The sequence below is a fragment of the Macrotis lagotis genome, chromosome X, assembly GCF_037893015.1.
Source record: "Macrotis lagotis isolate mMagLag1 chromosome X, bilby.v1.9.chrom.fasta, whole genome shotgun sequence".
In the NCBI taxonomy this organism is placed as follows: Eukaryota; Metazoa; Chordata; class Mammalia; order Peramelemorphia; family Peramelidae; genus Macrotis; species Macrotis lagotis.
In genome coordinates, this window is record NC_133666.1 from 380,350,896 (window position 1) to 380,422,984 (window position 72,089).

At 33.1% G+C, this 72,089-nt stretch overlaps 1 protein-coding gene across 1 annotated transcript; it reads left to right on the plus strand.

Annotated features, from left to right (window-relative positions):
- Nucleotides 1-7,067: 7,067 nt before the first annotated feature.
- LOC141499159 (glutamate decarboxylase 1-like) lies at nt 7,068-54,785 on the plus strand. Its single transcript, XM_074202039.1, has 16 exons — nt 7,068-7,170; nt 8,200-8,223; nt 9,091-9,333; nt 11,449-11,539; nt 28,806-28,918; nt 29,183-29,237; nt 30,483-30,585; nt 32,770-32,849; nt 36,821-36,875; nt 37,342-37,458; nt 38,261-38,325; nt 39,652-39,730; nt 42,403-42,552; nt 46,057-46,164; nt 47,298-47,387; nt 54,612-54,785. The coding sequence occupies exons 1-16, from the start codon at nt 7,068-7,070 to the stop codon at nt 54,783-54,785; spliced, it is 1,650 nt and encodes a 549-aa protein (XP_074058140.1).
- Nucleotides 54,786-72,089: the final 17,304 nt, after the last annotated feature.

A 72,089-nucleotide genomic window follows, 5' to 3' on the forward strand; every position in this document is an offset into this window, starting at 1 on the left:
CTTATTGAAGATCTAATCATTACAGATACCATGAAGAAAATAAAGAATGAGTGAACCTTATATCATTAAAATAATACCATTCTAAAATTGGACCATAGTAAGTTCAATATAAAAATAAAGCAAATTGACAACCAGCTGTCACGATAAATTTCAGTCCTTCATATATGATAAGCAATGAACTTTGATTTCAATAGACCTTTTATATCACTTGACTTTGATAAAATATTTCAATTATGGGCTATCCAAAATAAGGAATTATAGCAATTGCATATAGTATTATTTATAAATTTTTGATAAACATACAAATAACAAAGACAATATAACTGCATTATATAGCTCAGGTCAATTTAAATCTCTTTATAGATCTGATCAGAAATGCAATCCTTCACAATATGCTTTATTAGCGGACATGAATCCTCTAGTTCTTAGTAAATTGGCAGTTGAAATGAGTTCTTTATACATGTTAGAGTTAAAATAGGAGGATTAAGGTAATTATATTAATAAATTTAATGTAAGTATTATTAATTCACAATTGCATAACACTTAAAACTCTATAATTTTTTCCTCATAGATTCCTAGAGAGATAGACAATGGAAGTCTTATTAGTTCTGTTTTGTATTTGAGAAAATTGAGATTCACAGAGGTTGTGATATTTCTGAAGTTCCAAACTGTGTTTGGATACTGGAAAAAATTTTAAAATAAATTAATTTTTCCCTAAACAATAAATTCTCAGAGACACATAATGACAGCTTTTCAATGTTAAAGGAACTGCCTGAAGCATTTAATATAATACATACCTAAAAAAAGAGTCCCCATCGTAGACTATTCAATAAGTGAGAGAAACTTTCATGGAACAACATGTTTCAAATGTTTTAATTAGATCCCTTTCAACTTTTGCCCTTTACCCCTAGGCAAACTTTCCAAAGGTAAACTCAAATGAAATGAGTGTTTTACAAACCTTATAGCACCATATAAATTGTAGGAGGAAAAGGAAATCTCATAAATGTGTAAAGAGAAACAGTTTTGCTTATTTTGATAGTTTCAGATGTCAAGATACTAGAAATTCCCCAATACTACAAAAATCCCCATAACTAGATTTCTGATGTCTTCCAATCTCCTCATTTATTTATTTTTAATTCTGTGTATAATATATTCTAATGATATTACTTTACTTTCACCTTCATTGGATATCCATCAAATGTTTTCCATCATGACTTTCTCACAAAACTAATTTTTCTTTATATGTAATTCTATTCCTTGTTTCTTTTTAACTCTTTTGTTTCTGAGTATAATATGTCCTGCCTCATTGGAATTTCCTTCCAACAATGAAATCACAGATGTTGGGTGGCTAGGTGGCGTAGTGGATAAAAAGCACCAGCCTTGGAGTTAGGAGTACCTGGGTTCAAATTCGGTCTCAAACACTTAATAATTACCTAGCTGTGTGGTCTTGGGCAAGCCACTTAACCCCGTTTGCCTTGCAAAAACCTAAAGAAAAAAAAAAAGAAATCACAGGTGTTGATAATAGCAAACAAATGAATAAAACAATACAAAACAGAATTAGAGTATATTCTTCCAGAGCCAGAGTATATTCAACTAGAGTCAATTCAACAAGTTACTTCTTTGCATTAGGCACTTTAATTCATGTTTGTTGTTATTTAATATGATGTATATAAGCCTGTTAAGAGATTTGAAGATTTAGAAATAATAGGACTTTTGAAGGTCATCTAAAGAAACTGAGTCTCAAAGAAATGATTTGTCCATGGTCATGTAGTTAGTAAATAACTGAATCAGGATTTGAACCTAGATCCATCAAAATCACATCCCCCACTATTTCCACTGCACATTCTGCTTCAATATGTTGTCCCTTAACAATTTCCTTGGGTATATGTTCCTCTTCTTCCTACATGTTAGCTATTTGTCTGTGGTTATAATTTGGTGGTTACATATAGACTGCATTCTTCTTTCCTTTACAGGGGATATTTCTCTCTGGTACACTAAGGATAATAATATTGATGCTATAGATATCAGGATTAAAAGATTAAATTAAGTGTTTTATGTTCCCTAGGAAGAGGATTCTCTAAAAATATGAAATCATCCTCTTATCACTTCTCATTGATTCCCTTTCTTTAAGAGAAAGATTCCTTTCTACTCTTTCCATATGATATACCATCTACTAATTTAAGTCATTTTCTGTTGCTGTACTCCATGTTTGAATTGTTCTTGCTTCTCATCTATGCCACCTGGTTTCCTGTGAATCCCAGCTAAAATCACACCTTCAAAGGAAGCCCTTGCCAAGACCTCTTGGTTCTTGTGATTTCACACTGTTGATTTCCTATTTGTTTTGCAAATAGTTGGTTTGTACATAATTGTTTACATGTTGCATACCTCCATTAAATTGTGAGCTCTTTGAAGGAATATCTTTGTCGACTGTATTTAAGGATGTTTACTGAACTATCTGGAATACTGACTTACTGATTCTTCTAAGGGAGAATGGAATACTAGTGACATACTATGGAGTTCTGTCAGCACTCAGTCCTGCATTGATCAATTGTTTTATCTATTTCTTCGATAAATAAACAGAACACTTTTGAAATTTTTGAATGATCTTAAGCTGATTTAGATAGGAATTTCTTAAACTGATCTAGCTACAGGGCATGAAGTACATTGACAGAACTTAAAAATGCTGGCTCAGGGAGTCCTTGAAAGTTTTAGAGCAAAATAGAGATTAATTATGGCTTTTTTATTTTAAAAATTGCCTCATAATATTCTTGATACATAATGGGTATTGCCTCAGTCAAACTAAGACTTTTTAAGGTCTTGGATTAAAAAAGTTGCCTCCCACTGCATCCAGGTTCATCTACAGTTGTTCTGATCTATATCTTGCCACTGGACCTGTATGGTTCCATGGGAGAAAGGGAGGCCCTCACTCACTCAAATCTAATTTACTTGTATGTCATGTCATAATGTCCTAGTCCTCTTCTAGAACTGAAGACAATGACGGCAAACAACCACAAACAATAAGCAACAATAATAATCCTAAGTGCTAAGAACAGTGCTAGGGCATAGAAGATACATAACAAATGTTTATTGATTGATTGATGGAAATTATTCATACCTTGTCTCATTTTTTTCTATAGTTATGATGCACCTAATTTATATCAAATGAAAGTTTGCTTTTCAAATCTTTATTTTTATATAAATGTCAGTTTTTATCATTGGGTCAGTTTGTTATCATCTAAGTAAGTCATCACAGCTCAGAAAGTATAACATATTGAATATTAATTAAATGGTCCCTGACTTAAGAAATATTGAATATTATCTAGATTGAGGAGTCACAAGCCTTAGGTCTTATCTTACTGGATTTAAAATATTGTTATTTAGCGATGATCATGTTGGCACAGATGCCTGCAAAATTATTTTATATTTGAGTTAAGAGAGTAGAATTACTTCACTTGAAGTCTCAATCACTATTGCCATGCAAAGTCCTTAAACTTCATACTTTTGTAAATTAATGTTCTTCATTTTCTGGAAATACAAGGATGGATTTAAAATTAAAATTCTTTTTAATTATGCTTTTTATCTCTCATCCTTATTATTTTCTCAATCTTATGGTTTTTTTCCACTTGTACTTTTAAGTTTATATGCTTTTTTCTCCTTCCTTATACAGAAGATGTTTTTTAAGCACAATGTCAGTTTTTCTTTTTTTCTTTTCATAATTACATACCTAGTGTAGGGCCCTATCCATAAATTTCCACTTACCCTCCACTCTTTGATTAGCATTAAAAGAATGGCAGCTTGGTACAGTAGAGAGTTTACCTTAGAATCAGAAAGACTTGAGTTCAAGTCTGACCTCTGACACAAACTAGCACTTCAGACTTGAGGAAATTGCTCAACTTATTTTTGTCTTTTAGCAGTTTTCAAAAACTGTGAGTTATAGACAGGATGCTGACATCCACTGATGGACAGAATGTTTTCTATCAGATAATTCTTTGTACCATTGAATAAAAAGTCTAGTTTCCAACCCTTTCCTTTTTAAATCTAAAGGTTAAAGATAAAAGATAAAGTCAAAAGGTATAGAACATAAAACTCTGAAAATTTATTATTATTAATAGTCTTGTGATTATCTTTTCCACTTGAATATAATAGAACAGAAAGAAAAACTATATGTTCATAAGTATGTCATATAAGTGTAAATATATTTAAGTATTACACATTATCATGTAACAAACATATATATTCTTACTTTTGATAAGTTTAACTATTACTACTACTAATTAAATTTTAAGATTTGCAAAATACTTTCCATATAATATATTCTCAAGTTCAAGAATTTCCATTCCATTGCTAGCCTGAGAGGTAAATTCTATTATAATTTCCATTTTATAGATGAGGAGCCTGAGACTGAGAGGAAGCAAGTTCCTTTTCCAGGATTACACAGCTAGTAAGCATCTGAGTCAGAATTTGAATTTATGTATTCCTGACTCCAAGTGAAGTACTACATCAAATCATCTACTTGACTAACTTATTTTTGCTATGCACTTTATAACTTAAGCCCTGTGCTCCCTAAAATTTCAAAATATTTTAAATTCAAATTGGTTAAATCCACAGTATTATGACTTATTTGAACTTTTAAATCAAGGGTAAGAATGATATGATAGGAAAAATAGTAGAGGGTTTTTGTTGGTATTTCAAAGAACAGAAATGCAAGATTTGTTAAATTGTGAGATGAATGGATAATTCAAGAGAAAAAATTTTATATACTTAATAATCTATTAATTAGGCTAGCTAATAATCAATAAATTCATAGTTAGTGATTTTTCTTGTAACCAAAGATATATAATGGTGTCTTCAATGTTTTAAATAGTTTTTTGAAAGGGAATGCCTCTGACAGGAGAGATTGGTTAACAATTAATGAGAAGCTGGGTATATTAATGAGGAGATGGGCTAAAACTCTTTAGCTCCTCCTGCTGAGAACTTGACTTGATCATGAGAATTACAACATTTGGCAATCTGAATAAAGAATTCTTCTCTACTCAGACTCTTCTGGTTGATTTTCTCATTCTTGAGATATGTTATCCTAAACTTCAGTGGAGTGTTACAAGGCTTGGGGGTGGAATTAATTTATAATAATAGATTCTATTTATACTCTTAACAGAAGTAAGTTTTCCTTTTTTGTTGGGGTCCTACACAGGAATGAGGAGCAGATTACTGGGGCATGTGGGCAATATCATCTATTAGCTTTGGTGTTCAGAAATTGGTTGACCTAAAGTGATTGATCTCTGAAATAGGAAATAAAAAATTCTGCATCTTAATTAATAATGGATTATTAATATAATAAAAATAATGATTTCTCTCATTTAACTATTAAAATATATTGATTGTTCAAAATATTCAACAAAATTCAACTAATATTAAAAATATAAAACAAAATCTTTGAAATCTGAATGGAAGACAAACGTAGTGAAAGAGAAATACTAGAAACTCATAAACCCTGTTACTCTGATTAAAACTCTCATAGAGTCAGCTCCTAAATGTTAGAATAAAAACCTTGACACCCTCTCATTGGGAACTCAGGCTCAATAATGAAAATAAGCCTAGGGTGAGTGAAGAATCATTAAGTATTTTTCTTGTAATTAAATAGAGAATATGTGTCTAATACAGAATCAAAAGCAAGCTTTATTACATTGAAATGACAGCCCCTCCCTTCCAGGTCTGATTGGTTCATTCTTTTCTGGGTGACAATCTTCCTTTATCCTACCATTTCATGCTACTCCATAACGTTACCCCCCTTATCATGCTACTCATGAACAGTTAATGAGACTTTATTTTTATGTGGGTTGTGTCAGTTACTATATATGAGGTTCATTAAGCATGTGAACTTGATTTTTAAATTAACCTTTATCCTTCATAAGATAGATTAGAACTGAGGAGGAAAACAGGATCTTAACAGGAGGCTGCTTTTATTCTGATTGGTCAAACCCTCCTTTTTTTTCCCTGCCTGAATATCTTTTGCCATTTCTCTTGCTGGTCTGGCAAGAATTACTCATGTGGAAGCATAATAATATTAATTACTTCTTACATGAAGAAATTAAATTGTTTCTAAGGTAGTCTCCCCCCATCCCTTCAAACTTCATAAACTGAAGGCAGGAGGGCTAATTTGTCTCTAACTTTCCAAGTCTTAAAGTCAAAGAAGGTATATAAGGTCTTGTCTTCTAGCACTTTCCATTTCTTGGATTAGTTCATCATTTTTACAGCAGCTGAATTTCAGAAAGGGCCCAATTTTGAGAGATTGCATAGCTCATACACTTCATTTTATAGTTGATTAAATTTTGATCCAGTGAAGACAAGTGACTTATTATTTAAGATATCAAGATTTATCTTTCATTAAAGAAAAATAGAATAGAGAAATGTTATCTGGGGCAGTGATGACAATTTAAACAAAAATAATAGTTTCATTTATAATTTTAAGTATTCTATGTTAATGCATCTCCAAACTCCATTATTAGTAAAGGGAACAACTTAAATCAATTTTTCCAAAGTCAAATCTAGTTAATATTCATTGTACTTAAAAATGAATACATATAGGATACCTTTGCTGACCACTTCCAGAGAATGGCATAGGAAACAGAATGATTTATCTTTTACCCCCTTCTAAAACATTCAGGACATCCCAAACTGAGTCCATATTTTCTTTATGAAGCTGATATCTTCTTTTTTCACAGATAAAGAAATTGTGACTTCTAGAAGTTAAAATACTTGCCCAACAGACTGCTGGTGAGCATCAGAATTCATATCTGAGTTTTCTGACTCCAAATTCTCCTTCCATCATACCATGATACCCTCTGAAATTTTAATTAATCTTTATCATAATGTGCTTGGTCCCTTTTCTGAACACCACAGTTAAGTGAACTTAATTGTTCTCTCAATCGATTTTTCTACATTAGTTTAATCTTCCCAACTGGATTGTTAGGAAGGAATTTACACATTTGTTTCTTTGAGAGAAAGAATAATATTGTATACATCTTCACTGCCATGTATAGTACCCAGTACTGACAGAAAATATAAAGATGAAGAGGAGGGGAGAAGAAGAGGAAGAAGGAGGAGAGAGAGAAACAGACAGAAATAGACAAAGGGACACAAAGAAAGACAGAAAGACAAAGTCAGAGACTGAGAGTGACAGAGACAAAGAGAGTAGAGATAGAAATTCTGACAGAGATGAGGAGATACTGAGACAAAGAGAAATAGAGATAGAGGGTTAGTATGCCTTGGAGCCACAGATATATGGGTTTAAGTGCTTCATTTGATGCTTGTTAGCTAAGGGACCTTGGACAAATCATTTAACCTTAGTGTTCTAGGTAAGTGAATTAGAACTATAAGTTATAGAGAAGGTATAAACCTGAATTGGTAGAAGGGAATTTTCTTACATGGAAGTCCCCAATCAGAATGATAGAATACATTCAAATCTATTTACAAAGAATCTATTAATTAATTTTAACTGACTTTTTGAAGACAATATATGTTCAGACTTAGATGATAATTGATTAGTTGATTTTTTAAAAATCAGGTAGGTTTTTAAAACTAAATAATGATGAATAAATTCATATAAGAACTAATTCTTTCATAGTCATTATTATCATATCACTACATCTGTGTATTATATTATGTTTATAATCCATACAATGAGAATATACTGTGAACAATTTTCTTGTTGTTCATATTTATAACATGACAATTTTGCAGATTGTTCGGGATGCCGGGATGAAAATGACTGGGTGGACAATCTGGATTTTAAGGGACTTCCAATTCAGTTAGATGGACAAAAGGCTGACATATTTAAAGTTAAATTATATTGAAAAACTAAATAATAGGTCAAGAAAAAAACACAGAAGCAGCTTCACAAGATATGAGTAACAAATTGAAAGGTGGATTTTACTGAAAATAATGTAATAAGAGTTTAGAGGGATTATTACAATGATTATTTTCATTTTCACATTCATTCAATTATGATATTTCAAAAAGAACCACCCATAATTGACACATCTTAAATTCATTCACAATCACAGAACAAGTTCTCCTCAAAATGTTTTTGTTCAGATGTGCAGGTACATGAAACAGAATGGAGAAAAAAAGTTATTTGTAGTGTTCAAGGTGGTGAAGATGACAAGGGAAAAGATGATATCACTGAAAGTTTCATCTCAAATTTTTCAAATATTTATGCCTCAGGTAAGAATGAAGGTATCAGATACCTTTCTCCTTTGCAATATTTATTTTTTTACAATTTTGAAGAATCTTGATATTTTGATGGATACTTCTGAGAAAAAAGAATGTATTTCATGTAAAATCACAGAATACTCCATCCATTCTTTGCAGAACAGAGGAAGAACTATGGGTACAGAATTTTACCTTTTACTGTCAGATCCAATTGCTGCGTTAGTTTTGTTTTTTTCTTTGTTCTTTATCATTTTCTTTCTCTTTCTTTCTTTTGTACTTTTCTTTTTTTCTTTTTCATAGGAGATGGCTCTCTAGATTGGAAAGTTGGTATTATGTATTTAGAAATTGAAGTAATCTAAAAACCAAAATAATTCATAATGATTTTTTTAATTTAAACATCCTATTTTGCAAATTACTTTAAAAAGAAAATCAACAAAAGTTTTTTTTGAAAGTAGATGCTGAGATTATGTGTTTATATCTTAATTCTTTCACATATTTATCATCAAGAACCAATAAGGCATTAAACACATCCAATTGATCCATAAATATTTATTAGGTATCAACCATGAATTTGAATGGAATAGTTGTTCCAAAATCATGGTGTATACAGGCAACAATGGATGGACTCTTGAATGTTGGTCACAGACTAGTTCTGTAATTGTTGTGTTACAGTATATTGACAAGCCCAGAGTGCATCAAAGGACGTCAAAGTCGAGATTTTGCCTAAATGTTTGATGTCCCATTGATAGCTGATATTTCACATTATCCTAATTAATGCTTACTGATACAATTGCAAGGAATTCATGAAATATTTTCTTGAGAACTATTGTTTCCCTAATTCTTAAATAAAACCTTTCTATTTCATTACATTCTTTCTAGACTTATTACCATCTAAACATGGAGGAGAAATCACAGAACAGTTTCTGCTAGAGGTGGTCAACATTCTCCTGCATTATGTCAGAAAAACTTTTGATGAGAAAAGTAAAATAGTGGACTTTCATCACCCTCACCAATTTCTTGAAGGCTTGCATGGGTTCAACTTGGAACTGTTAGACCAGCCTGAGTCACTAGAACAGCTGCTTGTTGATTGCAGAGATACATTAAACTATGGAGTTAAAACAGGTGATATATAAAACAGGAAGGTACCTTTTCATATTGTAAAGTACTTTCTGAAAATAGAGTATACCTGAAATGATTTACCACCACTGTTAATTTTAACACCAAATGTAAATGCTCAGTAAATCTAAATATAATAAATGTATATATAAAAATGAATATATATTTATAGCTGCATATATATAAATACATGTATTTATAAAATATCATTTAGCATTGAAAGAATATTATTTGGGTAATTTAATAGATGTGTGTTCATCAATATATTTACTTATTCCACCTTATCTATTTATCTCACTAAAGACCCTTCTAACCATGCCTTTTCCAATTCATTATTTATAATTTTCCATAAATTTTTCATAGAACTTCTATCAAATATTCTGATGTTTAAAGTGTATATTAATAATTTACAAATATAAATGATGTACATGAGCTGTATATTTTATGTGAATATTCAAAATAATCCATGCTTTCATCAGTTTGAGGTACTTCCAGCATTTATTGGAATCTCCCTAGGACTCAGTAGCTAAATCTTGAGTTGAATGAAAACCACAGAGATTAAATGATATGCCTGCTAGTAAATGTTAGAAATCAATTTTTATTCAACTTTGTTAATTAAAATTTTTAAATGGAAAATTAAATTATATAAATACCTTACTCAATGGAGGTGCCATAATGGAATGTCTCATTAACTGAATATATCTATATAATGGCACCCCATGGAAAGAAGAGCTCTTCTAAATAATTTTTAAACCTTTTAAAAATCTATTGATAAAATTTTGAATTTTTTTGTGAGATAGCATTTTTCAAGATAATTTAAACTTTTTTTCAATAATTAAAAATAAATTTCTCTCCTTCCTGCTTCCCGTCTTCCCATCTTACTACTTCTAAATGGAAAAGAAAAAGAAATATAAATCTGTTATAATATATACATAAAATCCTTAGAACATATTCTGCAATTCAGCTACTTTGGCCTAATTACTGTTTATTTATCCCAGGGTTTATTTTTATTTGTTTATTATTTTACTTTGTTTCTGTCATGGACCCTGTGGGAATAGTCTGATGATATCAATGAACCCTTTCTCAGAAAATGTTCTTAAATTCATAAAATAAAATCAATATAATTACAAAGAAAAACCAATAGTTTTGAAGTACAATTAAAATAATTAAAAACTATACAAAGCAAACAAAAATAATAACTATCAGCAAATATTAAGAACTCCTGATCTGAAATGACATTCTAGCTTTTATCTTTATATCTTTGCACTGACTATTCCTCAGTAGCTAGATTGTCTTACCTTTTGTCTCCATATTTTAGTTTCTCAGACTTCATTAATGATTGTAGTCAAACCTTCACATCTCTAGGAGACATTTTCCATGTGTTCTGCTGCTATACCTTTCTTTCCCAGATTTCTTTCTACAAACTCTGCATATTTCTTGTATGTATCTGATTTTATTGTCTTCTTCATTAGAATGCAAAATGCTTAAATCCAAGGAATACTTTATCACATTTTGTTTCTCTAGTATATTGGTTGGTTGGTTGGATATTGTTCTTTGTTCTTGAAGAACAAAATGACATCATACTAGTGTCTTTCTTTGTCCCACTGTACTTGATCAGATTTATAAGATCTCAGAGTGCTATAGCATATATTGTGCACAAATAGTTCACATGAACACTTGGGATATATTCTCTAAATTTGAACCTCTCATATTACCTATGAGCTTCAATTGTGATTTGTTCATAGAGCAGAGCACTCTCTTTGATGACAGCACACTATATGAACAGTCCTGTGTCAGTGTCTTCCTTATTGCACAATCAATTCCAAAATTCTTAAGAGAAACCTTGAGAGTGTCCTTATTTTTCTCTTTCTGACACCCCCTCCATGAGTGTTTACCTAGTGTATGTTCTCCACAAAATGATCTTTTTGGCAAGTGTTCATTTGGTATCCAAACAATGTAGCCAGCCCATTGGAGTGAAGCTCTGTGTAGTAGAGCTTCCCAAGCATTTTTGCCTAGTATATAGAGAACATTTAATAAATCCTTTAGATTGACTGACCAAGTTTTTGAGTCTTGTCACCTGATAACATGAATGATGCCTTATGTTCTATTTTTCCTTTGTAGGACACCCTCGCTTTTTTAACCAACTCTCCAGTGGGCTTGATATGATTGGACTTGCTGGTGAGTGGTTGACTGCTACTGCAAATACTAACATGTAAGTGAATTTTCTTACCTTCAGGTGACTCAGTAATGAAATCATAAAGAAGACTGGTTTCTTTTGAGGCAATATTTTGTTGTGACCAAAGTAGTCTCAATTTCTGAGAGTCCCATCTTCTGGTTTAACTGATAATGTCATAAATTATAGTTAAGATACTTGAAACATTGAAGCCTAGGAAGCAGATCTCATTCTTTTTTGATTGTCACCTCATTAGAACCTCCTGATAGCCTGGAAATTCTCCTAATCTGCTTTCTATACAGTATGAACAATCCATCCTGATACCTGAGATAGTCATGTGAAATTCCTGAACCAGTCAGTAATCAGATTCTCAGAGGTTAGAACTCTGTGAATCTCCATAATGGTTTAACTTGAAATTCGGTATCCTAATAACCCCAATGAAAGGAAATAATTCAACTTATCTCTTATCACCCAACAATAAATATTATGGTGCTTAGAAGGCAAGATAGTCAATGCATGCTTGTCAAATGAATAATAAACTCCTGAATAAGTGAATGAATGAATTGAATAAGTATACAAAACATATTAAAATTATGAATCTCTTGTAATATTTTAATATTTTATATAATCAACAGTGATTATATATATCATTTGATGCAAAAGACATTTTTCACTGTGATTCTCTTAAAATATTCATAAATAGTTGCATGAGCTACCTGTCAAGCATGCTTATCTATATATATGTACTATCCATATAACAAAGATGCTCCACAAGGACAATGAAATGGGTAATAGACTAAACAGAAGAAATAAAGTGAGATATATTGCTTTTGGGAAACTGTAAGTTTTTCTTAATAACTTCTCAGTTTCTCTTGAAATAAAGCCCAAGCTTCTTAACATTAACATTCCTTTGGGGATGGTATATGGCTTCAAGTAATAGAATACAAGTGTTTCCAAAAATTTAATATTGAGGGTTAGCCAAAAGAAAAAATCAAGAATTACATGGTAGATATGAGTATGCTACAACACTAACAAGGAAAAATGCACAGGGAAAGAGCAGTGTGAAGAGCATCAATGAGAGACATATATGACAAGAAAAAAAATAAGTCATTCGTGTGTCAAGAATTAAGAAAAAAACAATTAAAGACAAAAATCTATTTTCAGCCACATATCAAGCAATCTAAAGGAATACTCCTATAATAATTAGTGAACCCCTTCTGGAGTATAAGAGAACATGAACAAAGATCACGTGGGATGAAAGAAAGGGATGGATTGTGACTTTCATTTCTTGCTGGATAGTAGGGCACCTTCTCTCAGATTGGGAGTGCCACCATGATTTATCTTCATAATTAAGATCACAGGTCTATAGATATATCAAGTAAGAGAGATAGTAAACCTAACTCTATGAAAGCTGCATCAGAAGTAATTAACAAAATACAGCAAGTGATGGGTTGAAGTCATTTGCAGTTCTCTTCATTTGAAGGAGAGTCAGTGAGAATAAATCAATCAAAATCTGGGCAGCTAGGTGGAGCAGTGGATAGAGCACCGGCCCTGGAGTCAGGAGTATCAGGGTTCAAATCCAGCCTCAGACACTTAATAATTACCTAGCTGTGTGATCTTGGGCAAGCCACTTAATCCAAAAAACAAAAAAAAAAAACTGTCTTAAAACTATAAAGACCTGGGTTCAAGTTTTATCCGACATACATACGGACTGTGTAACTTCATGAAAATCACGTAACTTCTCATTGCTCTAGATAACTCTCAAAGAGAAAAAGTTGCTAAGAACATAGATACCTGAAATTGTAGAGAGATTCTCATAACCCAAGTTATATAGTCAATAGAGCCCTGAGACTGGATTCAGGAAGCCCCAAGATCTCAAATAATTTCAGATATTTACTCACTTTGTGACCCTGGACAAGTCATGTAATCTCCATTTATCTCAATTTTATTCATCTGTTTAATAGCACCACCCAGTGTTGTTTTGAGGATCAAATGAGATCTTTCTAAAGTGCTTTGCTCAAAGTCTGACACTTAGTATGTCCTTCCAATCTCATCCTTTCTTCCTCCCTCACTCCCTTCTTTTTCTTCTTTTCTTTAATCCTCTGTCCCTTCTTTCCTTCTCTCTGTCCTTCCTCTGTGCAATATATTACATTAATATTGTTATAGTACTTTATTTATACTATGTAACCGAATTCCAAAACTCTCAGGTAAAAAAAATATTGCAAGCAGTCAGAGAGAATAAACAAAAATCAAATATCTTGGAGTCACAGTCAGGAAAACAGAAGATTTAGCAGCACCTACATTAAAGGATCAGAGGAATTATAATATGATAGTTCACAAGACAAAGTAGCTGGGAGTAAAATCAAGAAAAATATATCAAGAATATCATCAATATTCTTTAAAGAAGCTGATAGTTAATCTTATTTCTTTGTTTTTGCACTTTGAAATTTAGGTTTCATCACCATATTTTTGTCATGAAAGGCATTCAGAATGAATCATTTGTTGCCTATTTTTCTGAATAGTAAATATATTATACACACACACATATATATGTATGTATATATATATACATATATATATATATATGTATATATATATATATACACACACACACACATTAGTTGTTCTTTAAATATTTGGTAGAATTCTCTTGTGACTCCACATCTGGCATTGATTATTTTTTTTTTCTTAGAGAGTTTATTTATGACTTGTTCAAGTACATATTCTAAGATAGAGTTATTTAAGTATTCTATTTCTTCTTCTGTTACTCTAAGAAATTTATATATTTGTAAATATTCATTCATTTCTCTTTGAATGTTAGATGTATTGATAAATGTTTGGGCAAAAAGCTCATAATTGTTAAATTATAGAAATATTTTATTTGTTTTACAACTATAAACAATAGTAGTTTCTACCAATCATTTTTTGGTAAAGTTTTGAATTTTACAATTTCCCTTTACTCCCTTCCCTACTCCCCACTTATTTCCAAGAAATACATAGATGAAAATTGAATGTGTTGAGAGAAAAATATATCCATAAGGAAGAAAGAAGATATTAGACATAACAAAACTATGTAATACAAAAGACAACTTTTTAACAATTGTAGATAATAATCTTTGGTCTTTGTTTAAGCTCCACAGTTCCTTCTCTGAATACAGATGGTATTCTCTATCACGTATCCCCTAAAATTGTATTAGTTTAACTATTCCATGAGTAGTTGATATTTTCCCAATTATTTTGATCCAATTTTATTTATGTGAAAAGTGTTTTATAATTTTCATATAGTTTCTGAGTCTACCTTGGCAGGTAGACTTCCAAATATTTTATGTTTTCTGAAGGTATTTTAAATGGGATTTGTCTTTCTAATTCTTGCTGCTGTATCTGGTTAGTAATATATAGTATTACAAAGGATTTATTTGATATCCTGAGACTTTTCTAATGATCCTAATTATTTCTAATAGTTTTTAGTTGATTTCTTACTGTTCTACCATCATATCATCTGCAAAGAGTGAGAGGTTTGTTTTTAATACAATATTGAATAATAGTGGTGATAATGGGCATCCTTATTTCACGCCTAATCTTACTGTGAATGCTACTGGCTTAACCCCACTACATATAATACTTGTTGATGGTTTTGGATACATACTGCTTATCATTTCAAGGAACAATCCATTTATTCCTGTGATTTCTAGGGTTTTTGGTAGGAATGTATGCTGTATTTTGTCAAAGACTTTTTCAGCATCTATTGAGATAATCATATGATTTCTGTTATGTTTGCTGACTGTTTTCCTAATATTGAATCAGCCTTGCATTCTTGGAATAAATCCTGTGCAGTCATAGTTTATTATCCTAGGGATAACTTGCTTTAGTCACTTTGCTAATATTTTATTTAATATTTTTGCATTCATATTCATTAGAGTAATTGATAAATAATTTTCTTTCTCCATTTTGATTATTCCTGGTTTAGGTATCATCACCTTATAGGTGTCAAAGAAGGAATTAGACAAAGTTTGATCATCATCTATTTTTCTAAATAATTTACATAGAATTGGAATCAATTGTTCCTTGAATGTTTAGTAGAATTCACTTGTGAATCCATCTGGCCCTAGGGTTTTTTTTCTTAGGGAGTTCACTGAGGCTTTGTTGAGTTTTTTTTCTGAGATAGGATTATTTAGGTACTTTATTTTCCCTTCATTTAACCTGGACAATTTATGTTTTTTGTAAATATTCCATTTCACTTAGATTATCAAATTTATTAGTATATAATTAGGCAAAATAGTTCTGAATTATTACTTTAATTTCCTCTTCATTGGTGATGAATTCAGCTTTTTCATTTTTGATACTAGTAATTTGGTTTTCTCCTTTCTTTTTAAATCAAATTAACCATAAGTTCATCTATTTGGTTTTGTTTTTAGGGGTTTTTTTGCAAGGCAAATGGGGTTACATGGCTTGCCCAAGGCCACACAGTTAGGTAATTATTAAGTGTCTGAGAACGGATTTGAACCCAGGTACTCCTGACTCCAGGGCCGGTGCTTTATCCACTACACCACCTAGCTGCCCCTATCTATTTGGTTTTATCATAAAACCAACTCTTTGCTTTATTTATTAGTTCAATAATTTTCTTGCTTACAATTTTATTAATGTCTCCTTAAATTTTTAGAATTTCTAATTTGGTTTTGAATTGGAGATTTTAATTTGTTCTTTCTCTTACTTTTTTAGTTGCATGATCTCTTTATTGATTTCCTTTTGTTCCATTTAATTCATGTAAGCATTTAGAGACTGCTTTGACTATATCCCATACATTTTGATATGTTGTCTCATGATTGTAATTGTCTTGAATGAAATCATTGATTATTTCTATGGTTCGTTGTTTGATGCACTCATTCTTTAAAATGAGGATATTTAGTTTCTAAATAATTTTAGGTCTATCTCTCCATGACCCATTCTTGCATGTGATTTTTATTGCATTATTGTCTGAAAAGGATGTATTCAATATTTCTGATTTTCTGAATTTGATTAGGAGGTTTTTAATGCCCTGGTACATGGTCAGTTTTTGTGTAGGTGCCATGTACTGCAGAAAAAGGGGGTATATTCCTTTCTATCCTCATTCAATTTTCTCCAAAGGTTTTCATATCTAAATTTTCTAACATTCTATTTACCTCCTTAACGTCCTTCATTTATTTTATGTATAAATTTATCTAATTCTGAGAGAGGGAAGTTGAGGTCTCCCATTAGTAGAGTTTTTCTGTCTTTGTCTTCCTGTAACTCAATCAAATTTTTCTCTAAAAATTTGGATCCTATCCCACTTGGTATTTAGTACAATATTTATTACTGAAATTACTTCATTGTTTATAGTAACTTTTGAGAAGATATACTTTCCTTCCTTACTTCTTGTAATGAGATCTATGTGTGCAGATGCTTTTTTTTCTGAGGTAAAAATTGGCTACCCTTGCCTTTTTCATTTCAGCTGAAGCATAATACATTCTGCTCAGTCTTTTACCTTTACTCTGTATGTACCTCTCTGCTTCAAATATAAGCAGCATATTGTAAAATTCTTGTTTTTAATCCACTCTGCTATCTACTAATATTTTATGGGAGAATTCATCTCATTCACATTCAAAGTTATAATTATTAACTCTTTGGTGCCAGCTATGCTGTCTTCCCTAATTTGTATTTTACCCCTTTTGTCACTTTATCCCTATTTCCCACTATTTTGCTTCTGAGTTACACTTCCTTCAGTGTGTTTGCCCCCTTCTATCCAACCCCCTCCCCTTTATTTCCCCTTTCCCTTTGCCCTGTCTTCCTCCTTTCTGTTAGTTCCTCATTTCCTTCTTAATATTCAAAGGTAAGATAAGTTTCTAAGCTCAGCTGACTGTGTGTTAATCCTTCTTTGAGCCAAATCTGATGAGAGTAAGATTCAGGAAGTTCTCACTTCCTCTCTTCTTCTCTTCTATTGCAATAGGTCTTTTGCTCCTCTTCATGTGAGGTAATTTACACCATTCAATCTCCCCCTTCCTCCTTTCTCTTTACCCCCCCCTTTTAAGAAGAAATTATTTTTAAATCATGCCATCAGAATTACGGACAAGTCATGAATGCTCATTACTTCTGGTCAAGTATATTTACTCTATAATTAGAGTAACCATCTTCCTCCAAGGTGGGGATATAACCAGTTTCATCTTATTGAATAACAGATTGTTTTCTTTTCAATTATTTGCCTTTTCATGCATCTTGATGCTCTGATAGACCAAATTTTCCATTTAACTTAGGTCTTTTCATGAGTAAAAGTTGAAAGTCTCCAATTTCATTAAGTATCCATCTTTTTCCCTGAAAGAGAAGGCTCAATTTTTCTGGATAGTGAATTCTTGGCTGTAATTCTTGGCTTGCTTTCTGGAACATCATATTCGAGACTCTTTGATGCCTTAATGTTGATTCAGTCAGGTTCTGTGTTATACTTTTTAATTGCTGTTTTCATTTTTCAAATACATGTTAGGAAAATCTTTCAACATTCAAACATATTCCTATATAGATTTTACCTTCCACCTTCACTTCCCAATCCCCATCCCTCGGCAGTGAACAGTCAGATTCATATTGTACATACTCATTTGTTTTAAATATGTTTACTACTCTGTCATTTTAGGTATGAGGAATTAGGATTAAAGGAACAAAAACATGAGAGATATTTTATTTTAAAAATGAATGTTGTGTTTAACAGATTCTGAAGGATTTTTTGTTTTGTTTTATTTTGTTTTCTTCTTCATCCTCTGGATGGGAGATGGCATTGTCCATAACCAATCTAATCTGGTTGTTCTAGCTCTAAGAACTGCTGAGAGCAGCTGCATCCATCAAGGTTGATCATCTCATAATGTTGTTAATATCGTTATCTTTGCTTTGTTTCCTTCAATAAGCATAAGATCCTTTAATTCATTCCATGCTCCTCTAGTCAGACCACTTATAGTTTCTTATAGAACAGTAGTATTCCAAAATTTCACTAACATAACTTCTTTAATTATTACCCATTTGATTGGCATCCCCTCAAATTTCAATTCTTTACCAGTACAAAAAGAACTACTATGAATATTCTGAATCATGTGAGACTTTTCCCATTATTATTTCTTCTGGATCAAACAGTAGGAACAGTAGGAACAGTTTTTTTTGTTCTTTGTACATGCTTCCATATTGCTTTTCAGAATGACAGAATCAATTCACAACTCCAGAAGCAATATATTAATGTTCCAGTTCTCCCACAATCTCTCCAATGCAAATCATTTTTCATTTTTGTCATCTTAGCCAGTCTGATAGGTGTAAGGTTATACCTCAGAGTTGCTTTAATTTGCATTTCTCTAATGAATAATTATTTGGAGCATTTTTCATATGATTATATACACATATATCTTTATAACTCATTTCTTCATTTGAAAACTGTTTTTTATAATCTTTGAGCATTTAGCAATTGGGGAATGACTTGCAACCTTATACAGTTGATGCAGTTCTCTATATATTTTGTTTATTAACTAATTAATTAATTTGTTTATTAATTTATCTATTGATTTTTGCAAGTCAGTGGGGTTAAATGAGTTGCCTGCGGCCACACAGCTAGACAATTATTAAATGTCTGAGACCAGTTTTGAATCCAGTTTCTCCTGACTACAGGGCTGATGCTTTATCTACTACATCACATGGCTATCCCATCTATATATTTTAGAAATGAGACTTTTATTAGAACTCTTAGCTGCTAACATTGTTTCCCAGCTTTCTGATTTCCTTCCAATTTAGGCAGCGTTGCTTTTATTACTGCAAAATCTTTTTAAATTTAATATAGTCAAAATCATTCAATATTCAGGTCATAATGTGCACTATTTCTTTTTTAGTCATAAATTTGTCCCCTTTCCATAGATAGAGCAGTTCTTGGTATAATAATTTATCAATGGTGTCACCATTTGTCTAAATCTTGAACCGATTTTGACTTCATTTTAGTATAGGGTGTGAAATGTGGGTCTATGCCTAGTTTTTCCATATTATTGTCAAGTTTTCCCAACAATTTTTTCCAAATAGTGAGTTCTTATCCCAGAAGCTTAAGTCCTTGAGTTTGTCAAAGAGTAGATTTCTGGAGTCATTTACCACTATTTCTTTTCAACTTATCCTAATCCACTGATCCATTAATCTATTTCTTAATCAGTACTAGGCAGTTTTGATGATTGCCATTTTATATTATAGTTTTAGATCTGGTAAAACTAGGCCACATTTCTTTACATTTTTTTCATCAGTTCCCTTGCCATTCTCTTGTTGCACCAGATGAATTTTGTTACTGTTTTTCTCAAATCAGTAAAATAATTATTTGATAGTTTGAATGGTATGGCAATAAATAAGTAATTTAAGCCATGTAGCATTGTCATTTTTATTATATTAGTTCAACCTAAACGTGAACTATTGTCATTTTTATAATTATTTATATCTGTATTTATTTGGGTGTGAAGTGCTTTATAATTGTGTTCATAGTGTTACTGCGGTTTGTCTTGGGAGGTAGATTCCCATTTAATATTGTCTACAGTTACTTTAAATGGAATTTCTCTTTTTTCTATCTCTTGCTTTGGGGATTTCTTTTTCATATATGGAAATGTGGATTATTTATGTGGGTTTATTTTATATCTTGTTTATTTTGCTGAATTTGTTTTTTGTTTCATGGAGTTCTTAAGATGATTTTCTCAGGTTCACTAAGTATACCATCATATCTTATGGAAAGAATGAAAGGTTTGCTTCCTCATTGTCAATTCTGATTCCTTCTTTTTTTTCCTTCTCTTATTGCCAGAGCTAAGATTACTAAAACTATATTAAATAGAATGTTGATAATAGCCATCCTTGCTTCACCCCTGATCTTACTGGAAATGCTCTGAGTTTATCCCCATTACATATAATGTTAGTAGATGGTTTTAGATAGATAACTACTTGTTATTTTAAAGAAAATTCCATTGATTCCTAAACTTTCTAGTGGTTTTTATTAGAAATGGATTTTGGATTTTATCAAAGGCTTTATCAGCATCTATTGAGAGTCAAATGATTTCTGTTGGTTTTTCTATTATTAAGTTCAATTATGTTGAGTATTTTCCCTAATATTGAACTATTCCTGCATATGTGGTCTAAATCCTAGTTGATTGTGGTGTATTATATTAGTAATACCTTGCTGTAATCCAATTACTAAATTTTCATTTAAGATTGTTACATCCATGTTCATTAGGGATATTAGTCTACAATTTCCTTTCTGTTTTTGGCTCTTCCTGGTTTAGGTATCAGTGCCATATGGGTGTCATAAAAGGAATTTGGCTGAACTCCTTCTTCTCCTGTTTTTTAAATAATTCATGTAGTGTAGGAATTAATTGTTCCTTAAATGTTTGGTAGATTTCACTTTTAAATCCATTTGGACCCAGACATTTTTTCCTATGGAGTTTTGATAGTTTCTTCAATTCGTTTTCCTGAAATGGAGTTATTTAAGTATGGCATTTCCTCTTCTGTTAATCTGGGCAGTTTTTATTTTTGTAAATATTCATCCATTTCATTCAGGTTATCAAATTTATTGACACACAGTTCTGTAAAGTCCTGAATTATCACTTTACTTTCCTCCTCATTCATAGGTGGTTCACCCTTTCATTTTTGATACTAGTAATTTGGTACCAGTATCAGAATTACTAGTAGGAAAATTACCAGATACTCATAATACCCTCTTTTTCTTTTTTTAATCCAATTAATCAAAGGTTTTTCTATTTTATTGAATTTTTGTAAAAACAAGTCATTTTTTTAAAAATTAGGTAAATGGTTTGCTTGCTTTCAATTTTATTAATCTCTCACTTGATTTTCAGAATTTCTAATTTAGTATTTAATTGGGGATCTGTTCATTTTCTAGCTTTTTTGCTCACATACCCAATTCATTGGTCCTCTCTTTCTCTATTTTATTCATATAGGTTTTTGGAGATACAAAGTTTCCCCTCAAAACTTCCTAATCTGAATCCCATAAATTTTGTTAAGATGTTATGATGTATCATTTTCTTTTGTATATTTATTGATTATTTCTATGATTTATTAATTATTTCTATGATTTGATGTTTGATCTACTCATTCTTTTAAACTAGTTATTTAGTTCCAATTAGTTTTCATTTTTCTCTTTCTGTGATCCTATATTACCTGCAATTTTTAATTGCATCATGGTCTGAGAAGTATGCATTCATTATTTCTGCTTTTCTGCATTTGGTTATAAAGATTTTGTGCCCTAGTACATCATCAATTTTGGTACAGATGTCATGTACTTCAGAGAAAAATTATTTTCTTTTCCATCCCCAATAAGTTTTTTTCAGAGTTCTATCATATCTAAGTTTTCTAAGATTTCATTCAACTTAACTTCTTTCTTGTGTATTTTGTACTGAGTTCTGAGACAGGTAGGTTGAGGTACCTCAATATTAAAGTTTTGTTTTATATGTCTTCTTGTAATTCTCTTCAATGTTTTCAGGAAGTCCTATGATTCTCATATTGTCCCTTTTTTATTGGTTCTCAAGGTCTGTGGCTTTGCTGATGAGGTATTTACATTTTCTTCTATTTTTTGATTTTTTAATTTTGTTTAACAGAATATTATTGTCTCATGAAGTCATTAGTTTCCACAGATTTCATTCTGTTTTTTAGAGGAAAAAAATTTCTTCATTTTTCTTTTGCAACTCCTTTTCCAATTGGTCAATTCTATTTTTGAAGGAATTTTCCATTTGCCAAAACTGATTATTTGAAAGAATTATTTTCTTTTTGCATTTGCCCAGTTGCATTTTCTAATATTTTGTTTTCTTGTTGCATTGCATTAATCTTCTCTTGAGTTTCTTTTCCCAACTTTTCCAATGGATTTTTAAACTCCCTCCTGATTTCTTCAAGGAAGCCTTTCTGGGCTGAAGGCCAATTCATATTCTCCGCAGAAGTGCTAGATCTCTCTGGGTAGATATAATATGGTAATTCAAAGTATTTCTCCATGGGTCCCCCTTTTTACTGTTTTTTTTTTTTAGGATCTTGTGTTGGGTGGGGACTGGCTCTCAGAGGTTTGCTTTTGAAGATCCTAGAGGCTTTGTTCACTTGGCTTATTAATTCCAAGGGTTGGCCAGTAGGGGTGCTGGTTACTTTCTCTGGAGTGATTGAAACCCTCTCCCAATCCTGGAGAGAGGGAGTAGGTTCAGCAGGGTCTGAGTTGAACTTCAAAGAGGAGGTCCCTAGTCCACACCTGTGCTTGAAGGGATTGGGTGTGTTGTGTGTGTCTTTTAGTCCTGGAAGAATGCTCCAAAAGTATGGAGTTCAGGTCTTGCACTGACCTGGAAGATTTCCAGGCTGCAGAGCTCCTCTCTCACTAGCCAAAGACTCCAAGGCTAAAGTTGGTTCTCAAACTGCCTCTCACCAAGGTCTCTGTGAGTAACGCAAGTCCTTTGGTTCCCCTCCCATCCCCACCCCCATAGGTGTTCTTCTCATAGTTTCTTTTTATGGGTTTTGTTGGTCAAATTTCTGTTAAGAGGTTTCTTTCATGTTATTTTTGAGGGGGCACAGGGAGTGCTTAACGCAGTGCCTGTCTTCATTCTGCCATCTGGGCCAGAAGTCCTATCTTCTTGTAATTCACTCAAGTTCTCCTCTAGGCATTTGGATACTATACCAGTAGGTAAATACATGTTTAATAATGATATAACTGCAATACCTAAAGTGCCTTGTCCCTTTTAATGAGACCATTTTTTGCTTTTGCTTTATCTGAGATCAAGACTAATACCCCTGATTTTTTTAACTTCAGCTAAAGCATAGTATATTTTATTCCATATTGTTATCTTTACCCTATGTGTATCTCTGTCCTTCAAATGTATTTCTTTTAAACTACATATTGTAGGATTCTGGTTTTTAATCAATTCTGCTCTGCTTCCATTTTTATGGATCAGTTCATCATATTCACATTTACAGTTAAGATTACTAATTCTATATTTCCCTCCATCTATCTTTCCCCATTTATATTTCTTCCCTTTCCTCTTATTCCTTCCCACCAAAGTTTTACTTGCTTTCCCCCTTAACTTTTCTTTAACAATTTAACATTCAGCTATACCTTTGACATCCTTTTTTTATCAGTCCCTTATTCCCTTATCTTTCCCTTCCCCCCACACTTTCCTGTATAGTAGGGTAGTTCTTTTTAACCTAAGTGGGAATGTGTCTTATTTCCTCTCTGGACCAAATCTATTGAATATAATTTATTCAGTGTGCTCATCCTTCCTTCTTTCCCTCTAAATTTATAAATCTTTGTGCCTCTTCACCTGTTGTTACATATCACTCAAGTACTATTCATCAGTTTTCATCAATCACAGTTTGATTAAATAATTGTTTGATAAACTCAAAGTATTATCAAGTACCATCACAAACTGACTGATTGCTTGGCTGTTTGATAAGCAGCATTGCCTCAAAATCATTAAGTAATCTCCCCCATCACATTAGAAGTTCACTCTCCTAGAGTTTTTGGATTACATTAAATTATAATCAATTTTTACCTTACCCCCCTTTTCAGTACCCTCCAAGGACACACAATCCTTATGAGTCAAAGTATCATCCAAAACCAAATTATTTCATGAATTATTTATGCCCTTTCCAAAAAGTATATTTTCTCCCATGTCTCCCCTAGTCCCCACCCAGGGTACTTAACCCTTTGTTAAGTGAATTATTGATAAACCTGATTCAATGAACTTTAAGAATCTCTTAGGGTCCTAAGTACTGATATACTTTTAATGTCTCACTTATTAACTTTACAATTGATTGTAAGACTCTAGCCTGACCAGTATAGGATGCCCTCATCCAAGAAAGTCTTAAGATATTAGAGCACATCAAAATTAAATAAGTCAAAGGAAACTGAGACACTTAACTTTAGTGTAAACACCCCTGCTTTTCATCAATGTTTTTTGTCTCAAATGTAGTTATGCCAACTTGGACCTCTTCAATGAAGAGACAATATCCTCTAAGTCCAATCTCTTCAATTATACTCTAGCCTTTAATTATCCTAAGAGAAGTGCAATTCTCAAGAGTTATAAATGTTACAATTTTCCTATTAGGATTGTATACAATTTCATAGTCTTGACTAATGTTTGTTTTACTATGTTTTGTTTTGTCCTTCTTCTTTTCATTTAACTTTTTATGCATCTTTTGAGTCCTATATTTGTTGACTGAATTCTCTGTTCACTTCTGGTCTTTTTTGTCAGGGAATTTTGGAAATTTTCTGTTTCGTTGAGCATCCATCTTTTCCACTGACAGCATCTGCTGAATTTTGCAGGGAAGTAAATTCTTGGTTTAATCCCAGGTCTTGTGGGACATCTGTCACCCATAATTGGACCTTGGTTCTAGGTACTTCCATCTGGCCTCTTTCTGTGTTCGTTCTGAAGAATGGCATGCCCTCCCTCAGGAACAAGTGGAATGGGGGAAACTTGATTGTCTGATAATCAGCATTGCCTCAGAGCCATTAAATATTGTCCTTTCTTCTGTCACATTAGAAGTACATTTTTCTAGTCTTGAATTACATCAAATTATAATAAATTTTTACCTTACTCCCTTTTCAAATATCCTCCAAGGAGTGTAGGGCTGGAGGCCCAGGTGTTCCAGACAACTGAAGTTGAATGGATAGATATCTGGGCCATAGCGCTGGGGTTTTCCCACCTGCTACACACACAGCAAATGATTCTAATATTGTTCTCAGGTAAGTTCCCCAGTCACACTCCACTACACTGGAGCTGGGTCTCTGCTATCTGTCCCCAGCATACATTTACTCCCATGTGACAGATTTTGCTGCAAGATGTTCTCCTTGATACTTCTCTGGATTCTGTGAATCTAAAATCTGTTAGGAGGCTTGATTCATGTTAGTTCTGAGGGAAAGCCAAGAGAGCTTAAAAGAGTACCTGGCTTCTCTCCTCCATCTTGGCTGAAGTGTCAAATAATTTTTTTAATTTCATTTTCATTGGTAGAAAATTTAACTTTTCCATTATTTATACTGATAGTTTGGTTTTATTTCCTTTTTAAAATCAAATGAACCAATGATTCATCTATCTTATTATTTTTAATAAAAAAATTTCATAGGTTTTTAAAATTTATTAGTTTATCCTTTTATTTCTTTTTATTACCCTGAGGCCCCAGAAAAGTGTTTTGCCTTTGAACACTTCCTCCCATACTACTCCCTGACTCCTTTTTAATCAACCATCCTTTGCTTTTATCCCTTTTTTCTTTTTATTTACATGTAGAGCAAGATTGAGTTCGATACCCAACATGTTTGTATGGGTATTTGTGTGTGTTTGTGTTTGTGTTTGTGTGTGTGTGTGTGTGTGTGTTTGTGTGTGTGTGTGTTATTCCCTCTTTGGACCTGTCTGATGAGTTTAAGCCTCAAGTATTTCCAACAACTGCCCCATATTCCCCTTTACTCTAAAGCTTTGTTTAAAAATCTCTTTTATGTGGAGGTGATATTATCTAAATATATGCTCTCCTTGCCTGTGTTCTGCTCTGTGAGTAGCCATAAGATCTCTTCTCCACTTTGGAATTTAACCTGGTCCCTACTCCCCTAATGCGTCAAGTAGCAGTGCACTAGTGCTCCTCTTTCCCATGGGAAGGTGACCTTAAACTTCATTTGGACAACCAGTAAAAGTTCCCCTACAATTTTCTTTTGACTAATTATCTGATCCTCTTACATCAATGTGCTGAGAGTTCTAAAATCTATTGCTGCCACTATGGAATTGCCCACAAGACCTTCTGCTGACTTATCAAGTAGTCCAAGATGTATTGGGTTTAAAATTGCTTCATTCTGACTTTGGTTGGGCCTGGTATTATTTTTAAAATGTTGGGGGGAGAAATTAGGAGAGTTCAAGGAAGTTCCTGTGTAGTTTTTTGTTGTTATTTTTGTTGTTATTGTTTTGTTTGCTTTTGTTTAGTTTTTGCAAGTCAGTGGGGTTGACTTGCCCAACATCACATAGGTATTTAAGTATCTGAGGACAAATTTAAACTCAGATCCTCCTGACTCCAGGATTGGTGCTTTAGCCAGTGAACCACCTAGGTACCCCCCACCCTACTGCACCATCTAACTGCCCCTGAGTTCCCGTTTTTACTCTACCATCTCTTCTCTTCACCTGCTTCTGAGGGAAGAAAGGCACTTCTAGAGGTAATTTCTATTTGGGGTCACCAAGACCACTCTCTAGATATTTCTTCAATTTTTGATCTAATGTTGCAACTATAAAGGACATAATAGGATCTCCTTTGATTTCATAATGGAGCCTTTTTTAGTCAGGTGACCATTATTCTGAGCCATCCTGCCATAGCTAGTGGTTATCCTCAGTTTTTTTTTTTTAATGCAAAAGAACTTAAAGCACAAATCTATTAATTTGTTTCCTCTGCTAAGAACTTTAACTGGTACTATCATTTCATAAACCCTATTGACTTCTATAGTCTGAGTTTTTTTTATTTTCAGTTATTACAATCAAGTCTTTTGGACCCCATTTTCTCAGCAAAGATAATGGATGAAATTGCCATTTCGTTCTCTAGCTCATTTTACATATGAGAAAACTGATATGAACAAGCTAATATGACTTGCCAAGGGTAACAGAGCTTGTGTCTAAGGCCAGATATGAACTCATGTAGATGAATCTTCTTGACTCCAGGACCAGAGTACACTATCCATTGTACCACCTAGAAGTCTATTACAATATACAGAATTTCTGCTTCTTTATAAGCTAATATAATGTGGAGACAAATATTGAATTAAATTCCTACCTCAGATAGATACTAGCTTTAAATATATTACTAAAACAGCCTCTGTATTCTCATCTATAAAATGGAGATAATAATAGTGCCTATTTCTCTGTGCCTTGTCCAGAGAAACAAATTAGAAAGCCTATGTAGAAAGCTTTGTAAAACATTGAGGTTATTATCCTTTTTTTGTTACTGAACCTATCTTCACTGTGAATTTCTTTTATTATATCCCTTCACCAAAACTAAACTTTTAATAATCAGAAAATTGATATCCTGACTCATGGACTCTGTTGTCAAGTTGTTTTGAAACAACTTATAATATCTTTTAGTACATAATGTTTTAACTACTCAGAAATAAGAGATGATGAGTTAAACAAAAATGAAAGCAATATGTGCTGTCAGAGGTCAGAAATATAGAAAGTAGAAATTAAAAAAACCTTATAGAAATGAATAAAAAAACAAACTGAAACAAGTAAGCTATACAATTATCTAGCATTTTTCCCCCAAGGAAAATAGTATTAAAAAGTCCATTTTTTCTACTTGACATTCCTTACGCAGTTGGCTAATAAAAAATAGGACTAAATTATCATACATTTTAAAAGCCATCTAGACTTATGATTGTTGCTTAGTTCTTACATTTGAGGGGGCAGTGCTTGCAATACTTTGGAAATGGCAGTGAATCAGGAGACCTGATTTTCACATTTCTTTCTGCTACTAACTATATGACAATGGGCAAGTCACTAAAATTATTTAAATTTTCATTTCTTTAATTATTAAAAAGGGAGGATAACAATGCCTTAGACCTTAAATCTCAAAAAGCTTCACTAAGTTTCAAATGAGATGATGTTTTTAAAATAAAAGTACCTTATAAACAACATATTGTTACTTCTTAGTGATTTTATTGTTTCTTCTATATTTATTTTAATGTCATTTTTAAGACATTAGGAAGCATTTTAAGATTGAGGCACAAGAAATTTGGCACAGCTAATTCTGTAATTATGCTCATAAATCTTACTTATGAAGCATAATTGGTAATTTAGAAAATTACTGTTCTTCAAACTAGTATTTTTTCTTGCATATATATCATGGAAAAAGAAAGATTTTTGGCTGATGTCATAGTAATAGAATTTTTACATTTAATGAAGTTATATACCATTTTAAATATAGGAAAGAGACCATGTGATTATTATTATTATTATTTTTCTGTGAAACTCAGCATTGTGTTATTCTGCACAGTTATTATAGGAGGTGCTAAGGTATAATATAAATAATATTGGATGCAGAGTCTGGAAGACATTGGTTCAAAAACTCAGATACTTATTAAAGGTATGACTCTGGGCAAATTGCTTCATCTTTTTCAGCATCAATGTGGTTAATATTAGGCCAAACTTTATATAAAGCTGTGAAGATTAATTAATGTTCTTTATGCAAAATATCTTGCAAATGTTTTAGTGTGAAGAAAATATTATCTGTTCCATAGATTATGTTTATTTTAAGCATGTATAACTATTAATGCTATCAGTAATTAAATTTATATTATATAAAGGTTTACATATGAGATATCCCCTGTATTTATTATCATGGAAATGATTCTCCTCAAGAAAATGCATGAAATAATTGGCTGGGCAGAAGCAGAAGCTGATGGAATATTTTCTCCTGGTAAGCAGAATTTTTAAGGGCCAGATGAAATTATGTGCAATGGGATATAAAAAAAATGACTCAATCTTTTTAAAGAGTACAATTTATGCATATCTTTCTTTTAATTTAATGCTGCTTGTCAATTTTTGATTTATTTCAGTTGTATTCCTTCTCTACTTTTCTTTCTTTTTTTTACACTGGCAAAAATAGGAAAAACATATTTAAATCATATGGATTACAATATATTCTTTGATTTTTGGTTATTTTTCTTTTCTCATTTAAAAGACAAATTATCACCAAATGAATGGCTTTCTAGGAGCAGCGAAAGGGAAAGATACAGGTAAAAATTTTTAAGCAATGGAAAACCATAAGGTATACATAAAAATTAGTTTTAAAAAGAATTAGGTGTACACTCAGCTATTGTAAATAAATTCAGATCTATGAATTTGGATGCTTACATTCCACAATAACAATTTTATATCTTTCATTCTAGAAACCTATGAGCTTTGGCAGATAAGACATCTGTACCTCTGTTAATTTTCTCAGATATTGTGGCAAGTAGCTCCGAATCTGGCAATAAGAAAATGACTTGATTTTCCAAAAAAGAAGAGAAAAGAATAGATTTTAAGAATTATCAGTCAGGAAGATCTTTATTAATTTGAATTTGAGGGGCGGCTAGGTGGCACAGTGGACAGAGCACCGGCCCTGGAGTCAGGAGTACCTGAGGTCAAATCTAGCCTCAGACACTTAATAAATACCTAGCTGTGTGGCCTTGGGCATGCCACTTAACCCCACTGCCTTGCAAAATACCTTGAAATTGAAACATTCTAGCGTTGATTATTATATCATGATTTGTGGACACTTAAGGAAGTAATGGCCATGAAGAATTCATAAGAGTCAATTTAAAACATAAAATTGACTTAAATTTCTATTTCTAATAAAATTTCTAGATTGGGTGGTTTGAACATCTTACAGAGCATTTTAATTTCAGAAAATATGTTAGACAAGATTAAAACTCAAGAATCTCAGGTTTGAATGGTTTCTTTATTTCAGCTTTATTCTTTGGCATCAGCACATGACATAATGTGGTTCCACCTTCCTCTTCTGTAAAATGATAGTGTTAGACTAGGTGATCATTAACTATTTTTCCAGTTCTAATAGCCTGAGGCCATTTCTCTATCTCTTCAAAGTTTATCATGGTATTTTCATTCATGTATATTCAATGAAAACTTAAGGTCATGTTCTATGGAGGTGATTCTCAACCACTAATCAAAAAAGATGGATTCAAATCCTTTCCAATGAATTGAATGATTCCATGAAAGTAGATAGCATGAACATATTTCTTTACATTTCCACCAGAAACATTTTCTTATATTTTGTCTTTTTTTGCTTTATTCCAGAAAAAAACACTTCAAAGAGAACCAAAAAGGAACATGGTATTAAGCATTTCTCTATCAATGAGAATATTTTAATATCCATGGCAATTCAGGACTATAAATTCAATTGGGTGCATTTCTCAGTTTACTGCTATTTTCTTCTTTCAATCTAATTTATTAGAAATTGTTTCTTTGTTTCTTTTCCATAGGTGGGAGTATAGCATATTGGTAGCTCGTTACAAAAAGTTTCCAGAGATTAAAGCCAAAGGCATGACAGTACTTCCACAGATTGTATTATTTGTTTCTCAACATGTAAGTAAAGTTTTAAATGATTAAACAGTTCTAAACTATATAACAGGAAGAATAAGAAACACTGAAAATGGAGGAGTGCCATTTCATGAGACCATATATATATGGCTATATTGTAAATGTTTGAGAATGAATTTGGGTCTGTGAAGATAGCCAATACAAATTATTCAGAATGGAAAATATCCATTTTAGCAGCCTGAAAAAAAAGGAAAATGTTTAGAATGATACAATATTTCTATTATCTAAAAAAAGGAGCCTGAATTAAAGCAAGTCCAATCCATCTCTTTTTTAGTGAACTCAGCAACTGTGAGGTCAATGATACTGGAAGTTTCTCAGTTTCTGATTTAAAGACAAAGACATTGATTGGAAAGAAAAATTTTGAATGAAGTACTAGACTATAGATAGTGTATGCCAGAAATCTTATTGCAGTTTAAAAGAAAAGAAATCTAAAAGGATTTTATGAATTTAGAGATATTGTGCATATATGTATTTGCATACAGAGATGATATGATATGAAATGATATGATTTAACATGACATGATAAACTTTGTGGCTGGTCAGTCATTTCATTCTTGTCTGACTCTTTGTGACCCCATTTTGGGTTTTCTTGTCAAAGATACTAGAACAGTTTGATTTTTCCTTTCCCAGACCATTTTATAAATGGACAAAAAAACAAAAACTGACGCAAATCTGACAGTGATCTGCCCAGGTTCACACATCTATTGAGCGTCTGAAGCCAGATTTAAACTCTAGAAGAGTGTTCCTAACTCCAGACCCATCTCTATCCACTTTACCACATAGCTTCCTAACATGATTCTTGTTTTCATTTTCTACTTCTGTTTTCTCCCCCCCTTATTTTTTTTAAAAATAATTAAATCTTCTAATTGGCCTGGTTTTCTTCTCTTTTTCTATTGTCATAAACATCACTGAACACCAAGAGCTCTCATTGCTAATTTGAAATTCAACTTAAAATATTTTTCCGTTGAGAGAACCAATTTGTGAAATTATGGCATTTCCTAAACCTGGAGAGCTCTCATTCTAATGGACTACAGTTTGTTAATTAAGTGAACATTTTACATTATACTTCAATTGACTATGCACCTGATTGATTTCATTTATTTTTCCAAATGACTGATATTCTTAATAATCTATGTTAAGCTTTCATCTACATGAAATTTTAACACCAAAGGTGTTATGTAAAAATGTTAAATAAATGAGACTGATTGACTATACATCCCTTACTACAGTAACAATTTTTATTTTATTCCTTTTTTCCAAACATGGACTTTTGCTGACGATTATAGTAGAATTTAGGCTAGTAAGGTTTACATCTCACCTGTCACTAGCACCTCAATGACTTTTATTATCTGATAAAGACAGCATGTGCTAGTAAATGGAATTTGGAGATCTGTGTTCTAATTTTCACTCTTCCTATTTATCTCACCATAAATTAATCATTATCTAATGTTTGACATGAGGGGAGGTTAGGAAAGAGGTTGGGAATGATTTGAATTTTGTGATATGGGCATATCAGAACTGAAAAGACATAAGAAAACATAGAACAGGACCAACATCTTGCCCTCAAAACCAGTGGTGATAGAAAAATGAAAAATGGAGGTCATCAATGTAAATACAAAGGAATATCCCTGATTCTAGAAAAATAGCTGTGTAAGTAATAAATCTAATATTATATGATAAATATGATATGACAATAAACATATTACCAATTCATGTTATATTTATAGATATCTGTATATATTTATATGTTTATGTATGCAGGTGTGTATGTATTTCCCTGCTTTTATTCAAACCTGTGAGATCATCAGTGCAGTGAAGACCTTGGGAAGAGCTCCCTCCACTGCTGTTGATCTTCAGTTACTCTACAACTAATAGTGTTAAGTTTTTGCCAAGAGGATAGAGAAGTTAAATAGATTTTCTGGGGTCACATAGCCAGTATGTGTCATAGGCAAGACTTGCACACAAATCTTCACGTCTTTAAGACACTTTTATAAACATGACATTATTCTCTCTACCTCTCAGATTTGTGCCTCCCCTCCTCACATGGTCCTCTAGCAAAAAAAGGAGCCAGAATTCTTGCTCTAAAAGAAATAATCTGCAAATTTCTTCCTGATTCTATCCACTAAGCTGTGCTACCTTTACATATTAAAATATCTATTTTTTTTCAAGAGTCATTATTCCATAAAGAAAACAGCAGCAGTACTTGGCATTGGAACTGATAATGTGATTGAGGTAAAGTGTGATGTAAGGTAAAATATAACTTTCTTTTGATAAATCTATAATTGACCTGACTTCTGAGATTCTGTAATGTTTTGGATTCTCTTGGGATTCTTAGGAAGACATTTAGTCCAAAAGAGCTTAGAATTCTTATCAATTTTTTCTTTCCTCATTGAATTCAAAGGTACATGTTCCCCCATCATTTGTTTTTTTTTTTTTTTTTGCAAAGCAGCGGGGTTAAGTGAATTGCCCAAGGTCACACAGGTAATTATTAAGTGTCTGAGGCTGGATTTGACCTCAGGTGCTCCTGATTCCAGGGCCTGTGAGCTATCTACTGTTACCTACTTGCCCAAATTTCCCTGTCTTAAAAAATTTTTTTTCACTTGATTTTACCATTGATTCTACCTGTCATCCTATATCTCACCTCCCTTCTCTTCTTTTATTTTTTGGGCAGAGCAATGGGGTTAAATGATTTACCAAGGTCACACAGCTAGGTAATTAATGTCTAAGGTCAGATTTGAACAGTTTCTCCTGATTCCAGGACAGGTGCTCCATCTACTACACCACCTAGCTGCCTCTCACTTCCCTTCTCAATTCCTTGAAATGTCTCTAACACTATCTCTATTTCTTTTTACTCAGCTCTTTGCAAATTGATTTCTGATCTCATTACTTAAGTGCAAGTCCTGTCTTCAAAATATTTACCCATTAATTTTGTCAGTCCTTGCTTTGTTTTAATCCCTTTTGATAAATCTGTTGCGTTTGAGAATTTTGAAGAACATTACTTCCTGGATACTCTCTCCTTTGGACTTTCTTTTTATGGTTAATTTACCTTCTACCTGTCTTAGTACATCTTCTCAGTTCGATTTACTGGTTCATCATTCATTTCACATATCCTAATTTTGTGTTTGTCAAAATTTTGCTTTAGACCCTTTACCCTTCCTCATTTTTTCTTCTTATTCTTCTAGTTCTCTCTGTCTCTGTGTCTATCTCTCTCAATTGCTCTTGGTCTCTCTCTCTCTCTCTCTCTCTCTCTCTCTCTCTCTCTCTCTCTCTCTCTCTCCATCAAATCCCATAAGTTTGCATATCATCTCCATGTACCTGTTCTCTACATTTAACTTGTCTATTCTGAGCTTCAGGTCCATTTGCCCACTGAACATTTCCTCCTGGATGTTCTGGAGATATATTTATTATTTGAAAACTGAACTCATTTTCTTTCCATCTAAACATTATCATTCAGTATTGTAGTTCATCCTATACAATATTGTCAAAGTAATTTTCCATAAATGGAGGTCTGATGATTTGATTCCCCTAGTCATCCAGTACTAGTCACTATTGCCTCTCAAATGAAATATAATTCCTCTTTAGTTTAAGGCCTTATATCAACTGTCTTCAGCCTCTTGTCAATGAAAATTACTACCTGGTCATATTCTATAATCAAGCCAGACTGGTTTTAACTCTATTCCCCATGTATTCTCCAATTTCTATCTTTGCCCTTCCACTGGCTCTCCTTTATACTCAAAATGTCCTTTTCCTTCATCTCTACTTCATATGGGTTCCTTTTTTTTTTTCAACTCAACCTCTACCTTTTGCATGAAGTCTTCTATGAACTCCCCAACTTTTCATATCTATTTTCCAAATTACCTTGCCCTTAACTAATTTAAATATGTTTTTATTCATTGCTTTTATAGTTAAATTATATATGTTATATAGATACTTACTATTTTTACTATTAAGATGTAAGGTCTTCAAGAGCAGTGATTCAGTTCAATCTAGTTATTAGAGAACTTGATGTGCTGATTGTTTTCATTAGGTTTAGTAAAAAATAGAATTATATATCTTATGTTGGATGAAATGGATAGGGTGTTAGACTGTAATATTTTATTTCAAGTATAAAATTGATTCTTCAAGGGAAGAATTATGGTTTAATAAAAAATCATATAAAAATAATTGGGAAAGAATCAAGATGCCTCTATTCAGATATTAGGTTTTCTACTGAAAAATTTTGTAACCTTGGGCAACTCATTTCCTATTTTTAAGCTTCAATTTTCCTATAAGTAGACTGGGGGACAAGATGTAACTGCTTTGAGAATCAAATGTATGTAAGTGACTGTACCTCTAAAATACTATCTAGGTATAAAATGTAGTGTTGATGTTGGAGATAATTATCATTGTATTATCATGATTAACTTTGAATAGTTGTTATATGCAGGGCACTATGTTAGGTTCAGTATTAGTTTCATATATTGAAAGGTATCATATCTTTAAGAAGAGTAATAATTTGTTGGGGAAATAAGTCTTAAACATTTCAGTCAATAGTATAAGTTTAATACAACAAACTGCCTTCTAAATTCTGGAGAATTCCTAGACTCACGGTTAAGAATACATCCCTTTCATTTGACAGGGAATCATTAACAACATGCTAAAATATTATTGTTATCTCTTGTTTCATATTCTTTATCTAAAAATTTATTATACTTGCATGCCTCATGTGAATAACTACAGAATGTGAATGACAAAAGAAGGAAATCTCACCATGGGCAAAGATGTGAAATCTTCTAAAGATGTGAATCTTCTAAAAATGTTAGAATAGAAAGGAATTAAGCTTCTCAGCCTGTCCAAAAGCTTTAAGTTCCTCAAGATTAAATATATAGAGTCAAGAAACTTGTAATTAAAGGATGTAGGCTTATAACATTTGGATCAAATGATATGTGTTTTATTTTAATTAAAAGAAAATCTGTTCACAGTGGCAGCAAAATTATTAGTGCAATTCTAATTGCTAGATTGCATGAAACACATCCTTCCTGTATAATGAGTACTCACAGAAGTTGATAACTGGTATGACCTGATATTGAGCCACAGGGAGATAGTAAACTGTTCTCAGGAAGCAAGTTTATTTACTTCTCTGTACTATATTACAATGTCATGGGGATATTTAGAACTCAGGGACTCTTTTTTAGAAATAATGAGACTGAGGGATGACCCATTTGATTTTTATCTTTGAATATTTTCTTGAATATCCAAATAAGCTCGTGTCAAAAAGAAAATTAGTTAACATATCAACCACAAGCATTTTTTGAGTACCTAGTATATTCTTTTTATTAAAAACTCAGAAGAGCTATTTGTGCTAGCTATTTGATATACAAAATGAGCTTATATTTTCCTGAGGAACAAATGACAAAAGTTCTACAAAAAAGGATTTCAGTGAAAGATGATATCAACTTTTTCTCAATGATTTGTATATTATCAAGCTATACATTTCTGACATTGGATATATCACTTACCCTTTCTTGACTTCAGTTTCCTGAACTATGAAATAAGGGAGTTTGCATAGATTTCCTCTCAGATATCATTCAACTCAATATCTATTATTTTATAATCACAGACTAGAAAACTGAAATGCTCGCACCATGAGAGGATTGAAAAATTGAATTTGATGGCCTTAATTCCTCTATCTTCACTATTTTAGTAATTCTTGGGTATCTGAATGGGTAATTAGCAGTATAGCATTATCGATAGTGTACAAGACTTGAAATCAGGAAGACTTAAATCCTGTCTCCTATATTTGCTAACTGAGATTTCTTATCTGTAAAAGGACATAATGATAATACCAATGCCATGAGGTTGTCCTGAGGATGAAATGAGATAATTTATGTAAAGTACTTTATAAACATCAAAGCTCTATTTGAATGTAAGATGTTAGATGATTATGAAAGAAAAACAATGCTATTAACTAAGAAATGCTAAATATTTCCAAATAAGTGTAAGCATAATGCAGCTGATTAAAAATACTGGTTGATTATCAGAAAGACAATTTTGAGCACCACTCTGCATAGGTCAATTTTCTAGATACTTGTTATTTCTATTAAAGTTCATGTCCTTTAGAAAGAACAAAGAACCTGACCTTCAAAAATGTATATTAATTTTTTTTTATTTTTTCTATGTTTCTTGAAATGAATAGCTAACTAAATGCATGTACCTTTTTCCTGACAATCTATATTTTAAGGGGGAAGATGATTCCATTAGAATTAGAAGAAAATATACTACAAGCCAAGAAAATGGTATGTTTTAAAGTATCCATGCCTGGAATATTAATTGACAAAAAAGCATAGAATTGTAAGCACTGCATAATTTAAAAAAAAACATAAGAAGTAAAACTCTCTCCCAGAAACCATCCCAAAAAGAATCACACAAACTCTTCTTCTGCCAGATATTATGGCAAGCTTCTCCACTGCCTTTGCTTCTGGCAAATGTCAAAAACAGTATCAGCAAACCAACAGCCTACGTTCTTTCCTCTGTTAATCTTTGTTCATATGGTATCTGTTATTTTCTTTCATAATAATTTAACAAATTATTTGGGAGATGATTTTGCAAAAATATTGTTTATCTAAATATTTGATAATTATTTGAAAATCTGGATTGGTTAAAGAGTTGGATGGGACTGTCAATTAAGTTAATGCTTGTCCTTGAAACCTGCAAGAATCCTGCTTCTTCACATATATGCCAATGATCTTATGTTCTTGATAGGGACTTACTCCCTTCTGTGTCAGTGCCACAGCAGGTACAACAGTGTATGGTGCCTTCGATCCTCTGGATAACATTGCTGATATTTGTGAGCGGCATAATCTCTGGATGCACGTGGATGTAAGTCATATATTTGTGTGTGGTATACATTTTCTTGAGAAAAAAATGAATTTAATAAAGAATCATCCATGATTCTTGGTGTTCCAAAGGCAAGGTAAACAATTTTCTTCAAACCTCATTTACTTGAATGTATTTGTGCATGGTGTTAAATTGGCTTACATTGCACAAAAACAGATGAAAGTGTAATTTTAGAAAATGCTTTTAAAATGATAATGTAGATAGCTGCCATTTTATTGATTAATAGATTTCACTTTAGAATCTTCTGCTTTGTCTTCTAAGTTCAAATCCAAAGTGTCCAAAATAATGTGTGTCTATCTATTTTGTTACCCATCTCATTATTAATATCAAAAAATAGCTTACATTTTTGACTCAAAATAATACAATAATCAAGAGTCACTTAAGAATAGCTAAACAGTTGGAAATTAGTAATTCTAAAACGTTTCTTTGGCAGTATTTCTTCAGTATTTCAATGGGAGTCTTGACCAAGTTAAAACTAAGTGTGGAATTTGCTGTGTTGGGTATTATTGCCAGATTTGATGGAAAATTAATTATTTAATCTCTCTTCATTGTACTCTAGAATTCTTATTTCATTCATTGAAAAATACAAATTTAATTAGTCACGCAATGGAAATATATGTAGCCAAAGAGTTATAGTAAGAATTAGAGTTATATTTTTGAAAAGAGGGATTATTCTAGCTTTATTAAACCAATACACTAGATGGAGCTTATGAATAAAATGTAAATGAGAGATTTTAAAAGTAATTGATGTGTGTGTGTGTGTGTTCTTTCATATTTGTTTTAGGCAGCATGGGGAGGTGGATTGTTGATGTCCAAAAAGCATTCTTCTAAGCTTCATGGAATCAAAAGGTGAAAAGCTTCTATTACATTATTTTGTTTTCTTTGGGGTTTTTTTTGCAAGGCATTGGGGTTAAGTGACTTGGCCAAGGTCACACAGCTAGGTAATTACTAAATGTCTGGGCCAGTGCTCTATCCACTGCATCACCTAGCTGCCCCTTATTACATTATTTTGGGAAAATATTGTGGTCATGAAAGAGAAGTAGGTATCTACCCAAAAAAGGAGCTTTTGTTTTATGTAAAGCATGGTATTAAATTCCAGATATATAGTAAAAGGCAAAAATGTAGAGTAGATGATATAACTTGTACAGTTAAGTAATATACAAGATATATATGATTTTGACAGAAGATAATCAGAGGAAGGGGAAGAATCTAGTAGCTGAGTCAACTGGTGAGAAAAGCTTCCTGTAGGAGACGGAGTTTGAGTTGAGTTTAGCAAGAAGGCAGGAATTTTAAGAGCTGACAGTGAAGAAGAAAAATGTTCTAGGCATGGTGGATAGCCAGAACAAAGACATGGAGATAGGAGATAATGCTTAGTATATTATAATTAACAAGTAAGTCACCATTATCATTGCTACCATCATCATTATCAATCAGCATATAAGTATTATTGAGTTAGTATGTCAGACATTGTGCTAAGTGCTGATAATACAAAGAAGAAATAAAATATTATCCTGCCTTTAAGGGACTTACATTCTATTGAATGAAATTGCATAAATATGCATTGGTATATACTAGTTATATACAAACATAAGGCAGTTTTAGAGGAGTAAATATTAGCTAGTGGAGTTCTGGGTTGAGCAGCTTCTCCTACCAAAGTTATTATACTTCATCTGAACCTTGAAATAAACCAGAATTTTAAAGAGATAGTAGTGAGGGGACAGCTAGGTGCTGCAGTGTATAGAGCACTGGCCCTGGAGTCAGTTCAGATCTGACCTCAGACACTGTGTGACCTTGGGCAAGTATCCTCATTGCCTTAAAAAATAATAAAAAGAGATAGTCGTGAGAAAGAACAATATTTCAGGCATGAGAAATAGCTAGTGCAAAGGTAGAGAGATAGGACATATAACATTATGTTGTAAGCACAGCAAATCCATCCAATAGTATGTGGAGGAGAGAAAAGAGAAGATTGAAATGACAGGGAGGTTTCAGGTCATAAAGAACTGTATATTCTAAACAGGAGAGTTTATATTTTAACCTAAAGGTGATAGGATGCTAGTGGAACTTATTAAATCAGGAAGGATGAGCTGTGTGTAATATGGTCTTATCTGTGCTTTAAAAATGTGCTAATGTTCTTTTCTGTGTGTTCTATTTAATCACATCTGATTTGTCACCTAGGGCAAACTCTGTGACCTGGAATCCACACAAACTGATGGGTGTTCCTCTCCAATGTTCTGTTGTCCTCATACGAGAAAAGGTTAGGTAGTATACATTCCTTCATCATGACAAAAGGGCTCTCAATATGTAGTAAATGTCCTGATTATGAAAGCATGTTAGCTCGGATTCATACAGTTAATACGATATTTGTTTGTAAATTTAGAGGAGAAAACATGGATGACAAAGGAATAAAGTTCTTTAGATTGAGTGCCAAAGCAAAATATTATCCTATGTCAAATAGTGAGTTGAAGATATGGGTATGAGGGAAGGCCATTAGAAGGGATGGAAGTGATTCTTCATTTCTCATGTATCCTTCCCAAACCAGCATTATTCTGAGTTCTTTACTGTCACATAATTTGTGTACAAAGAATTAGTCATCACTGGAAGTTGTGATCTGTACTACAGAATACTGTGCTCCCTCTAAATGTTTTACTTGACTTTTGTGTGGCAAAAGGGACCGGTGGATGTACCTTGACTGAAAGCATTTCTATTCTGTTGACAATGGATGAATATACAAGATTCTGTTGTTGAATAACATTTTCCTGAACCATCTTGAACTGACTCATTCACTGACCTTTTCATGGGGAGAGAAATGCTCTCAGTAATTTTCTAGATGAAAAGTTTAAATATGAATTTGAATTCTGAAAAATAATGAAATAGAGAACCATAATGGAGGAGTCTTTGATCTTATTGACCTTGTCCATGTATAACAGTTTATATCATTGGCATTTATACTGTGATTCATTGCTGTTTTCTAAAATCAGAGTAAGAAATATTGTACAAACCATTAAATATATTATAAATAAAATGTTTCTATATTTTAAGCTTAATTTTAAGCAATCTAATTTTTTGTGCTTTTAAATTTGAGGTAGCTGATTTTTCAAATTATTAGTTATGTATTTTTCCCTGTGAAAATGCCTGCTAAAGTCTTCATGTTCCATCTAAGTATTTCACATTTTCTAAGTTAACTAGATTGCTTTCAAGTCAAAAATTTTTGTTATATATTTACTTTAAATGTGTAATTATGCACTATAAATGACATTAGGAGAGGGACCAGAAGTAAGACTGGACCTGTTATTTCATTGTTATAGCGTAACTGGTGGGCAAATTCTATACCAATGCAAGTTGTCACTTCTCTACATCTAATAGTCTTTTGGCCAGAACAGAGAGATTAAGTAACTTGCCCAGGGTTCTACAGGTATTAGAAATAATATTAAGTAATTTATGATCATAAAAGGAAGGGAGCTGTCAGTTATCTTGAGTGGGTGATAATACATTGATAGTACAAATGCTACCTGAGTACATATGAAAAGGTAAAAGATCTAGAGAGAGAGGTTCCTTTTGGTTTACTTTGTCAACTATGGAAGATTTTAGGAGAATTTCATCAACTTTTCCTGTACCTTTGCTTTGGATAACAGTCCCACACTTTACTGAAAATACTTATGCGTCTTAAAATGACTTGAAGTACATCTCAGAAATTACCTTCTTCAAAGAACCACTCTAGGGGTGGCTAGGTGGCACAGTGGATAAAACACCAGCCTTGGATACAAGAGTACCTGGGTTCAAATCTGGCCTCAGACAATTAATAATTACCTAGCTGTGTGGCCTTGGGCAAGCCACTTAACCCCATTTGCCTTGCAAAAAAAAACCTAAAAAAAAAACCACTCTATTTTTTCAGTTTTTAATGCTTACTACTTTGTGAAGTTGTTGGACATATACAGTTGATTCTTGTCATTTGTAGTAGTTATAATATATAAAGTCATCTTGAACACTGAATAAATGTATCCTTAACCATTCATCAAGATGAAAATTCTGGGTCAGGTTCATATAAACACATTTTTTATAAAAATGTTTTATAAAGCAGCAAATTTCCTTTCCTTTCTTCTGAAATAATGGTACTGTTCCTTCAATAACAATGAATTTGGGGCCAACAGCACTGTAACTTATATTAGAATGAAACTTATCTAGTAGGAAAGTTATCTAAATTAATTAGATTTTCTATAATGCACATACCAGTCTTCTTGAATTTAGAAACAATAGAAGTTACTTTAGCACTACTTTTGGAGGATATTTTAAAGAATAATTCATCAAAACCCCCAATAAAAATGAAAAAAGTTCATTAAATAGAATTAGAAAATATTTATTTGTAATATGAGAGCTATAAAATTGTTCAACATAACCTGGAATAAGTTTGTTGAATTACTCAAAATTTTTGCCACTTTGTATATATCCATGAGTGACTGAAAAAGTTTCCCAAGTAGTAATTTTAGTTTTTATAAATAGGATTTAGGGAAATTTACTTATGAAATACATGAATAGTGAAAAGCAACTATATGTTTTATCTTTGAAGGTACATGTCACTAATGATTTTTACTTAGGGGACATGCTCATTGAAATATCAAACCATTTTGTGTAATTGCTATATTGATAGAAAGGAACAGTTACAAAATTTTTTTTAAGATTGATTGACAGAGTCACTAAATCAAGGTGGGGAACATCTGGTCTGCAAGCCATATTAAACTGTAGGTCTGGTGCTGCCTTGGCAGCAGTAGACAGGATTCAAAATTGAATAAATCTGGGAGCTTTTGAGGGAGAGGTTTAATTAATTGTTTGACCAAATGTAGCAGGTGAATGATGGTATAAATATCCAAATGATCCTTGGCAGTAAAAAGATTCCCAACCCCTTCAAAAAATATATAATTCTTTTCCTAGGGTCTTCTTGAATCATGTAACAATATGTGTGCTGAATATCTATTCCAGCCTGATAAACACTATGATGTAGGATATGACACTGGAGACAAGACAATTCAATGTGGCCGACATGTTGATATTTTCAAACTCTGGTTAATGTGGAAAGCAAAGGTAGGATTTTACCACCTACATTATTTGGGTTTTGAGTTTTGGGGGGGGGGAAATGGTCATATCATAACTTCTTGGGCACTATACTCACTTGTAGACTCCCAGAGAATCTATTATAAAAATAGGAGCCCCATGGATCATCACCCAATCAAACCAATGTTAATGAGTTAGTACTGATGTTTTTAATTTTATGAGTCAACCTAAATAAACATTCATTTAAACAAATAATCCTCTTTTAAAATATATGCTGGATATACTCTGCCATTAGATATCATATTAATAGCAGGTTAAGGACATGCATATAAAGGTCACACACATTTAAGGAACATCACAAGAATCCATGCAACTGTGGGACAAATGCAGAGAGTACATAGGATGGAAGTAGAGAAAGGGCACATGAATCACTGAGGAGGCTCATTTCTGTGGCAAGTACAGTCAATGTACCCTAGTAATTCCATCACTCTGACTTTATGACATATGATATTGGGAACAGTGTCTTTGCTGGTCATGTCATTTCTGTGCTGGATAGTACATTGTGGGGTCATATTGAATAGGCCCTTTTTCTCACTTGGTTTCTTTCTGCCATCAGCCTTTTTGACTCCTGTCTACTAAGTAGTGAAGAGAAAACCCTTTCTTAAGAAGCATAGAATTATTTTTTTGAGGGGTGGCTAGGTGGCGTAGTGGATAAAGCACCGGCCTTGGAGTCAGGAGTACCTGGGTTCAAATCCAGTCTCAGACACTTAATAATTACCTAGCCGAGTGGCCTTGGGCAAGCCACTTAACCCCATTGCCTTGCAAAAAAACTAAAAAAAAATATTTTTTTTGTTTTATCACCAGGATAACATATCTAGTGTGTAGCTAATAAAAGTGAACAAAAGGCTGCAAGGCTATAGAAAGTCTATTCTTTTTGGTTACCAATATCTTATGCTAAATAAAAGTTGTCTCAGACTAGACAACTATCTGATTAAAGGTTTGAAATTCCTTACAACTCATCACTTCAAAACATTTTCCTCTAAGTTACCATGTAATACTCTCTTCACCTCTTACCCACTCCCCTATATACCCTAGTAGCTCATTTCCAAGATCAGCTACAAAGTTTGGCATTTAAAACTTTTCCAATCCTCCTACACCTAAACTTCTCTTCTTTATACAATCCAACTACACTGACCTATTGGGAGTTCCTAGCACCCAATAATATATCCAGACTCAGTTACTATGCAATGGTTGTATTTGTTAGCTGCAATGCTCTCCCTTTTCATCTATGCATGCTGACTTCCTTCAAGATTCAACTTAACTTCTGGCTTTTGATAAGTATTTTGATAGAATATTCTACAGAGAGACAGCCAGAGGAATGGTGTTAACAAGACTAGTGAATTTGGATTGTGAAATATGTAGAGGAGAGTAATATATAAAAGACTAGAAAGATCTGAAAGGACCAGATTATAAAGAGCTTTAAATGTCAAATAATATTTAACATTTTATCCCAGAGGGTGTAATTGGACCTTACTGAGTACGAGGTAATGATTCAGAGGTGTCCTTCAGAAAAATCTTTGAAAGCTGAGTAGAGGGATTGGATTGTCAAGATGCTTGATGTAGAAAGCTATTGTGATAGTTCATGTGAAGAGGTTGCACTAGTTTAGCAGATGTGTGAGAAAGGGACATATGAGAGATGGAGTGAATAAAGAAATGATGAAATTTCACAACAAATGGCATAGGTAGAGTACTTGAGAATGAAGAGTCAAAGACTGAGTCTAACACTGAGAGATTGGGTGACCAGAAGATTTATCATGTGTTTGCTATTCATGAAACAATTTGAAAGGGAAATGAATTTTCAAAAAAAGAAAATAAGTGTTGTTTTGTATTTACTGAGTTCAAGATGCCTACTGTAAATCCAGTTTAAGATACTTTAAGTGCATTGGTTGAGAGAGACTGTACCTTATGTCTAAGAGGACATAGTGATTATCTTATTAAAGTTTGAAACTGCACTGAGATTTTTGGAGCCACAGGTGAGAACTGGGTGATGGCTGGACACTAAGGTGGATGAGTTTAAAAAAGGCTTGGCCAACCCATACATTAGATTTGCTAGTCCTACTGCACACATCAAAACTGGTAAAACTAAAAACACCATAAAAATGCTTATTTTTTCTCCTCATCACCTTATAGATAAAAATAAAATACACATGTTTTCTTTTCTTATTGAAATTTCCATTTATTTTTCCAATGTATTTCTAATTTATTTTTCTAATACCATGAAAATGTAGTTTTTCAACATACATTCATTTTCAAATTTATGAGTCCCACATTTTTCTACTACTTTATCATTCCTCCCTCCATCCACAGTGGCAGTCTGGTAAAAGTTGAACCAGTACAATCATATTTAATAAGTTTCCATGTTACATCATGAAAGAGGAATTAAAACTAAAGAAAAAAAACTATGAGAAAGAAAGTAAAAACACAAAACAAGTTTTTAAGAAGTGAATATAATAAGCTTTGTTCTACATTCAGACTCCACAGTTTTCATTCTGGATGTTGATGGCATTGTCCATAACAGGTCTCTTGGAATTTTCTAATAAATATATTTTCCAAAAGAAAGCAATTATATAGATCTATAATTGTTAAACCATTTTAAAAAAACAGAATTACATATTATTGCATAAATTGAAAATAGTAGAGGGTCCAAGTTAGAGTCTTGGCACATACAAATGCTTAGTGGCCTTAGCCTGGATAAAATGAAGGCAACTGAGAGAGTCTGAGACATACACAACATAGGAGAAAGCAATGTTTTGAAAACCTAGAAATTTGCTAGGAGGTGATAATGATCAAGAATATCAAAGACTATAGAAATTTCAAGAAGGATGAGCATTGAGAAAATACTATTAGATTTGTCCATTAGGAGATACCTGGCAACTTTAGAGACAGTAATTTTAACTGAATGATCAGATTGTCAGACTGCAGGAGCTTCCAAATTGAGGTGACAGGAAGTGGAAGTAATTAGTATAGGCTACTTTATTTAGGAGTTTTCATACCTGACCTACAAAAACCGAAGAAACAAGAGATACATTAGAATTTCTCATTACCAAAATTTCATATGTGAAGAAACATATTACAAAAAGAATAACTCAATTAGGATAGGATAAATAATTTTCACCTACAGTCTTTTTTTCCTACTGATGACCATTTGGATATTTGTTTATCTTTGGATTGTACCGACTTTTATGTAAACCCATAGGATTAAAATTGTACAGCTGAAGTGATCTAGCTCTTCTTGTCTGAATCCCTGTTATTTTGTACTTAAGAAAACAAAAGTTCCAAGACTTAAATGAATCTTGTTCTATTTAATTCCTTGGGCACACATATAGGCACTCTCTGTTTTATGAAACATTTGTGTTTCAGGAATTCTAACTCAGCATGTATGCAAAGCAGAATTCTATAGAAAATTAGAAATGAACCACTATGTTTAACAGATGTGATTTTAGGAATGACAAACTGTGTCAGTATTCATTACAGGGAATCTCTGGCTTTGAAGTTCAGATAAACACATTTATGGAGTTGGCAGATTATCTTTACAAAATTCTGAAGAAAAAAGAAAATTTTGAGCTTGTGTTTGATGCAGAAGTAAGTTCCTAAGTGTTTTTCTTTTCTTCTTTTCTCTCCTTTCCTTTTCTTTTCTATTTGCCTTCATTTTCTCTTCTTTCCCATTTAAACCCTACTTCCTCTCTCTTTTGTTTTCTTTCTCTTTTTATTAAAGTATCTAATAATCCTATGAAGACAATAAAACATTTTTTTTCTTTCATTGTTTATTTCTTTTTTATTTGTTCAAGTAATTTAAGTAGATGGTCTTTTAGTGTGTGATGTGGATTTTCATTTGTACTGAGTTCACTTAAATGCAAAAGTTATTAAACCTGAAGTAATTTTTCTTAATGAGCTAAGTTTCAAATGCAGAAGCTAAAAACAGTATTTCTTTGTAGTCTACTAAAATTACTTGACCTATGAAAATTTCTAGATTTTTCAACATGAAATTAAGAGTAAGCTAATGTTTTCTTGTTGTGTTTTTTTGTTGTTTTTTTTTTTTGCTTAGGCTAAACAAGATGCTATTTTTCTGGATAGTATGACAATGGGCATTGTGTATTTTAGCAAGGTTATTTAATATTTCTATAGCAGCTATATTAACAAATTAACAACACTGGTGGAGTTAAAATAAACATTCTTCACAATCCATTCTCTCTTTCTTCTTTGGTTGACTGAATGTTTTCATGAAAGAATAGTAATAAAATTAATAGCAGACAGAATTGAAATAAATGTATTTTTAAATAAACTATTGAGTTTCTGGTTAACCATATGTTGGCTCCAATTTTACCTGTTGATCACCAGTTGATTTTTTAATTTTTGTTTGGTTTTTTCTTATTTTTGCAAGGAAACGGAGTTAAGTGACTTGCCCAAGATAACAAAGTCAAGTAAATATTAAATTTCTGAGGTTAAATTTGAACTCAAGTCCTCTCAACTCCAGGGCCACCTACTGCCCCCTTAGCACTAGTTTCTAATAGAAAACTGGAAATGAAGAATTTTAGAGACTATATAAGTATTGTATAAAACATTTTCAATTTTTAAGTGGTTTTTACATGAAAACTATTATTCTCAAAAATTAAAAGAATTCTGTTGACTTTTTCTAAAAATAAGTAAGTCCATCTTGGAAACAATGAAGCTGTCTAAAAATCTAGAAAATTTTTAACCAATTTTATGTCTTCAAGCCTGAACTTACAAATGTTTGCTTCTGGTATATTCCACCAAGACTTAAAAATATCTCAAATGAGTATGAAAGACAACAAGAACTTCAAAAGGTTGGTTTTTTTGTTATTTTTTTGCATAATGTTGAATTTTATATTACATGCCTAGCTTGTTCCTATGTTTAGAGGGTAGTGCTAATGAGATCTATGTCTCATAAGCTGAATCCATGCAATAGACTTACTCATTTCCTGGTGAGAGTTAATCATCCTTCTCACTAGGGCCTTATGCCCTCTTGGCAAATGTGGTATGGATGGATGAACAGAGTTCTATCTGCTTTACTGAAAAAAAAAACTAATATGAATTTTCAGAGAGAGTCTTATCTTCCATATAGGAATGATAGCAAGATATGAAAATATTTATTATAATTTCATCTTTTACCTTTGGTGAATTATAATTAGAAAATTTTGTTTAGTAGGTGACTATATCGATTTTCCATTCATTGTATTATAGAGATTGAAGGTTTAATATAATATATTTGAAGTGTAGCAGGAATTACATTGCAACAATAGATATTTCTACTGTTAGAAATTAGAAATAATATTACCTGATTTTTGACTACATGTAGTAGTATTTTTCAATAAATTTGACATTTAAGACAAGTCCCAATGAAAGTTATTAATAAACAGCTATCACATGAAAATTATCTTATTACAATCATTAACACTAAACAGTAATGACCCATAACCCTGATAATTTCACCAAGCACTGTGACAAATATGGGAGATAAAAATAAAAATAGAAATGAATTAAATTCCATTAATTATAAATATTTTTAAAAAGAAAAGATAACTTCAAGGAACCAAAATAGCAGAGTAACTAGTAAATTGCTGCAATTTTTCCAATATTGACTTTCAAAACAATAAAATAGAACTTCCCTCCCAAAAAATATCCTGGAAGAGCAAAATCAGCAAAAATATAGGACTAAACAATGTTTGAGTCTAAGAAACTTGAAATATCTTATGGAAAGCCCTATCTCACTTGGGTAAAAGGGGAATTGAATCTAGGACAAGAAATTTCCCAGCAAGTCAGCAAATCAGCTGTAAATCATGAGCACCAGTGTGGAGGGGGAGGCAACAACCAACACCAGGATGACCCCCTCCCCCAAACACACACACACACACACACACACACACACACACACACACACACACGTGCGCGCGCACGTGTGCGCATTCAGTTAATGTACAGACTCCAGTTATGAGAAATATCAAGGGCTTTAGCATGGCTCTTGGCAAATAGATAAACACAAAGCATTTAAGAGACTAAGGAAACAGGTAAACTCCAGGACCAGGTTCTGCCTTATTGTTCAGCATAGTCCTTAGCAAACAGGGAGCCTCCAGTAGTTAATCTATAACCTGCTTCAGTTTATCCATGAGAAATGCAGGAACATTCCCATCAGCCTTAGAACTTCCAAGATGCCAGCACTCCCACCCTAGCTCAGCACCAGGTAAGCTTCCACATCCCTAAGGCTTCCTGCTATGTGAGTCATCTCCATCTCCCCATCCCCCCAAAAAAACACACACAACATGAGTCACAAGGGTTCCCTATGGACCTCAGGGCAATAGCCCTGCATTACCAAGTAAACAACTAAGACCTGCACAAGAAGCCTGAGATGAACCCTTCCATCCCAGGAATTTTACAAGAAAGGAAAACAAAAAAACAAAAATATGAACAAAAACTTCAAAAAAAAAAAAAAGAATATGACTATAGAAAGTTATTAGGATGTCAGGGAAGATCAAGATACAAATTCAAAACAGAACTAAAACATTAGAACACCTATGGGAAAATAGGAATTGGTCTCAAGCCCAGAAAAGAACTCATGAAAGAACTCAAAAAGAAGCTTAAAACCAAAAGGAAAAAAAATGGGAAAAGTAATAAGAGAATTGCAAAAGAATTAAGAAAAAGTCAACAGCTTATAAAAAGAAAACAACTGCTTAAAAGATTGACCACATGGAAAAGAAGATAGAAAAATTAACTGAAGAAAATAATTTCTTTAGAAGTACAATTGGCCTGAACAGAAAAGGAGTTAAAAAAGTTAATTGAGGAAAGCAGCTCCTTACAAGTTATAATTGGACAAATGGAAGCTAATGACTCTATGAGACAACAGGAAGCAATCAACCAAATTCAAAAGAATGAAAACAGAAGAAAATATAAAATGCATCAATGGAAAAATAGCTGATATGGAAAATATATCCAGGAGAGACAGTGTCAGAATAAGTAGACTTCCTTAAAGACATACTCTAATGATACTGGATAACATCTCTCAAGGAAAACTAACTCTATCTCATGGAATCAGAAGACAAAATAGTCATTGAAAGAATCCACTGATCACTTTCAGAAAGAGATCCCAAATCAAAAATTCCAAAGAATCTTATACTCAAATTTCAGAAGTGTCAGGTCAAGGAAAAATTACTCTCTGGTAAGTGGCCAGAAAGAATATATTCAGATGGAAGGGAACCACAATCAGGATTAGCACTAGAAGATCAGAAGTGTCATGGAACATGATATTCAGGAAACAAAAAGAGTTAGGACTATAACCCAAAAGAGTTAGGACTACAACCAATTTCTACCTGGTGAAATTAAGCATAATACATCAAGCAAAATCGTGATGATTCAATGAAACAGAATAATTTCAAACTTTTTTCAGGAGAAGACCAAAACTTAACCAAAAATTATCTATATTATCAAATCCCAAAAGAAAGCTAAAAAAGGCAAAAAAGAAAGAGAAAGCATAAGGGATTCAAAGGAACTGAACTATTTATATCCCTAAATGGGAAAATAATATTTGTACATTCTAAAAATTATGCCATTAATACCATATTATACTATTATTGAACATAGACTCACACACAGAGGATACATAAGTTGAATTTGAGGGAATGACATAAAAATTATTAGAGGATAAGAAAGAGAAGTACAGTGGCCACAGGAGAAAGGAAGAGGAATAATGGGGTGAAAATCTATTACAATGGAGGGAAAGTTGGGAGGGTAGTCACTGGGCATGACTTAAACCTTATTGTCATTAATATCATCGCTAAAAAGGAATGATATACACAATCATTTGAATATGGAAATATATAATGCCCAACAGCGAAGTGGGAGGGGAGGAAAGTAAGTAAAAAGAAGAGGAAACTAGCAGAAGAGTAAGTAGACAGGGGAATCAGTAGATAGAAGCAAAACACTTGAGAAGGAAAATGTTGAAAAGAGAGAGAAGCCAAACAGGAAAAAATAGGATGGAGGGAAATGCAGTTAGTAATCATAACTGTGATTTTGAATGGGATGAACTCTACCATAAAATAGAATTGGATAGCAGAGTGAAGCCAAATTCAGAATAAGTTGTTTACAAGAAACACACATAAAGTAGAGAGACACATAGAGTAAGAATAAGGGATTGGAGCTTAATTTATTTCAACTAAAGGAATTATAAAAAAGAAGCAATAACAATCTTGATCTCAGTCAAAGTAAAAGCAAAAGTAGTCTTTGCTTATAGAGATAAGTAAGGAAACCACATCTTGTTAAAAGGTAATACAAGCAATCAAATGATATCAATACTAAAATAGTCTATCTGTCAGATTTACATGAAAGTCAAGAATTCATGACCAAACAAGAGATATATTATAAAATGTAAAGTAGATAATTTTGAGTATATTAAATTAAAAAGCTTTTGCACAAACCAAAGGAATTCATCAACATTAAAAGGAATGCAGAAACCTTGGAGAGCAGGTTAATACCAAGTTTCTCTTTAAAGGTCTCATTTCACAAATATTTAGAAAACTGAGTCAAATTTACAAAAATACAAGCCATTCCTCATTTGACAAATGGACAAAAAGGAACAGAACAGGCAGTTTTCAGACAAAGAATTAAAAATCTTCTTTAGACAATGCTCTAAATCACTTTTTATTAGAGAAATGTTAATTAAATCAACTCTGAGGCAATACCCCATTTTATTAGATGGAATAATGTGATTAAAAAAGAAAATAAAATATGTTCAAGAGGATGGGAAAATTGAGACACTAATGTATTGATGGTTTTTTGAATGAATCCAACCATTCTGGAGAGTAATTTGAAATTGTCCAAAGGATAACCAAATTATTCATACCTTTTGATCTAACAATACCACTAATAGTTCTGTATCCAAAAGAGATCATCAAAAATAAAAGGACTTATATGTACAAAAATATTTATAGCAGCCTTTTTCATTGTGGCAAAACAATAGAAAATGAGCCTATGTTCATCAATTGGGGAATGGTTGCACTAATGCAAAATGAAATAAACAGAACCAGGAAAAAAATATAATGATCAACTATGAATGAATCAATTCTTCTCAGCAAAAACAATCATCTAAGAAAAGTATGAAGGATTCAGGAAGAAAAAATGCTATCTGGGCTAGCTGGGTCATACAGTGAAAAGAGGACTGGCCCTGCAGTCAGGAGTACCTGAGTTCAAATCCAGTCTCAGACAGTTAATAATTACCTAACTGTGTTATCATGGGCAAGTCACTTAACCCCACTGCTTTGCAAAAAAAAAAAAAACAAAAAAAAATGTATTCACATCTAGATAAAGAACTGATGGACACTGAAGGTGGTTTGAACCTTTTGTTTTTCATGTTATTTTCCTTTTTTGATCTATTTTTCCTTTCACAACTGCAGCTAAAAGGGAACTATGTTTTTCATGACCACATATGCAAAGACTATAAAAAAATTCCTAACATTTTCAGAAGAGGGGAAAGGATGTAAGGAGGGAGGAAAATTTGGAACTCAAAATCTTGTAAAATTGAATGTTACTAATTATCTGGACATATAATTGGGGAAAATGCTATTTAAAAAAAGAAAAGAAAAAGTTCCTGCTCTCCAGAAACTTTCATTTTTAAAGGAATAGGAAAATGCCATATGACATTTTGTTTTGTTTATTTTTTTGCAAGGCAATGGGATTAAATGATTAGCCCACAGTCACACAGCTGGGTAATTATTAAGTATCTGAATTAGATTTGAACTCAAGTCCTCCTGACTACAGGGCAGATGCTCTATCTACTGTGCAACCTAGCTGCTCCCATAAGACAAATTTTAAAAGCAGCTTCTATATTGGACCTTAACTGATCCATCATTTAAACCATGGTGCAGATAAAATCCTCATCTATGCCCATTTTTCACCGATATTTTATCTTTCTTATGAAAGTTTTTCAACATACATCTATATGCATATGTATATTTTTAAGTTAGAAAATTTCTTTTCATCCTCCCTTCTTTCCCCCTTTCACTCAGTGGTGAACAGTCAGATAAATATTATACATACCCATTTGTGTTAAACATGTTTACGTATTAGTTATTTTGGGTATGAGGAATTAAGATTAAGAGAAAGAAATACATGAGAGATACATTTTTTAAAAAAGTGAATGTAGTGTTCATCATATTCTAAAGAGTTTTTGTTTTGTTTTGTTTTGTTTTTATTCCTCTTGTTCTGCTCCCTTTGCTCAGCATCAGATTTTGTAATTTAATCTATGCTTCTCTGGAGTCTGACCATTTATGGTTTCTTATAGAACAATAGTTTTCCATAATATTCATATACCATTAACTTGTTAACCCCATTCCCAAATTGATAGACATTCCTTCATTTTCTAGTTCTTTGCTACTATAAAAAATTGCTGTAAATATTTAATAACATGTGGGACTTTTCCCATTTTTTATGATTTATTCTGCATATAGGTCTAGAATTGTAATTGCTGGGTCAAAGTGTATGGACAGTTTTATTGTTTTTTGGGCATAGTTCTATATTGGTCTCCAAAGTGTTTGGATCAGTTCACAACTCCACCAGCAATGCGTTACTGTCCCAGTCCTCTACAACCTCTCCAACACTGACTATTTTCTCTTTTTGTCATCTTAGCCAATCAAATGGATGTGAGGTGAGACCCCATAGTTGTTTTAATTTGCATTTCCCTAATCAGTAATGATTTGGGATATTTTTCATGATTATATATAGCATTAATGTCTTCATTTGAAAACTGTCTATTCATATCCTTTGAGTCTGTAGTTTCTTTATAATTTTTCCAAGCTTTTCCATAAATATTTTGCAGAGTAGTCTTTCAATGAACTGAAAACATTTGAAAAATTTTTTGAGGGGTGATAATGTATAACTCCTCTTGTCTCTCATTCTTGGTACTTAGCTATCTTCATATCTTATTCTAACAAAGTCTTACTTGCCACTTCTTATGATAAAGGAAAAATTCTTGATTTATTTTCTAATCTCCCTCTCAATTTTGCCTTCTTTTAATTAAAATTATAATTTTTGAGAATTTAGCTCCATATATGAAAGGGACTTCAGAATTCCTCTGGTTCATTGAACTAACAATGTACAATGGCAAAGAATTTTACAGTTGAGGAAACAGATTTCTGAAGTTTAAGTGACTTGACATAGGTTACATGAGTAATCCATAGTAGTGGCAGATTTTGACCCCTGCTCCTCTAACTCCATTTTCATTGTACCCATTCTGTCTACTATTTTACAGCTATGTAAAATGAAGGAGAATTTGGGGTGAAAAATGATACTAACTTTAAAGGAAACTACCACATCTTTCATTTATTTAATTATAATACAAATGATCTACAAAATAAGTTACATGTGACAAATCAAATAACTAGCTGGACTGCAGTAATTCTGGAGTAAGAAAATGGACAGAAATAGCTGTTAAGAAAGCTGACTTTATGTCAATTGAAGTTTTCCTTGCCCTAAATTTACCCTAACTTTAACTTGCAAGTGCTGTTCTAAGAAAATATTTAAAGGAAATTTTCATACCCATTTCCTTGACATAAATAGATTAATTGTTCTACTATACCAAAAAACCTTGTTAAACAAATATTCTTATATTGCAGTATACAGGAGGTTGCCATGTTGAATTATATTATTGTCTCCACTGGAAATTCTAATATGTCATACAGTATTTTAACCATTTTCCAGGTCTTTCAGTTATTTTATTTGCCAAATACATAAAATCTTTTACAGCCAAAGTGTAAAAAAATTTATTTTGATGTACAATTTTGATGTATCCTAGCATTATTCATCTTCTTATGAAAGTTCACCTAGGTGGATTATGGATATAAACACAATGAGTTCTGAGAAAAGTTCTCTCTTCCTCCCTCTGTTGAGATAAATACATTTTCCTTTAAAATATGTTTGATAGCTTGCAGTTACCATAGTTTCTCTTAAGCTAAATGCATGATTTTAAAAATATAGAAAGAAAACAAAGAAAACAATGTAATTTTTTTCCTGTTTCTGGCACACAGATTGCACCCAAGATTAAAGCATTGATGGTAGAAGAAGGCAAAACCATGGTCAGCTACCAGCCACATGGAGATAAAGTCAATTTTTTTCGAATGGTCTTTTCCAACCCTGCTACCAAACAATCAGATGTTGATTTTCTTATTGATGAAATTGAAAGACTTGGGAAGGATTTATGATGCCTATACTTAAACCTTGTCAAAACGATCTACTTTAAAAGAATAGGAATGTCTCATTAGAAGCCCTTCTTTTGAACATTTATCCTATCTCAAATAATTTCTGTTTTATTTTGTTTGCTATATCTGATGATATAATAAAGGAAAAATTTGACCAGTAGGAATACTGTCACTAGTACTAGATAAGATAGTGGTCATGTTCTAATCTGTTTATCCATTCTTTTGTAATTGAAAAAGGATTTCATCTCTGAACAGCAAGATTCAAGAAATATTTATTTCTTCCTATGATAAATTAGGTGAGATATTAAAGATTTATCAAATATTTTATATTTTTGTAGAAGAGTATTAGGACTGGAATGAGGAAAAATTGATATATTATAATAACTAGTTAATATTTATTTAACAACTAAAGATTTGCAAAGATTTTTATATTCTCTCCTCTTATCCTCTCAACAACCTGGTGAGATGCAAGTTCTAATCTCATTTTACAGATCAGGAAATTGAGTCTGAAAAAAAGTTAATATCACTCAGAGATACATGTCTAACAAGTTCCTGAGTCAGAATTTGAACTCAGGCCTTCCTTTCTCCAGGTCTAATATCTTATTCTTTGCACATCCAGATGAATAAATTCCTATTTCTTATTCTTTTTACCATTTTTATAATCAACTTCTTCTATCATAGTCTTTAATTTTCCCCAATAATTTCATAAAATTCCATACCATTTCAAATTGGAATAATTCTTTGGCATTCAAAAGGAAATGTGTTTATTTAGATACATTGTTCTAATTCTCCAACTGAATTTTAATGTTTGATTCAATCAACTTTCTTTAAATAAATTTGCTTTTATAGACTGTATTCTTATCCCCACATTTAATGATAAAAACATGGCACTTGCCATTTTTGATCTTAGGAAGCTGAATTTATTTGTATTAGATCTTCCTCATATATACAAAGTTCATAATTAGCAGAATCTTTAATTTATATCACATCATCTGGCACCTAAAATTCTGAATTAACTTGCACACAACCAATATAATTTTGTCATGTGGAAGATGAGGAATAGAAATAAATGAATAGAAGAAATATGTTGACCTAATTGTTATAAGTTAATTGTGGAAAATTGCCCTCCAATCATGCTCACCTGTGATGTTTTCTTAATCAAGTATTTTAGGAAATACAAAGAGCAGAAATTAATCTTTCTTTGTTGGTGACTCTAATGGGGCTTGCAGCATTAGTTGGAACAAGCAATGAAAAAAGGTGTTAAGAAAAAAGTATTTCTGAATTAGTTCTGGAATCTCTATGAATTAATTTTTTCCCTTTGTACAAATCTGAAAGTTATGAGTCAGCTAATCCAGTTTCTTTCAGATGGAAATCATCTAAGTATCTTTGCAGATAGTCAACCAATCTCTGTCTGAGAACTTTTAGTGAAAAGAAGCCTATTATATTACAAAGAGTCAAATCTCATTTCTTGGAAATTACTCATTAAAACAAAATTGTTTCTTATACTGAGGAGAAATCCTCGTACTGTTATTTGTACCCATTTCTCTTAGTTCATTCATTTGGTAGTATAATAGACAAGGCCATTCCATTCAATTGAAAAAAATATTTGATTAATGGTCAATTATATATATATATATATACATATACATATACATGCATACATATATATATATATATATATATATACATATAATTTCATCAGGCTTAGAGCAGCAATTTGCTTGTAGTAAATAATTAATACATGATTTATTATGGAGTAACTTCCTGACTCAAGAAAGATGCATTCTTCAGGATAATATACAATATGTACATAAAAGAGTAAATTTGAAGCAAGAGCCCTAAGAAATTGGGATGAGGATATATCAGGAACAACCCTATATAAAACAGTTTTTTTACATTGATGAACTTTGACAGAAGCTGAGGATCAAGAATTAGAGATGAAGGTCTCCATCCCATCCTTGCCCCCTTCCCTGCCTGTCTCCTCAGCTTTTATACCCTTTCCTTTTTCCCCTCCTCTCTTTTCCCTCTTTCCTCTCCTCCTTTCCATTCTCCTTCCCTTCTCCATTTCCCCTTCATCCCATTCCCCCTCATCTTTATGCTTTCTCTCCTTCCTTCCTCTTCCTCCCTTCCCACTTGGTGGACATCACCAAGCTATGACAGGATATGTTCTCCAAAATGGCCATCAATGAAAATTATAAACTTCTGGAAACTATGAATAAACTGACTTGCATGAAGAATCTAGCATCAACAGATATTTCTTTAAACATAAGTAGAAACATAAAGGACTTAAGCAGAAATATGCAGCACTTCAGCTCTGTCTGGATCACATGACTTTAATTGAAGAGCAAGTAGCATTTTTTGAGCAGCATATTCAAAGAAACTGGAAGCAAAGTACAAGAAGTTAGAGAAGGCATGAAAATATTCTTTAGAACAAAGACTTTACCTATTTTTTTAAGAGCTGAAATTTATGAGATAGAATTTATCAAACTTTTATGCTTCAATTCCATAAAAGGTTTAGTGCTACTTATCCAAGGAGAACACCAGACCTCACCTTTGGTTGGCTATGTAACTGATAGCTCTTGATGATTTCCTATAACACCACCCACCCCCTGCACCTTCATTTAGTTGTATGCTTTCCTGTGTTCCCTAGACCAAGGCACAGAAATCAGGATCAACCCTGTCTGTAGCAGAATAGACCAGAGAAGAGGTTCTGGGAACCCTGTCTTCTCTCTCATCTCCCCTATCCCCTTAAAGCCTCCCATAGTTTAAAACTATAAATGTCAATATATATTTACAAAAAAATGAATTAGAGATGAAAATGTGTGACAGGTTTGGGAATGGGCTATACAAAGTCAGAGGTAGGGTACAGAGTGCTCAGTTTGGGGATTGCTAGTAAATGAGTTTGATTGGATTGTAAAGAGAGTGAAGCAGGCAGGAAAGGCAACAAGTATTTATTTAGCATTTGTTATGGCTAGACACCAAACTAAGCTCTAAGCATAAAAAATATAGGCAAAAAGAAAGACATTTTCTGCCCTCCAGAAACTCACATTCTTCTAGTGGAAGACAATCAATCAAAAGGAAACAGATTCAAGAAGGGACTGAAGCAGGGTCACTCTGAGTCCCTCTCCAGAATTGAGTTGTTGGGAAAAAACTCACTCTAAATTTCATCAGACTGTTAACTGACCTGAAAATGCTTATGGATAAGGATTTAGATGAAAGAAACAGTTAAACTCAGGAGACAAAACTACCTGTGAGTCTATATAAATCTACTTGTGAGTCTATATAAATGACTTCCAAATTAATATCTAAAAATATTTAAATAATTTTTTTGGAATACACATTGTGGAAGTTGTTAAATGCTAAAAGTAGGGGCGGAGCCAAGATGGCCACAAGAAGGGATCCAGTCTTAGGCGCTCTCTGATAAAACTTGAAAGTAAGGACTCTAACTAAACTTTCAAGAGACAGAACCCACAAAGGGACCCAGTGAGGCAGTTCTCCTACTCAAGGTAACCTGGAAAAGAGCAGAAAGGCTCTGCTCCCCAGGGTCAGAGGGGCAGCCCACCAGAGGGGTGGCCTGCCAGAGCGAAAGAACTTCAGCTTCCCGGAGGCAGCCCAAGGGCGCTGGGAGCCCCGGCTCACAGCAGCAGGGGAGTCTCCTGAGCTGCACCCCAGGGAGCATGGGGCACAAAGTGGGGGAACAGCGGGGGACCTCTGCAGCAAGCATGTGGAGCCCAGCCCTCAGGGCACATAGTCAGCAGCTTGGTCTTTCCCCAGCCCAGATCCAGGAAAAGAAGCAGGCAAACCTGTAAACAGGAGCCTCCAGGGCATGAGCCCATTGAGCTGAGGGAGGGGAGTGAAGAGAGACTGCAGAGCTCTGTCCTCTGCCTCTGGAAAAGGACTCTGGGGCTCTGAACACATTCAGATCCTGATCACAGTCTAGGGCCCCCTCCATAGAACAGCAGCCCCCCCCACCTCAGCCCCATGGCAGAGGGGGGATGCTTATGGTCATTCACAGACCAGGAGGGAGGACAGAGCCTCACACACTGAGACCCTTATGGGAGTGTCCCAAAAGCTCAGGAAGTACCCCAAAACCAGGCCCAGGTTTGGAAAATGAGCAAGCAGAGAAACAAGAGGAAGACCATTGAGAAATATTTTGCATATGAACCCAAGAAGGATCAAAATACTCAGTCTGAAGATGAGGAAGCACAAGCTCCTGCATCTAAAGACTCCAAGAAAAACAGAAATTGGGCTCAGGCTATGACAGAGCTCAAAAAAGATTTGAAAATCAAATGAGGGAGTTGGAAGAAAAACTGAGAAAAGAAAGGAGAGAGATGCAGGAAAAACATGAAAATGAAGTCAGCAGCTTAGTCAAGGAAATCCAGAAAAATGCTGAAGAAAATAGCATGCTAAAAACCAGTTTAGGTCAAATGGATAAAACAGTACAAAAAGTTATTGAGGAGAAGAATGCCTTAAAAAGCAAAATTGGCCAGATGGAAAAAGAGATAAGAAAACTCTCTGAGGAGAACAAATCCTTCAGACAAAGAATAGAATTCAGGGAGATTGATGAATTTACCAGAAATCAGGAATCAATACTTCAAAACCAAAAAAATGAAAAATTAGAAGAAAACGTGAAATATCTCATTTGAAAAAACAACTGATATGGAAAACAGACTTAGGAAAGATAATTTGAAAATTATTGGAATACCTAAAAGTCATGATCAGGAAAAGAGCCTTGACATCATTTTCAAAGAATTAATACAGGAAAATTCCCCTGATATTCTAGAAGCAGAAGGCAAACTAGAAATGGAGAGAATCCATCGATGCCCCTCGAGAAAGAGATCCCAAAAAACCAACCACCAGGAATATTATAGCCAATTCCTAGAACTCCCTAGTCAAAGAGAAAATATTACAAGCAGCCAGAAGGACACAGTTCAAATATCATGGACCTGCAGTCAGGATCACACAGGACTTAGCAGCAACTACATTGGAAGCTCTTAGGGCTTGGAATATAATATACCGGAAGGCAAAAGAGCTTAGAATGCAGCCAAGAATGAACTACCCAGCAAGGCTGAATGTCCTCTTCCAGGGGAAAAAGATGGACTTTCAATGAACCAGGGGAATTTCAAATGTTCCTTTTGTAATGGCCAGAGCTGAACAGAAGGTTTGATCTTCAGATACAGGATTCAGGTGAAGCATGGAGATTGGAGGAGAGGGGGAGAATATGAGGGACTTAATGATGATGAACTGCATGTATTCCTGCATAGAAAAATGACACTGATAATACTCATATGAACCTTTTCAGTCAATAGAGCAGGTAGGAGCTTTTATAGTTGAAGCACAGGAGAAAGCTGAATTCGATGATAAAATATGGTGTAAAAATTGAGTCAATAGGAAAAAAAAATGGAAATGTAATGGGAGAAAGAAAAAGGAGAGGGGGAATAGGCCAAGATATTTCACATAATAAGTTTTTTTCTTTATTACAATGAGCTATTGCAATGATATGGAAGGGGTGAGGCAAAGGGGAATGAGGGAACCTTTGATCTCATCAGAGGTGGCTGGGAGAGGAAACAGCATATATGCTCAATGGGGTATAGACATCTGGAGTAAGAAGGAAGGGGGAGCAGGGGGAAGGGGTGGGGATGTGAATAAAGGAGGAGAGGATGGACCATGGGGGGAGAGTGGTCAGATATAACACATTTTCTTTTCTACTTCTTTCAAGGGGCTGGGATTGGATGGCCTGTCCAGGACCATAGGGCCAGGTGGATTCTGGGCCTGAGGGGTGGTATGGGGGCTCGGGACTTCTTGGCCCCAAGACCAGGGATTTGTATGCTGTGCCACTCAGCTACCCTACAGAAGAATCAGAGTGAAAGGAGAGAGAAAATATAGTATATGGTAGTGGAGAAATAAGAAAGGAGGGAGTTGCGATCAGCAATGGCAATGTTGGAAAAATATGGAAGCAACTTTTGCGATGGACTTGCGATCCACCCATGACAGAGTTGTTGGTGTTGGAACAAAGACTGAAGCACATTTGTTATTATTATTATTTGGGGGAGGGTGCAGGGCAAATGGGGCTGGGTGGCCTACCTGGGGCCCCATAGCAGGGTGATCTTTGGGTGTCTGGGGCCGGATTTGGACCCGGGTGCTCCTGGCTCAAGGGCCAGTGCTTGGTCTGTCACCCAGCCACCCCTACTATGATTACTATTTTATTTTGGGTCTTTTTTTTCTTCTTTTTGGTTTTTGCAGGGCAGTGGGGATAGGGTGGCTTGCATGTCACAGGGCTGGGTGATTGTTGGGTCTATGGGGTTGGATGTGGGCTCGGGTGCTCATGGCTCCAGGGCTGGTGCTTCATCCATTGCACAACCTGGCCATATCTACAATTATTACTATTATTTTTTTTATTTTAATTTTTTTCTCTCTCCTTTACTTTATTGCCCAAGCAAGTCTATATTCATTGGGGGGGGTATTTTTTTACTCTTATACAAGAATATTTTATTAATGTAAAAAAACATTTGTACAAAATGAGAATTAAAAAAATAAAATAAAATAAAACAAAACAAAAAAAAAAGAAATGCAAATCTGGCTTAAGGAGAGATCAATGGTGTGGCAACCTCCCCCCCCCCCAGGATGAACTATGAACTAACAGTGTGACTGGGCACAGGAGGTGAAACTGACAAGTATGCCAACTACATTAAAGGGTCATTCACTTTGAGTGCACCTAATAAAATAATAAAATTTAAAAAAATAATAAAATTAAAAAATAATAAATGCTAAAAGTTTCCTATTTTAATCCAGAATCAGATTAGTGAATCATAGATCTAAAGTTATTTTATGGAAATCCCTAGACAACTCTTCTGGGCAATAAATTGATAGGTATTGCCTTTCTGCATTGGTGAAAACAGTCTCCATATAAAAATGTTGATAGATTAGAATGTTGAAATCATAAGTATAGATGAGATTAGATGAGACAAATTTGTTGTCTGAGTGAGCCATAATTACATGATTTTTCTAGTAGTGCTCAAAAGTCTATATAAGTCAAAAAAAGGTGAAGAGTGGAGCTGACCTAAGTGTTGGGATTTGGCAAGAAGGGAGCATTAAGTAAATAAAGTAAAAAAACATTCAGGGGTAGAATATAGTGGCGTTGGTTAACCATTGAGGCTGTAAAAGAGATCAGATCTGTGGCAAAGTCTATCTAGGAAGAGCAAGGCAGATAGAGGAGAAAAAAGTTGTAATCAGAGAGAATTTCAAATTAAATATTGAATATTGTAAAACTAGGTTAGTTGTGAATGATACTGATTTCTTTTATTATCTCCCTTTTATAATTCATTAAATTGATTCAGAACGAAATTAAATGACTTATCTAGTGTCATATATCTATTAAATCTCTAGGCCTGGATTAGAGGTTTCCTGAGTCCAGGATGAACTCTCTAGCTGCTACACCACCTAGGTGATTTGAAGGAAATGGAAACCTTTAAGTAGTTAAAAGAAATTTTTTTGAAAATAAGATTTTGAGTTAGATAACATTTGAAAACCAGGATGAAAAGTTTGCAATAAATGATTACTGTAAGAAGGATATGAACTGGATGAAATAGATACATGGAGTGAATTTCAAAGTGATAATGAGGAACTTTGATCAGGAAAATGGCAGTGAGAGGTTAGAAGTATGCCTCTTGCTCTTTTCAGCAATTCAGAGAGCTAGGACAACTGTATTAGACCAGCTGTGGACAATGTTATTCTCATCCAGAGGAAGAAATCAAAACAAAACAAAAAACACCCCCAAAACCCTGATGAATTTGATGAAGACTTTTTAAAATATTATCTCTTATGTATCTCTTTCCCTTAATCCTAATTCCTTATGCCAAAAATAACTAATCTGTAAACATGTTTATCAAAAATACATATGTACAATGATAATCTGACTGTTTTCTGCTGAGGGGGAAGGGTCTAGGAAGGGAGGGTGGAAAAAAATTAATAACTTTAAAATATACATCTGCATATGGATGAAAATAAATTTTAAAAAGTAAAAAAATGAAGTATGCCTCTTCCTTCTCCTGGTCCACACAAGGTGTAAGGAGACTTGAGCAGTAGAATACCCAGTACTGTATAGTATAAGAATCCATGAGCATTGGACAATGAACAGAATGTGAAATAGCTATTTAAAATCAGTGACTATATTACATTTAATTTCTTCTTTTCTAGGTTCATTGCTTCTTGAATACATTTCCCTATATGACAGCATTTGCAGGCCTGTACCTACAGATCTATACACTTTCTCTAGTGGGTCTCAACTTTGTCAATTGTCTCTCTTATAATCTAATATCCAGAAGTGAATATTATACTTTAGATATAGTTTGACTTAGATGCCTTTTCTACTTACATAGAACAAAATTGCATAAACATTTTAAAAATTCTAAATATTTTATTTTATTTGTTCATTAAGTTTTAAGTAATCTTATATGATTAGTTAAATCAGTTTCTTGACCATATGTTTATGGTGAGATATGGCATGGTACAGTGGATAGAGAACTGAATTAGTAGTCAGGAGCACCTGCCTTCAAGTCTTGCCTCTAACATATACAAATGGTGTAATTTTAAAGCAGATTATTTAACCTATTAGTGCACAGGCCAATCTTTAAGACTATAAGTTGCAGAAAAGGTTCCTGCATCCTTGAGTAATGGAAGTTTGCTCACAAAGGAGGAAAAAAAAGTTATATATGCTCATATACACTTTGTGTTTTTATATTGTAACAGGGTATTACCTGACTGTAAAGATGTAGATATTTCTCCCTTCCTCTGTCTGATCTCAGCACATGTAGAACAAGTTGGAGAGTCTGCTTTTAGAAAGACATGTAGGCATGGAATTGGGGGTGGGGGGCTGATCCCAGATAAAGAGCATTTGCCAGTATGCTCACTGTTTCTGCTCAGCCTTCTTTATGGTGAAGTGGGGATTTGAAAAAGAAAAACAAGCAAACAAACAAGCAAAAACTCCAATAACTGAAACAAAGAAAAATAAGCTTATGGGGTTACTCTCTCTTTCCTGACTGATTGATTCAACTGAGAAAGAAGTTCCAAGTCTCTAGGTGGGAAGAGATCTCTCAGCTTCATCACACAGGCCTCTGTTCTTTCTTTCTTTCTTTGTGCTGGTCCTTTCCTGCTTTGGGGTGAAAGGGTTTGGGGATAGATGTAATTTTGTGAGCTTCAAAACTGGGAGAGAAAAAGCAGTAAGTAGTCAATGTGGTGTTTTGCAGGCAGTTGAGCTTGTTTGACTTAGAAAGAAGTGGGTCAAAGTAGCCAAGAGGAAGTAGTAGTAGTTGCTAATCTGTAGGCAAAATTGTATTCAGAAGTTAATTTGTTAAGGTTAATACTTTGAAGCAGCTGCATTTGAGTTGAGTTCCTTCTCTCCAGGGAAGAAAGTGGTATTAGTAAAGGGGAAATAGTGTCCTTAGGATTAGAAGGAAATGTTCATATATTTCTACTTATTATAGCTTCTTAGTAAATTTTCATTTATAAAATTTAATTGATGTGAGTTGGAAGAATCATACTGGGTAATTAATCACTGGAGAATAGTGATGATATACTAACAATTATTGATTAATATTTGGTGAAACAGACTTAAAAGAATGAATACTAAATAACAAGGGAACAGAGGAGAGCAAAAGTTGAAGCAAGTTAGGAAATATATTAGGAAAGCAAGAACACTTTAAACAGAAAAGAGCAGAGATGATAATGACAATAGAAAGTCTTGTAGGAAGAAAAGAGTTTGGTAGGCAGAGATGAAGAATTTATTTCAGAAGTGGAGAAAACCTTTTTAGAATTACCAGGAGCAAAAGATGGAATATCCAGTTTGGGAATTAACTAGTAGTATTGGGCGGAGGGATGTGGGGGAATGAAATGATCTGTCCTATGTTTTAAGAAAATTACTTTACCTACTAAATTCAGAATGAATTGGAGTGGGTAGATGAGGCAGGTGGATTCTCTGCCAAGCTATGATAATAGTCCAAAGATGAGGTAGAGTGTGGTCACTGACAGAGGAGAAAAGAGGACATATTTTAGCGACATTGAAAAAAACAAAGGAAATTGACAGGTATTTGTAATAGTTGCATATGTAGGATGAGCGTGAGAAATCCAGGATGATTGCTGGCTACCCTGATAGACTGGGAAGATGATGTTTCCCTGAGGAAAGATAAAAGAAGAATTTAGGGGCAAAGTTAATGAGTTCCATTTTGAACATATTGAGTTTAAGGTGTCTACTGAATATTCAATTTGACAGGTCTGAAAGGCATATGTAGATTTTCAGATTGGAGGTCAGCAGAGAGTTTAGGCTAGGGTAGGTAGATGTGAGAATCACTGGCAGAGAAATGAAGTGGTATGAGGGAGAATAAAAGAGGGCAAAGGAAATGAATTCAGTAAAGGAATCAAAGAACGAGTGGTCAGCTGGGAGAGTCCTGTGAGAATCCTATCCCAAAATCTTAGTGAGAAGAGACTATCAAGCAATAGGAACTAATCAGTAGTGTCAAAGGCTGCAGACAGGTCAAGGAGAATAAAGATTTACAAAAGATCATTGGATTTGTCTACTCTGACCTTCATTGTTACACTACAACATACAGTTCAGATAGAGAAGTGTTTGTGGAATGAAATGCTTTTATAAGTATGATATAAGAAAGGCAAATAAAGATGTTTTAAAAACTGTCATATGCTAGATAGTTGTGAACAAAAATATAACACTTCTGAGATAGGATTAGTAATGTAGTTTGAAATTTTTGTTTTTTTTCATTATAATTGAAATAAAAGTCAGTTCATGGATTCAGAGTAATACAGGGAGTGCAGGAGTTGTGAGTTTGAAGCAGATTGAACAAATACAAGTAAATAAGCAAAAATGTTGTTTATCATCCCAAGGTCTTAAAGGACTTAGCGTTCATATAGGAAAGTCCTTTAGGATTTAAGGTTCATAGAGAAAAATTAGTGCTTCCTGATAAGCTAACAACTGTGCTTTTTTGGGAAGAAATTGGACCTTTCATGAAAACTGGATCTATCAAGAAGTAACTGATCCTAAAGGAAGAAACACTAACTGAGCATCCAGTTTGTTTGGAGAGGTCCTTGTCCTTATAATATAAAATACTATATACATGGAAACAAGTTGGAATTGAGCATGCAGTGATCCCATTCACAGGGTGGCAAGTGAATTTGTATCAGATGTTTATATAATGAAGAATACTATTTGATTTACTTTCCTAGGTAGCAGAATTTAGTGTTGAATTGTTGGTTGTCTTATATTTTTAAAAGAGCCACCATTCAGTAAAGAGTTAGTCCAATTCCACAAGTTTTTTTTTCCTCTCAGTTGCTGGTATTTTTGTTTATTCAATAGTTGAAGAATCCCCACTTCACCATGAAGAAGGCTTACCAGAAACAGTGAGAATACCTGCAAATAAATGCTCTTTATCTGTGATCGTGATCCCTCATTCCATGTCAACATGTCTTTCCAAAAGTAGTCTCCAACTTCTTCTACATGGGCTGAGAATGATAGAAGGAAGAAATCTCTGCATCTTTGGTAGTGTCTTGACTTGCACATGAATTGGAAAGTAATCAGCCTCACTTCCTTTTCATGATTCATTGAAGACTAGTGGTAGGACTAAAGTCAACATGACTAGTAATGACCCAGAACACGGTGGATTTATATTGCAGACTTTTGCTTATTGATAGACATGGTGGAAAAAATGAGTTATTTTGAAAAGGGAAGAGATGAAATCTCTTTTTGAGAAAATTACATGAATTGAAAGTGGTTTCTGTGTTATAGCTTTCTGTCATGGAACCCTGTGCTTGGAACAAAATAGAGAGACTCTCTTTCTTTGGTAATGATCACATTGAAGTCCTTAGCACTGTTTTCTCATGTCCATGGGTAGTATCAATCTGTGCTTACAGTATAAATATATATTCATTATTCCTTCTTCATTTGTTGTGAATTTTTCTTTTCATTTTTGATACCAGCAATTTAGTTTTCCTTTTTCTTTAACTATGTTTTGGTGTAGATTTCTTTAAAGCTTATTAGGGTAAATTGAGGTATCTCAGAATTACTCATTCTCTTGGTAGGAGTTGATTAATGGATTGTGGGGATAGGATGCTTCATGGCTCCCTTTTATGATGCCTGAAGAGGTCAAGGCTAGGGAACATTTTCATTCCCAGGGCTCTAAAGCTCAAAGTTCCAGGCTATTTCCTCAAATGTTCCAAGAGGAGTTGATTGTCTGGGGGGATTTGATCTACTTGATACATGCCACTTTTTCTTCTTTAATGAAGCTGGCTTGTCTATCTTGTAGTGTAAAACAATGAGAGAGGGAATTAATGTTATTAGGGGATATATTATATAATATACATTATATCTCTAAGTGATTACATAAATAAAATAAAGAAGAAATCAATAAAATGTGCATGCAACTAAAAAATTTAGAGAAATAGCAAAAAACCCCAATTAAAACCAAATTAGAAATTCTAAAAATTAAAGGAGAAATTAATAAAATGAAAGGGAAGAAAGTTATTAAACTAACAAATAAAAACAATAAGTAGTTTAATGAAAAAATAAAATAGAAAAATCTTTGGTGAATTTGATTTAAAAAATTAAGAAAACCAAATTATAGATTCAAAAAATGAAAAAAAATGAATTCACCACCAATGAAGAGGAAATTAAAATAATTCAGAACTATTTTTTTCAACTGTATGACAATAATTTGATAATCTAAGTGAAATGGATGAATATTTACAAAAATATAAATTGCCCAGGTTAAATGAAGAGAAAATTAAATAACAAAATAACCCTATCTCAGAAGAAGAATTTCAAAAAGCCATCAATGAACTCCCTAATAAATAATCTCCAGAGCCAGATGGATTTACAAATTAATTCTGCCAAACATTCAAGGAACAATTGGTTCTAACTAAATATAAATTATTTTGAAAAAGAGGTTAAGATAGAACTCTGTCTAAATCCTTCTGTGATACTAATATAGTACTGATACCAAACCAGGAAAAGTTAAAGCAGAGAAAGTTATAGACCACTTTCTTTTTTTTTTGCAAGGCAAATGGGGTTAAGTGGCTTGCCCAAGGCCACACAGCTAGGCAATTATTAAGTGTCTGAGACCGGATTTGAACTCAGGTACTCCTGACTCCGGGGCCGGTGCTTCATCCACTGTGCCACCTAGCCGCCCAAGACCACTTTCTAAAATGAATTTGAATGCAAAAATATTAGGAAAGCTGTCAGCACAAAGGAATATATCAATCACAGACCTAACAGAAATCATATGATGTCTCAATAGATACTAAAAAAGCCTTTGACAAAATACAGAACCCATTACAATTAAAAATGTTAGAAAACATATAGATATTCATTAGATAAATGGATTGTCCTTAAAATGATAAGCAATATTTATCTGAAACCATCAAAAAACATTATATGCCACAGGGATAACATTGAATCATTACCAGTATGATCAGGAATGAAACAAGGATGCCCATTATCACCATTATTATTCAGTATTTTATTAGAAATGTTAGCTTTAGCAATAGAGCAGAAAAAGAAATTGAAGGAATTAGAATTGGGGAAAAAACAAAACTCTTCTCTTTGCAGAAGATATGATGGTATACCTAAAGAAGACTAAAAATTCATCTAAAAAACTACTGGAAACAATTGGCAACTTTAGCAAAATCACAGGATATAAAATACATACAAATTATTAGTATTTATATACACTACTAACAAGGTACAGCAGCAAGAGTTAGAAAGAGAAATCTCATTTTTAAACAATATCAGCCCAATATAAAATACATGGCAATCTACCTGCCAAGGCAGACTCAGAAACTTTTTGAAAACAACTGTAAAACACTTTTCACATAAATGAAATCAGATCCAAATAACTTGGCAAGTATCAATTGCTCATGAATAGGCCAAGCTAATATAATAAAAATACAAATTTTAATCTAATTGAAAACAGCTATTTAGTGCCATACCAATCAAACTTCCAAAAAATTATTTTAGTGAGCTAGGAAAAATAGTAACTAAATTAATATGAAAAAACCCAAGCATATCAAGAGAAATAATGGAAAAAATTCAGAAGAAGGTAGTTTAGCCTTACCAGGTCTAAAATTATATTATAAAGCATCAGTCATCAAAATTGTATGTACTGGCCAAAAGGTGGAATGGTGGATCAGTGGAATAGATTAGGTACAAAAGAGTCAGCAGGAAATAATTATAGTAATCTGCTGTTTGATAAACTCAAGGACTCTAGGTTTTGGTATAAGAACTCACTCTTCAGTAAAAACTGCTGGGAAAACTGGAAAATAGAATAACAGAAACTATGATTAGAACAATATTTCACACCCTATACCAAGATATGATCAAAATGGATGCAGCATTTATACATAAAAGACCATTATAAGCAAATCAGGAGACCAGAGAATAGTTTACCTGCCAGATCTATGGAAAGTGAAGCAGTTTATGACCAAGGAAGAGATAGAGAACAGTATAAAAAACAAACTGGATAATTTTGATTACATTAAATTAAAAAGCATTTTCACAAATAAAATGACTATAACCAAGATCAAAAGAAATTTAGTAAATTGGGAAATAATTCTTACAATTAATGTTTCTGGCAAAGGACTCATTTCTAAAACATATAAAGAACTGAGTCAAATTTATAACCAAAAAAAAAAAAGAAACACAAGTCATTTCCCAATTGACAAATGATCAAAGGATGTGCACAGACAATTTTCAGATGACTAAATCAAATCTATGTATAACCACATGAAAAAGTGTTCTAAATCATTATTGATTAAAGAAATGCAAATTAAAGCATACCTCTCAGATTCACCAATAAGACCAGAAAGGATAATGTTCAATGTTGGAAGGGATGTTGGAAATCTGGGACACTAATACATTATTGGGGAGTTGTGCTGATCCAAACTTTCTAGTTTGGAATTATACCCAAATGGCAATAAAAATGGTCATACCCTTTGTTCAGCACTACCCCTACTGGATCTATATCCTGAAGAGTTCATGAAAAAGGGTAAAAAAAAAAAACACATGTACAAAAATATTCATAGCAGCTCTGTTTCTAGAGGCAAGGAATTGGAAAACCAGGGGATGTCTATCATTTGGGGAATGACTGAACATATTGTGGTATATGTATGTGATAGAACACTATTTTTCTATGAGAAATCAGAAGGGATGGGATTTCAGAAAAGCCTGAAAAGACTTCCAAGAATTGATGCTGAGTGAGATGAGCAGAACCAGAAGAAAAGTATACACCTTGACAACAACATGGGGCATTTGTCAACCTTAATGAACATATTCACTCCATCAGTGCAATGATCAGAGGCAATTTTAGGGAATCCAGGATAGAGAATACCATCTTTATCTAGAAAAGGAAATTTGAAATTTAAATGAAGACCAAAGATTAATAAATTCAATTTTTAAAAAGTTGTCTCACATATTACATAATTTTGCTATCTCTAATATTTTTCCTTATAGACATGTTTTTTCCTTCAACATATTCATTTTTGATCTATACATATCATGGAAATAAATGTCAAGACTATATCAGATTGCCTTCTTTTAGGATGAGGAGGGAGGAAAGGAAGGTAAGGTGGAAAATTGCAATATTCAAAACCTTGCAAAAATGATTGGTAGAAACTACTATTGTTATTGGAACAAAAAATTATATAAGTAATAAAAGATACTTGAAAAAAAAAGATACTCTTGGCAGTTGTTGCTCCCTTCCATGATTTTAGGTGGGGTTTTTTGGCAAGGCAAATGGGGTTAAGTGGCTTGCCCAAGGCCACACAGCAGGTAATTATTAAGTGTCTGAGACCGGATTTGAATCCAGGTACTCCTGGCTCCAAGGCCAGTGCTTTATCCACTATGCCACCTAGCCACCCCCCTTCCATGATTTTAATGTTCACTGATTAAATAGGGACTACATTTTTTTTAAAAGAAGAAATTTAACACTTTTTGGAAAATAGAGTGGATTATAAACTACTATGACCAGAAAGAGGATAAGATGATAAGGAGAAAAACAATAATCAATAGGGAAGGGAGCTTTCAATGCTAAATAAGATTCTGAATGAACAAAATTGAGGTGAGTTGAGAGTGTAGACTAATCAAGGGCCTGGGAGGGCTGCCCACTTTGAAAGTTCTTGGAGATGCTCATCATGAAATATTCAAGTTACAGTTCTAGGAAGCTGTAACCAAAGCTCTGAAGCTGAATAGAGTAATTGGTTACTAGGCATATTTGTGCTATTATTTTGTGTAGCTAAGCAGTCAGACTTTCTATATAAAATAGAACTTTTTAAAAATTGATCTAGTTTATCTTCCAAAGAAGACAAAATGATTTTCTGAGTTAAAAATGCAAGGCTCTATGAGAAAAGTATCACAACCAGAAAAAAATGTGAGACAATGTTTAGTAAAAAGTCTTCATCTCTTAGGTACAATATACATAAATTCAGATATTTTTCTATCAACTGGGAAATTTCTGTTCCATTAAGTCTAATATTGATTGTGCTCTGAATTGAAATTAGAGTGAGAAATATACTCCTTTTTGGATCAGAGCTTTTTGGATTTTGTAATGTAACCATATTTTTGACCATTCTATTTCTTGACTTGAGGATTTTATGAACTTAATTAATGATGTCACTTTGTCAGATCTTTGTGCTAGGCTTTGCCTTTGAATAATTGAGAACCACTTCCTTCTGTCAATAATTTGTCTACCTAGATCATTCTTAACTCCCTAATAGAAGGTTCAGTTATCCATTGAAAATGGTTTCTTCCTGGGATCAATAAGATTTCAACTTAAAGAGATACTTCTTCTCATCTCCAAAATGCATTTTAGGTCTTACATTTCTATTTTTGTCATATTGTCACTGTTATTTCTCATTATTTCTTACCTGAACTTAGAATTATTTCAATAGCATATTAGAATATAAAATATTAGAAATATTTCTATAAATAACAGTTCTTTCCTACATCTAGTCTCTTCTCCTCCCAATGTATTTTCTTTTTTCTTAGAAATTTCTTTTTTCAAATTTTATTTTATTAATATTTTATTATTTCCAATTATATACAATAGTAGATTCTACCTATCATTTTCTGTAAGGTTTTGAATTTTAAAATCCCTCCCTTCCTTCCCCCCATCCCTCCAAAGAAAGTAGTCTGATAATCTTTACATTGTTTCCATGCTATACATTAATGGAAATTGAATGTGTTGGAATACAAATCATCTCTTTGAGGAGAAAATAAAATATTAGAGATAGCAAAATTATGTAGTACATAAG

Bases quoted from the DNA above. Each gene is read 5' to 3' on its own strand.
- LOC141499159 (XM_074202039.1), top strand. From the start codon at position 7,068: ATGAAGAGGAGGGGAGAAGAAGAGGAAGAAGGAGGAGAGAGAGAAACA. The intron at 8,224-9,090 runs GTAAGAATGAAG...CATTCTTTCTAG, and splicing joins TTCAAATATTTATGCCTCAG to ACTTATTACCATCTAAACAT. The intron at 32,850-36,820 runs GTAAAATATAAC...CTATATTTTAAG, and splicing joins GAGGTAAAGTGTGATGTAAG to GGGGAAGATGATTCCATTAG.